Here is a 72,089-nt window from a genome sequence, read left to right as displayed (position 1 = left end):
AAACTGCATATGCACAGTACACTAAGCTGTGATTCATTTATACATGATTCCTTCTTAAAAATATCTATTTTCAAAAGTTACTGCAGCATTTAATCGATAGTAACACCAAACCATATTAACAATATTTCAACGAAGTCAAGTGAGTAGCTTGTCGCAGCTATCCCTCCAATCATTCTGATGTCTTCTCTCTTTGGGTAAGTACACTGTGACATTGTAAACACGTCTAAAACAATCTCAGATAACTTAAAACACACAGTTAGTCTACCAAGGTGCTCTTGGTACCAATAATGATGATACAGTTGTTCAGTGTCCAATACAATAATTGTGAGTATAACTAAACATATCACATATCCGCCCATTATCCTCACTGTTATTTTATGACTTTTAAACCCCTGTACTTTCCACACGTAAAAGATTAATGACAATGTAACAATCAAACCAAATAGGAAACGGACTGTCAACAGGCGTCCTAAATATAATTGTTCGATTTTTATTGGGTCTTCGTCGAGGTCTGGAGGCCACAAGAAACGAGTCAAAAGCCACAGAGTGATGTCTGTCTTTAGTGGCATTCTGGATTTCTATTTAAATGCAATTTTTAAATTCTAAATAATAGCTATCCCTTCTTAAGAGACACCAGATGAGTAGATGAAAAGAGTTCTGATAAATTCTGTTGTTTGAGTCAAACAAATTCTGGGATGTTACAACAGGAAATGAATAATTAAAAGTCTGTTTTCATTCGGAACGACACAAATTTCCGGTTTGTTGAGTCAAGTCAGTACAAGCATAGATAAGTTAGACTATATCTATGGTACAAGTATTAAAGGTATTTAAAAAAAACCGAATACATACATACTTTTGTATTGTATGTTTCTGATAAAAGCACATGACGGCACACCAATCATTGTAAAAGAAATTAAATACAATACATGCAAACATTAAGCACACATAAATGAGGGGAAGGACAGCATGGACAGGGGGCTCCCTTCTCCCACCCAGGAACGTAGCTAGAAAGAAATGATGTGGAAGCAACTACCGCCGAGCGGAGCGAGGCGAAAAAATTTTGGGACCCTATTATGCAGAATTTGTTTTTTTTTTCGGTTTTCGGTCATAGGACGGTTAAAAGAGGAGCTATATGTAAAACTATTAAAAAATCTTCTGAATATAGTAATACATGTACAACACATATTTGTGATACAGAATTTACTCAAAATTGTGACGTCCAAAATCTGCTCTTCGGGTCTGGGCAGAAACAAACTTCTCTATTACTTTGTCAACATTCACACTCAAATCCTGATGAATATGCAGTAATGCTATGTAACTTTCGTTGTTCATTGTTGATCGTACATTTGTTTTCAATTACGTATACGCAGTACCGTGACTGATAGATTTCAGGGCCATCATGGCATGGTAGCACTCGCGAGATGTTATAAACCAGCGTACGTGTTCGGCATCGAGCGACCTCCCAATTGAATTCGTCAAAATTACATGCTAGGTCAGTTTCGTATGTTTCAGACAATATTGAGATTTGTTCATTTGTGATATTTCCTACAACACGATGAAGCAGATACAGCACAAAGAAGCGATTTTCTGATAACTTGACGCGACTCCACTGTCCAGTTGCCTTATCAAATGGTATATGAACGCAAAAAATAATGAGACTTTCCAATACTGTTTTGACTTGGTTGCAGGGTGATTGTCTCCGGTAGTCTGTCAACCACATCGCCTCGGCATATTTTCAACGATATCGAAGGAATCTGATAATTAATGCCGATTGGTACATCTCATTCCAAACTGATGAACTGTACACTGTAAAATGTGCTCCAAAACTACATATCTTAAAGATATGTAGTTTTGGAGCACATTTAAATTCTTAGACTGAGTATTACAAATTCAAAAGTAAAAATCTTGTAAAAGATACAAGTAACCTTCCGATTTTGTCATAATCTCCAAAAAAAAAAAAAAATATTTTGAAACCAAATGTCGTTATTTAATGATATTTCATCAATTAAAAAAAGTGACAACATAGGTGTTTCCTTTAACATTCAATTTATAAATTTTTATTTTGCCATTTCTTTTTTTGAATGCCGAATCAATGTGAACGCAACTTCGGAGCTACGATCTTTTTCTGAATGAACAGCTTCATCAACACTTGTAACTAGGTTGTCAAACTAATATCCGGGATAGACGGAAAAGACACCAACAGTCTCCGATTCCGATTGACCAACTCATCCTTCTCTCTTCTGCTTTTTTTGTTTTTGTTTTTGTTTTGTGAAAACGACGTGGATGCACGTGCTGTCGTGCCTCCGGGTAGCTACGCCCCTGCCACCCCTCTTCTCCTTTCTCCTACCCCCGTTCTCCTTTCTCCCATTAGAATAAAACATCTCCTTTTGAGATAGTTTTTCTTGAAATATTAGATCATTTTTTAAAAGGAGAGATCAAACCTAAACCAGTCAGAAGAAAAATATTTCTATGGAAAAAAGCTGAAATACATAATATAAAGGAAGACCTACAAAACTTTATAACTACCTTCAAAAACATCAAAGATAGAAGCGTTGATTCTTTATGGCAGGCATTTAAAACAGCTGTACAAACCACCATAGAGAAAAGAGTACCAACAAAAATGACCCTTGGAAGAAACACTCATCCATGGATCAATACAACCATTAGACGCAAAATAAACCAAAAACAGAAAGCACACAAGAAGGCTAGAAAAACTAAAAAGAAAAGAGACAAAGATAGATATAAAAGACTACAACAAGAAGTTCAGTGGGAGGTCCGGCAAGCCAACAAGAAATATATGGAAGAGGTCAGTTCAGACTATAGAGATAATGCAAAGAAGTTCTGGTCTTATATCAAAAGCAAAGGTCAAGAATGGACAGGAGTGGCACCGTTAAAAAACAAAATGGGATTTCTTCAAAGTGACAAAAGAGCAAAGCTGACATTTTAAACGACCAATTCCAGTCAGTATTTACCAAAGAAAACCTAAATAACTTTCCAGATAAAGGAAAAAGTCCATACTACACCACGAAGGACATAAAAATTAGTACCAACGGAGTCCACAAATTGTTAAAAAACCTGAAACCGCATAAAGCTACTGGTCCCGATTCAATACCAGCCTTTATACTGAAAGCAGCAGCAGAACAACTTGCTCCGATACTCACAGACCTATACCAAACATCATTGAACACTGGTGAAGTCCCGCAAGATTGGAGAGATGCCAATGTAGTTCCACTTTTTAAAAAAAGACGAAAGGCACCTAGCATCTAACTACAGACCAGTATCTCTAACTTCTATCACGTGTAAGGTCTTAGAACATATTGTACATAGCAACATCATAGACCACTTTGACAAAAATAAAATACTAACTGATGCACAACACGGATTCCGCAAAAGACGATCATGCGAATCCCAACTAGTCGTAACCATCAACGACATTGCATCAAAATTAAAAAGCAGCGGCCAAGTAGACATCATCCTGCTAGACTTTGCAAAAGCATTTGACAAGGTACCACATCACCGCCTCCTACACAAGCTGGAATACTATGGCGTCAACCCTAAAACCAATAAATGGATTCGCTCCTTCCTAAATAACAGAAAGCAGAGCGTGATATTAGAGGGTGCTGTCTCCTCACAAGTACCAGTACTCTCTGGTGTACCCCAAGGCACAGTCCTTGGTCCATTACTGTTCCTGGCCTACATAAACGACATGCCAGAAACAGCATCTACATCAGAGACCAAATTGTTCGCGGATGACAGCCTACTCTTTCGTACCATCACCAACCAAGCTGACAGTGAACTACTTCAAAGGGACTTAACAACATTGGAAGACTGGGAAAACAAATGGCAGATGAGTTTTAATGCCAAAAATGCCAAAAAATGCCTTGTCATCAGAATATCCCCAAAAAAATAGACCAGTGATACAAACATCGTACCAGCTACACGGTCATACTCTAGACACAGAGGAAGCAAGTAAATATCTTGGAGTAACCATCAGTAACAACCTAACATGGGATAAACACATAGACAATACAGTAGGCAAAGGAAACAGAACGTTGGGATTTATACGTAGAAACCTCAAAGGCTGTACAAAACCTGTAAAGGCAGCTGCGTATGTATCCATGGTAAGACCTGCAGTGGAATACGCAAGCACAATATGGGACCCAATCGCCCAAAATAAAATCAAGGCAATTGAACAGGTCCAGAAAAGAGCTGCACGATTTGTGAATAACAACTACACAGACCGAACACCTGGCTGTGTCACAAATATGGTTAAAAATCTTAAATGGGAAAGTCTCGAAGAACGGAGGAAAACAAATAGATTATGCATGCTATTTAAGATCCAGCATGATCTTATAGATATAGACCGTCACCAATATTTGACACCGAATGATAACCGGACCAGAGGTAAAAACCGCTTCTTCCAAGAAAGAACAAGTTCAGACACTTACGGCCAATCTTTCTTCCCGAGGACAATCAGGGACTGGAACAACCTACCAACAACAGTTACAGCGACCAACACCGTTGAGGGATTCAGAGCTGCCCTGAAGGCATGCTCTGAAAGGAAGTAGGAAAACCCAGTTGTAAATAATTTTAACTGTATATTTTTGCGAACGTTTTAAATGTATTTGTAAATAGCCAAGAGAAAGCTTTCTGTGTTGCCCGACACTGCGTAAAGTTTTCGCGCGGAACCATGAACATTCAGTATTGAATCCGGTTCCTTACCTGGAAGAAGAAGAAGAAGAAGAAGAAGAAGAAGAGATATTTTATTTTTTCTCCTTTCTCCAACTTTTTCTCCTTTCTCCCAGCCTTCCTCTCCTTTCTCCTACCCCCTTTCTCCTTTCTCCCACACCCTTTCTCCTTTCTCCTACCCCCTTTATCCCTGTCTCCCTTACCCCTGTCCTCCCCCTCATAAATTAATGATCATCATAGCCGTTCAAGAGATAAGCAAAACAAATGATTCACTGGATGGACACCTCTGAGAAGCCCAATTTTATTTTAAATGCTATTTTTTTGGTTTATATGACTATAAGAAAATAATTGATGAAGACAAATTGTGTTGGTGCACTTCCTTTTTTCCTATTACATTTTGAAAATAATAATTTTTAATGATTTTCGAATTTTTCATTATTTGGGCGATGGTAAATAAATAGTCAGCTTCACAATTACTTTTTTCTTACTTTCAAATCTGAATAGATTTAACCAAAAAAAACACCTATAGGTTGGTGTTAACATTGAGAAGTTACAATTTTTCGAGGAAAATTTAAAACGGAAAGTCCCTAATCAAATAGCAAAATTAAAAGCAGAAACACACTAAACGCATGGACAACAACTGTCATATACCTGACTTGGCACAGACATTTTCTTTTGTAGAAAATGGGGGATTAGACCTTATAGCTAGCTAAACCTCTCACTTGTATGACAGTCATATAAAATTCCATAAATGATTGAAAAAATATATATCCAAGCTGAAGAATTTCATTTTTTTTAAAAATGAGATGTACAAGTTTTTGGTAAAATCAATTCTTTGTATACCACTCACCCATTTTCTTAAGCCTTTTGGAAGATGACATTGACCGAATTGGTTATAAAATGATTCCCAAAACATGTATCTCAGACTAAATGGAGGGCCGTTCGGATCAAAATGCAACTGAAACGTGTTGCAGTTTGTTCTCGTACCTTAGAGCAACGCGTTGAGCTGTACATATTAGCTTACACTAGAGCAACGCGTATTAAATAACGCGTTAAGGCATGCAGTTACTTTACGTTGCTATGAGTAACCCATTGCAACTATTGCACATTTGAAGTTGTAAAATCATAGTATAAACGATATATTTTTTATTTGCAATGCAATAGTCTGTTCAAATGTATGTTCTTATCAGTAAAATTTTCCCTTACTTCACAATTTGAAAAAGAGACAATTTCTCTGAATGATGTATTGCTTGAGTCAATTAAGTTTGTATTCAGTCCATATTAGTAACGAAAAGCTGTCATGAGTTCTTTCAATCAATGTTATCATTATATAGCAAGACATCGGATATATTGGCAATTTGCACTGCGGTAAGTTCTAGGATACAGTGTAGAACCTGATAATTTTATATTCTGTAAAAGGGTTGACACGTTCCATACAGGTCACATTTTATTTTAAGCACCAACGTGTTAACGTGGTAATCTTTACTATATTATAAGTTAACTAACTGTTACACGTTATCTTGCTATATGCGAATCAATTACAAAACCTCTAGGAAACGCAAACAAATTGCACCGCGTTTCTTCTTACGCGCTACAGATGTGTTGAAATAATGAATACATAAACAGTACACATTGGCTAGATGTATAGGATGAGGGTTGATATTTCACAAAACATGTTTAACCCCACCTAAATTTTTCATTTGTTACTTTTGTATATTTTTGAATTTTAGCTCATTTGTATGTTTTGGAGTTTATGCCTCGTTCACACGGACATTTAATTCGAATGCGAATCGAATTCGCTAATCGCGTTCACACACTCTTCTTTTTAATTCGAATTGATTCGAATTGGCTTATTCGAATTATCCAATTCGCATTATAAATACGCTTTTGCCAATGCGAATTAAATGTTAACGTCGTTTGGACAGTAAAGCGAATTTGACGCGCATTGTAATTCGAATTAGAACTGACGTTAGGACGTAAAACGTTTCGAATGAGAATTAAACTAATTCGAATTAGTTAATGCGAATCGAATTCAAATAACGTGTGAACTCAGCATTAGTATGACGTCAATTTTCCCTAAACTAGAACACATTTTTGTTAAGGGTCCAGCTCAAGCCTGTCTTCAGTTGCTAGATTTTCTCGCTGTGTTGAAGACCCATTTTTGGCCTTAGGCTGTTTCCTGCTCTTTGGTCGGTATGTTGTTTCTTTGACATTTTCGTCATTTCCATTCTCAATTTTACAGCCAAGTTCCTTCGGCGACGATGATTTCAATGTTCTTAGAGATGAAATGACCAATATACAAAGGGAAGTCTGGTGCATTTTTTTCTAAGGCGTCATCAACAAACTCAAGGTCAAAGGTTGTTGGTGCCAATTAATAATCCAATTTGATATTTCGTCGCGCTTATAATTTTATTTCATGACAAAGACGTCGATCTAAAAAAAAAGGCGAAAAAATAAAAACGTCGAGACAAGCAAGTCCACAACACAAAAACTCGAACAGAAAAGTAAAGACTGGACAAGTTGATTCCCGCACGAAAAATTCATTGTGATTGAGAAAGCTAGACTTTCTCTTTTCCTTTGCGTCCGTCCTGTAGCCAACTAATGTTTCGGTACTGGCATTGTGTCGTTTATAAATTTTAATTGTAAATTTTGCGTTTCATACAATTTTTTATTCAAAACACGTCTCAGGTAATGTCATTGTAAAATTGATTCTAATTTGCACAGCACCAAACAAATTTTTACTACTCAACTGATCAACGTCATAGTTCTCGTGGGGGAAATAAGGATTTATCATAGATTTGTTAAACATCAAATGAGCGCGGGACGGTTTTACTAATGCTGTATCAAAATCGTAGGTATGTTGTGCACACACTCCAAACTTTCGTCTACCAAACCACGTCATATTCATAATAGTCTCATAAGGTTTAAATAAAGAATAATCACGAAACCTCATCCATGGTTGATTGTCTGTGGTCGAAAAATTGGCTTTGAATGTGGCTTGATTGAGTTTGATTTCGTAAGACGAATCTGACATATACATGTATGCTTTAAAAGCATCAAGTCCATACATGATGTTAGATGAAATACTGTTTAATGACGAACTTTCGAACAATCTTTGTTTATAATTCAAAACAGATGTTTTGCTTTTAAAAGATGAGACGAATGGAATTTCAAACTTGAATTCTAAGAAGTCCGATCGGAGTGCAGAAGACACCGAAGGCCCGCAGTTATATTCTTTTCCTATTTCAAACAATACAGGGTGCTGATTCGGTGGAAATCCAGTTAGCGTTTTATTCATAAGCTTTACATCTGCCATATCTTCATGGGCTGAAAAAAAAAATCATAATTTAATATTAAATATAATTATTCAAGTTTAACACATGACATAGGTAAAATCTCTTTGTTAGTTTAAACATATTTATTTATAGTGGATTGGGAAACAAGTTTTGCAACTTATATTAATCCCTTTCCACTTTGTTCTTACTGTGCTATAATCTAGAAAATAAACAAGTTAACTAATGTGAATGCACACATTAGATATACTGCCCAGTTCAGTAAATTCTTCTAATAATGTAACAATTTTGGGAAGAAGCCTAAATATACAAAAAAGTTAATAATTTAAACTTACCGACCTTTTACTACATAAAGGCATATTTCCCCTGTCTTAACCTTACAAGAAGCTTTCCTATGAGCCGCGTAATGTCGTCCGCATATTTCCAAAACGTTCACGTAAATTGATGGCGTCTTGTGTTAAAACAGTTATTGGCCAATCAAATCGGTAGATATCATCAGAATTCCATTACAAGTCTAGTAATGGACTTCTGATATCATTTAATCTGCATGGTCGGGATCATCCCTTAAACCGAACTCCAACGTCGTTCGGGTTTATTAGGGTCACCCGAGCTGTGCAGATTAAATGATATATATATATACCGACTGGCTTGATATAAATTATACTTATAGGAGGAACATCGACTCCAAGGTACTCGGCTTTACCAATGTATTTCCTCGATGCGTATGTTCCCAAATGCCAAACCTAGCTGAATTAACAGGATAACATGTAAACAAAGGCCGTGATTGTTCCTAGTTAATGATAATTATCAAACATCTTGTTAGTCAAAAGCGACTATAGAATGGTACAGTGAAAACGCCATTTATTGATAGTTTGTTTCAGGTTCCTATCCAAATTTCCACCGAGTACAGATAGCTGGAAACATTTTATATGTAAAATTGTAAAAAATAAAAAAAATTAACAAAATTTTGCCAGTTATTTGTCAACATATACATACCATGCAGCATGTGAATTGCACTGCTTGTATCTACACCAAGTATTACCCACCATGCATGGTATGTTCCACGGATAAAAGATTCATGTTTAGCATCACTTTTACGTTTTAATTCATTACAACTACTAGTAATTATAAAATATATCGAAAGAAATATCAAAACTGCTGCGTATCTTTTCATTGTTTAAATAAAAATGACCATATCTCTTATCTCTTGTCAATTCAAATGGATAAGTAAGACATGGTAGTTCAAGTCACTGATAGATAATTTGTTATGTTTAACATCCAATGAGAATTAAGATTATCTATCTTAGTATGCCCTATACAATTCCCTATCTACATATAAAAAAGTGTCCCTCAAACGTTTTGTCAGTCTCACAATTTTAATTCAAATCCTTTCGAAAATAACATGTTCATCATTTCTTTTAATCTTTTTTAAACGATTCTTTTTAGCTAATTTTAACACTATTTAGTATGAATTGTGTATGAAAGGTTTCTTGAAATGACTCTGATTTTGTAGTAGCAGATTTTGTTGTAGTAGGTTTCTTGAAATGACTCTAATTTCGAGTTTTCAGCAGTTCGGTAGTCATAATTATAAATTTACTGTTTGCAAAAATATGAATTATTCGAAATACTAAGGATTTTTTTATCCCAGGCATAGAATACCTTAGCCGTATTTTGCACAACGTGTGGAATTTTAGGTCCTCGATGCTTTTCAACTTTATACTAATTTGGCTTTTTAACTATTTTGATCTAAGCGTCACTGATGAATTTAATGTAGACGAAACGCGCGTGTGGTGTAACAAATTATAAGCCTGGTATCTCTGATAACTATGTACATTACTGGGTCAATGCCACAGCTGGTGGACGTTTCGTCCCCGAGGGAATCACCAGTCCAGTAATCAGCACTTCTGTGTTAACATGAATATCAATTATATCGTCATTTTTGTAAATTTACTGTTTGCAAAAGTATAAGTTATTCGAAATACTAAGGATTTTCCTATCCCTGGCCTAGATTACCTAAGCCGTATTTGGAACAGCTTTTTTGAATTCTTGGTCCTCAATGCTCTTCAACTTATACTTATTTGGCTTTTTAAATATTTAATCTGAGCGTCACTGGTGAGTCTTATGTAGACGAAACGTGCGCCTGGCGTATCAAATTATAAGCCTGGTACCTTTGATCACTATTTACACCACTGGGTCGATGCCACAGCTCAGCCTGGTGGATGTTTCGTCCACGATGGCATCACCAGTCCAGTGGTCAGCACTTTGGTGTTGACATGAATATCAATTGTATTGTAATTTTTATAGGTTTACTGTTTGCTAAAGAATGAATTATTCTAAATACTAAGGATTTTCTTATCCCAGGCATTGATTACCATAGCCATATTTGTCAGAACTTTTTGGAACTCTGGGTCCTCAATGCTCTTATTAATAAATGTTTTACTTGTTTGGTTTTTAGACAATTTAATCTGAGCGTCACTGATGAGTCTTATGAAGACGAAACGCGCGTCTGACGTATCAAATTATAAGCCTGGTACCTTTGATAAATGTTAATACCACTGGGTCGATGCTGGTGGACGTTTCTTCCCGACGATATCACCAGCCCAGTAGTCAGCACTTGGGAGTTGACATTAATAACAATTATGTGGTCATTTTAATAAATTTACTGTTTGCAAAAGTATGAATTATTCGAAATACTAAGGAATTTCCTATCCCAGGCATATACAACCTTAGCCGTATTTAGCTTTACTTTTTGGAATTCAGGATTCTCAATGCTTTCCAACTTTATACTTATTTGGCTTTTAAACTTTTTCCGACGTAGTCGATATTAGTTTCAGTTTGTGCCCTTTGAACTTAAGGACGCTTAAGTATGGCAACAGAATACGCATGCTCGAAAATCCTTTCTGTGATTGGACAAAATGCTGTCATGGTGGGTGATTTGGTTGTGTTTGAAAAAAACGTCTCGTTTATTATACCGTGATGGAAAGCAAGTGAAAAACTATAAATATTTGAACTAGATCTTACAAAGATTTATATTTTTATTAAAATAATTGTTTCTCCAATAGCTCTTTGCATCCGTGACAGCTGTTTATTTTGAACAATTATATTTTTAATGTAAACTTTGTTGTACGAACGTACATGACTTTTAGAACGCACCTACGCATGGGAGATTTCCGCGGGGTTTTGGTGAATGTAAACAGAAAGATACGAGGACCGAGAATACTGAACACAAACAGAGAAAACGTTGTTTAAATGGTATCTTTGTGCTTCTGAAAGTTATCGAAATGATAGTTTTAAACATATACTCAAATTTGAATACGTCGGATATCTTTTTTAACTTTAAGATAGTTCTTGTTTGATATTATAAGCGTCACTGATTAATGTTTTGTAGACGAAACGCGCGTCTGGCGTATCAAATTATAAGCCTGGTACCTTTGATAACTATTTGTTACAATTGGATGAAAATCTTTGCCGCCAACAGATTGATTCTGATGGCAAACTCTTGTTTACATTTTGTTCTGAAAATCTTAGGCGAAATGTTTAAAACTTAAACAATTTCTTTGAAAAATCCTCTAAAAAAGAATTTCAGTTCATTGTAAGAGAATGTCAGAAAGGTCAGCTAAAAATTAGATAGAAAAATCTTAAAATTCTGCTTCTTATATGAATTTCTCTATTCTATTTTAACCGCACTTTGCAGAAATTGTGTATGAAAGTCTGCAGCAACTTGCCCTTATTTGGTAATGATTGGACGAAAAAAGGAGTACAGCAAGAAAGAGCCTTTTTAATTTGGATTTTCAAATATCTTTAATAAAACTTAATCGCGAAAAGTTTTGAAACTTTAGAGGATTTATTTTATTGTATCACCTTCCACAAAGATTCCCCATTTAGTGTACATGTATATGATTGGTCGTAAACATGATGGCATTGATTCCTTATAATTCACATTCAAACTTTATGGAAATTTTGGGTGTGTTATTCTTTTGATTTTGCCATTTGCTTAGGGACGTTCCGTTTGGAGTTTACCATGCACTGAGTTTGGTATTTTTGTTATTTTACCTTTTAAAGTTTATCATTTCTTTTTCTATGCAATAAATTTATGATTTTTACTCCTGGTACTTAGATAACTATTTACACTACTGGGTCGATGCCACTGCTGGTGTACGTTTCGTCCCCGAGGGTATCACCAGCTCATAGTCAACACTTCGGTGTTGACATGAATATCAATAATGTGGTCATTTTTATAATTTCCTGTTAACAAAACTTTGAATTTTTCGAAAAACTAAGGATTTTTTATCCCAGGCATAGATTACCTTAGCCGTGTTTGGCACAACTTTTTGGAATTTTGGATCCTAAATGCTCTTCAACTTTGTTTGGCTTTATAAATATTTTGATATGAGCGTCACTGATGAGTCGTATTTAGACGAAACACACGTCTGGCGTACTAAATTATAATCTTGGTACCTTTGATAACTATTTAACACTATTTTCGATGAATTTCTGTTTTAAATGATTAATTTTGTAAAGATCGGATAAAAATCACTACCACTAGCAACGATTGATTCTAATGTCTATTTGTTTTTATTATTTGCTCTGAAAATATAGACGAAATGTTTCCAAAACTCAAACAATTAATTTTTGAAAGATATTCAACTAACGACCTGCAATTCAGGTTGAACGACAAAAAATACGGAAGCATGTGTTGTTCACGATTGAACCATTATAAAAAAATCAGTGGAAATGGTGTCTCATATGGTTCTGATCATTTCCATTCTCAATTTTATAACGTGAATCATACTCTACTGCATTAGTATACGTTAATTTAAAAGAACACCATGCACTAGATCTACTTATATATAAAGTGCGAATCCAGTTATAGTTCATTTTCACTGTCATATGCGAGTTGTAATGGCTATTGTAGAATAAAGGATGATGGGTAAAACTGCGTTGACTGAAAAAAGAAAATAAATGAATTGAAAGTATTTTGAACACACTTTTGATAGAATATACCTTTTTAATGTAAAATAACAGGATTAAACTCCCAAAAAGTGTAATTAAAGCAGCAGAATCCATAATATTGAGAACTGAATGCGATTCGTTTTAACTTTAAATGCGATGAATTATCACTGTAAGTTCGAGCATTTGTGATGTGGAATTTTTGGAGGTGCGATGAGTTATCATTGTTATACAACATTAATAAAAATGCTAAAGGTACATATTTTTGCAAATATAACTTAACTGCTACTTTTGAATCTATTGCACACTCTGTTTGTGAACTATTCTTGATATGTATCTATTTGCGTATCAATTTTACACATTGATGGCTGTAGGCGCGATGAACACCCGCTCGCACCTCTTACCTATATCATAACTTTGTATCAACAGTGTTATATTATAATTATGCTATTTCATTAAAAATTTCGCTTCTACATTTTATTCATTATGTTTCAAGTTCCATAACTGTCAGTTCAACACCAGTTTCTCATTTACTCAGGCAAATTCGTTTCTTTCTAGATTTCTCTTTTGGCTGACAACATCTGATGCAATCTGCGCAAACAAGAAGAACCAATGGCAGTACTAGCAGTATTATTCCAACATAACCAAATGATGAAGCAGAATGTCTGTGGTCAGGTGCTGATGTTCTACGTCTTATTGCAGACGATGTATTCTTTTTGTCGACGGTCAAATTCGCTTTGATTTCAACCAGTTCATGTTTCTTCATTTCTTTCTTTTCTTCAAATGTGAGGTTTCTTTCGTTCAAGTGATCCCATTTGAAAACTTGAAAGCAGAAAAGCATAACATGATTATTGACGATGCATGTTATATTATTTTTTTTAAGAAGAACTGAATGTTTGCCAATGATAAAACTATCAATAGTAGAAGAAAGACCATTGATTTAAGCATCTGCATGTATATATATATAAATAAGAAATGACTGGGTTTGATAGCCAGTGAGACAACTATCCACAAAATTGAAAATAACGGGGGAATAAGGTCATATAGGTCAACATATGACCTTCTCTAATAATCCAAACTATATTGAAAGTTATAAAGGCCCAGTATGAACAAGTTTTTGAATGAAAAGTGAAAAATTTGCTTTGTTTGGTTTACGAAGAAGTCAATTCGCCTGATAATTGTCGGGTATCCTAAAACCTTTTTAAATAGGTAATGATCGGTGGATGCTTGACGTCCAGCAGAAATTATGACATTACTTTATCAATATCATATGCTCATGAATCCTACTGCTGGAGCCGGATTTTTCAACGTACCAGCTCTCAATGTAACAGTCTGCAGGGAGAAACTAAACCCTCCGCAAACACATTATTCTGACGTCAAGGCTACATAACTAATATTGTATGACTACAATTTCTGTTTTCTCATTTGCTAAAAGCATAGGAAATCTTCTTTGATAACACGTTCTATTCACGACACGAGGGCAGAAGTCACGAGAGGTAAATATAAGATTTGGAACACCGTCTGTGATATACCAAGGCAACATCAAAGACGAAGTGTTATGTTTTCAGTGTATTAGTCTTAAGTTAACTCTATTGAATATTCCAACTTATGATATTTTCAAAAGCATATGATATATTTTAAAGTATAAACATAGCGGGCAGCTTTTAAGGTGTAATCGATACCACCCTTGATTTCCCCCTATTAGTCTTTGTTAAATTTGCACTTTTCAAAAAAATGTGCAGAATTTATTTTTGTTTCACATAAAGAAATACTTGGCATGAGTAAAGTTTTATCCTGTCCAGTACTATAGAAAAAATACCACATAACATTTCATTGCATATAAATAAAGAACCGTCCTTGGAAGTTTACCAATCAAATATCTTTCATTATTTAACCTGTGTACACGATTTAGTAACCAAGTAACCTCCAGTTTACAAAATACAATATATTAGAAACCCCAAATAAAAAAATAATTGTGCTTTGACATACTCATATTTGACATATGTTTATGACACAGAAATATTTTACTGCATTAAAATGTAGGATTAATTACCTGCAACTGTCAAATTCAAGGGAATATCTTTTTTCGACCTATTTTTGTATACAACCGGATGTGACGTACCATGACTTGGTGTATTACACCTAAAAGTATCTTGATCAAATATTAGAAAATTGGAGAATGATAAAATATAATCAAACAATTGTTGACTTTTGATTTCAGCTGAAACAATGATGTATCAACTCCAGATATATGACATTCACTCTCAGCCGTTGGCCTCGGCGAATAACATATCTCTGGCGTTGATACATAGAGATTAATACATGGCCTTTTCCATATCAGCCTGGGTATCATCCGGGCTGATATGGGGGTCTCGGGATGATACCCAGGCTGATATGGCCAAGGCCGTGTATTAATCGCTTTATCATATACTTCCGACAATAGTTTTATGTAAGGCATATAAACAAATGCAATAACTAAAACAGTCAAAAACTTTATAAAGAAGTTAAATTATGAATGAAATATACTATAATTGTCCAACAACAGCAGCATCACTACCTCCTTATATATTTATTGTAACATTTCCTAAAGAGGCATTTTGAAACATTGAAAATTTGGAAGAGTTGTATGATCATTACTATTCCATGTTTGTTGTACTATAAAATGATTCATAATTGTCGATAGCAAGTCCACAAAAGTTCCCGTAAATTTTGACGTCGTCATAAAAAATATCTGACGTAATAATAGAAAAGTAAACAACCGATACCGGAAACACCGGAAGTAACTTGCACAAGAGGCACTATTATGGGTTTTGTGCACGAGATGCACCTGATATGGGTTATCAGCCCGGGTGGGAAATTATGGCTTGTGTACTTCCACTCATTACACATATGCAAAAGCTATCATATCAATGCTAAGTATATGATAAATCATTGTATCAACCTCATCAAAAGTCAATAATTGTATATTATTTCCCTGATATTGAAATATATAAACAGCACCTCAGCATGGAGTCTTTTTGAAGATATTCACGCAAGTCAAATATATTGATTAGGGGATTGCATTTATCCATTTGAATAATATTAATGGTAATAAAAACATTAAATTAATATTTTTTTAATCTTAAATGAGCAAATTATACGGCGTGATAACTTTTTTCTAACATTTGATAATTTTGAATACGTGTAAATTTTTTCATGTCGCCAAAAATGTGTTTATTATGTAATAAGAATTATTGATTTTATCTGTAAGAGTTACAGTAAATTCAGTGAAAATCAGACAAATGATCTGACAGAAGAAAACAAAAATCAAGCAGATTTTAAGGAATAAAAAAACATTTTTACAAAAGCACTGATATAATAACATTGCACAGAAGGCAGGCTATGCAAAATATTATTAAGAGTCTACACGATACCAAAATGTGGAAGCACGCATAGACCAAATGTATTTTAACATGCAATTCAATAGAATTGCCGCGTAAAGTTGTCATTTGTTATCTATTTTTTGGATATCATGCCTCAAAATGAGTGCGTATAACGTTTGCCATATCAAATGTTTTCATATATCTTTGTTGGCATTGCATCTTTCTAGTTACCTTTGAAACATCTAATTTGTGTACTTTTCTTTGAATACGATGTTTGATTCATTTTTTGTCATTCATGTTATAGTGTCTTCTACCTGGTAACTCTCTATTTTAGTTGGAATAATTCAAAAGCAATATTAAACTGAGACAAAATTATGTGTGTATTAGATACATTTTCATCATTGTTTTATTCCATATGAACGAGTTTTATCGATAGGTATTACTTTTTGAAATACCTTGACATTTAGTTGGATTACACATATTTTCTTCTATGGCTGTTTCGTTAGAATTTTTTTCAACTGGGTACTTTTATTTGAATTTGGGGTTCGATTCCCCCTTGTGTCAATGCTTTTAAAGTGTCCTTTTCCTGTTACATTTTTCATTTCGAACAAATCGACAACAATAAGTAAGTTGAAGGTTGGCATGTGTAAATATTTTTTCATCATTAAGTTGTATTCGATATGAATAAGTTTTCTCAATAGTTACTAGTATTAAATTTTTAAATACCTGGACATTGGCTTTGATCACAGACTGTTTCGTTTATGACTGTTTCATTCTTTTGAGCGCAAGATAAGAAACGATGTCTGGTCTGATGCTGAATTCCTTGTCCGCACGTCACTGAGCACCCTCCTAGATTAGCCCAATTATTCCATTGTCCTAAAAAAACTTTTAGAAGAAAGAAGAAAGTAAGCCATCATGTTCCACTTTGACCAAAACTAAGGTTAATAGCTATTATATATGTCATATATATGTCGATATCAAAAGTTACAATCATTGAATAAATGTGAAAGAGATTAACTTTAAGTGTAATTTCGTAAGCTCACTGCTGACGGACATACATGTTTTCGACACAGTTTATAATAGTTTCCAATTTGTTCTTTTTTGTCTCAATGATACTAAAAAATGGTCGGGGATGTATTTGCTGATCTGTTTTCTAATTGGACGAACATGTCATTGTCGATGTTATTTAAAACACACATTAATATTGTGACTTATAGTCTGTGATAAAGTCAACATCATAGTAATATTTTATAATATTCTCTTAAATTCGCTATGCGAATATTTAGTAATCAAAGCTATCAAAATATATGGCTAGTTATTCATTGAATAAATCGCTATCAAATTAATATTGTATGGCATATTCTGTGACTTAGTCGGTATCAAATTTTTATGGTAGTCAGATAATCTGTGATTCAGTCCATATTTTCCCGTCAAAACGGAGTCGAAGTTAAGTGTGTATTATATACGTTTTCATCATTATCTTATTCTATTTGACTGAGTTTTCTCGATAGTTATTACTTTTTGAAATACCTGGACATTGGGTTTGATTACACGGAAATTCTTCAATGGCTGTTTCATTTATTTCTATTTGAGCGAAAGACCATAAACGGTTTCTGGTCCGATACTGCGTACCTTCTCCGCACGTTACTGAACACCCTCCTAAAATAGCCCACTCACTCCATGGTTCTAAAAAATGTATAAAAAAATTATACAAGAAAGAAGAAAATAAGCCATCATGTTCTACCTTGACCAAAACTAATGTTGATAGCTATTATGTATTTCATATATCAGTGTGTATAAAATGTGAATCAAGTTAGTTCATTTTCACTGTAGTATGAGAGTATGTCTATTGTAGAATAAAGGATGATGGGAAAAACTGGGTTTGTTTACCTTTTGAAAATTCAAAAAACTCGATTGGAATGTATGTTTTAACACAATCTCATTAGAAAATAGACTTTTTTTTTAATGAAAAATAACAAGATTAAAGTCCAAAACAGTGTAGTTAAAGCAGCAGAAGCCATTATATTGTTTACTGAATGCGATTCATGTTAACTATAAATGCGATGTGTTAATGCAATCATTTCTGATATGAAATTGTTGAAGGTGCTATGAATTTTGATTCTTGTTTTATATGACACGCAACAACTGAAAATAGTCTAGAAATGACTTAAATGTTGATAATATTTAAAATTTGAAACACAGGCTAAGCTTACTTAGATATACACGGGTGTATCCAACGTATAGATTTTTGTTTGTGCAAGATGAAAACGTTTCCACTTATCAATCGTGAAATGAAGATCATTTTGTGAATGGTCTTTGTTATTTAAAATGAATCCATAAGAGCCTAATGCTTGTTGTTGTTTATTGGCTTGGTTGGCTTGTATGTTTTGTTTGTATAAATGTTTGCTCAATCTTATTTATAATGCTTAAGCAGACATTCATACAAACAAAGCAGGTAGGCCAACCACATCTTTAAATTACAAGCATAAGTGAAAAGCTCTAATGAAGTTTAATTTATTAGCATGCGATGTAGATTAAGACCGAAACCGAAAACTTTGCTTTTTCGGTGACGTGTATTGGCTTAACAGCCCAAGATATATGTATTCAGTTATGGCGTGTCATAAAAAATGATAAATGCTATCTTTGGATCTGGACACATTATTAGAGAAAATAGAATCGACTATATAAGCAATAAAAGTTATTTTTAATGTATTTCTTGGTATATTTCATCAGACTTTCACTCACGTAATATGCATATATAATCAATCCTTCTGACTTCATACATTTTGTTAGACAATCGGCTGAATAAGGACTTTATATATAATGAAAATTAATTAATTTCCTTTTGTGAAAATGCAACGTATGTGCATTAGAAATGAATAGTCCTACAGTGCGAATAAAAGTCTGGTATCATTATTTGACAGCATAGTGGATTCTGCTTCATAATTAACAAACTGAATTACAAAACCTGTTTTAAGTAATACAACATTATTAATTATGGTCAAGGGTACATTTCTCTGCAAATGAATCTTAACTGCTACTTTTAAATCTCTTGCACGAGAAATATTCTTCATACCTATCTATTTTTGTGTATCAATTTTGCACCTGAATGACTTTATGCGCGATGAAAAGCCGTCCGCATCTCAAAACTATATCATGAATTTATAAAAACAGTACACATAATATATCATGTCTTATTTTATTTAAAAACCATAAATTTGTCATGTGTTTATTTATCATTCTACATTGGAAATTTATCCCGGATACAGTAAAAATTACATTTCAGGATTCGCATATTAGATACATGGTTTATTCCTTGAATGCCAACGTCCTTTGATCTACCGCCAATTTACCTGTATAATTATGTTGGCATTGGAGGAATAGGTGTAAGTAAATATCACAACAAAAGTGCATGCTTTGCAAAACAATCGTACTAATCAAACAGGTAGGTAAATTACAGGTAGCTGTATCTAGTTCATGTTTGTCAAGATTTTATAAATTTAAAAGAAAATTGCTTCAAAAAAAGGGGGGGGTATAAAACAGCAAATATTGTGTCCGTTTTTGTCCCAACTGTTCAGGGTTGTATCTAGCCTGAACTCGGCAAAGCAATTTATTTTGCTGTTTCTGCTTGAACAAATATGAATAAAATGACACTTTGAAAAGTGTTGCATCACAAAGTCAACATGTGCATATTATCAGGAATTCCAAATTGGAAAAATTCTAAGATAGACTCTTTGGATCTTGAAATTTTCTCGTGTTAAATTACTGTTTTATTTAGTTGTTCAGAATTTGTTTTTTACTGTAAGTGATTCATTATAAATTCATAAGGTTTTTGTGATATTCGCAACTATTCGGAATTATCGTACCCTAATATATGGATTTTCTTAAAACATTGTAGAGTTGTGGATGATATTGTCATATTTTCATAAAGTTCAATCAATTGTTCAAAAGAAAATTCCTTTAGTTCATATCAACTGATAAGATATTTAAAAATATAAACATTTCCATTTCAAAAATATCTTTTTGCAAATAGAAATAATTTTAACTACAAAATCTACCAGTTTTCTATCAAGAAGTGATAAAATGTTGTAATTTTTGTCGAGCCTGCAACTTTTGTTGCAGAAAGCTTGACATAGGGATAGTGATCCGGCGGCGGCGGCGGCGGCGGTGTTAGCTCACTTCTTAAAAGCTTATATTTTAGAAGGTGGAAGACCTGGATGCTTCATACTTTGTATATAGATGCCTCATGTTACGAAGTTTCCGTCAGTCACATGTCCAATGTCCTTGACCTCATTTTCATGGTTCAGTGACCACTTAAAAAAAAGTTCAGATTTTTTGTAATGTTGAATTCTCTCTTATTATAAGTAATAGGATATCTATATTTGGTATGTGCGTACCTTGCAAGGTCTTCATGTCCGTCAGACAGTTTTCACTTGACCTCGACCTCATTTCATGGCTCAGTAAACAAGGTTAAGTTTTGGTGGTCAAGTCCATATCTCAGATACTATAAGCAATAGGGCTAGTATATTCGGTGTATGGAAGGACTGTAAGGTGTACATGTCCAACTGGCAGGTGTCATCTGACCTTGACCTCATTTTCATGGTTCAGTGGTTATAGTTAAGTTTTTGTGTTTTGGTCTGTTTTTCTCATACTTTATGCAATAGGTCTACTATATTTGTTGTATGGAATGATTGTAAGGTGAACATGTCTAGCGGACAGATGTCATCTGACCTTGACCTCATTTTCATGGTTCAGTGATCAAAGTTAAGTTTTTCAGTTTTGGTCTTTTTATCTGATACTATACTTAGTGTATGGAAATATTTTATGATTTATATATTAGTCGCGCAGGTTTTATTTGACCTTGACCTCATTTTCACGGTTCATTGCTCAGTGTTAAGTTTTTGTGTTTTGGTCTATTTTTCTTAAACTATAAGTATTAGGTCAACTATATTTGTTTTATGGAAGCATTGTTAGCTGTACATGTCAGCCTGGCATGGTTCATCTGACCTTGACCTCATTTTCATGGTTCATTGGTCTTTGTTTAGTTATCTTGGTTAATGTTACGTTTATGTGACAGTTGTAATAAAGCTTTATACTTAGGACTATCAACATAATATCAATGATTAGTAAAGAAGGCGAGACATTTCAGTGTGTGCACTCTTGTATCAAGTTAGCTAATTATCTATAGGTTGCATTTCTGTAAATATTGACAATGCATTTTCCCATAGGAACTCCCTTTACGGCTAAAACTGTACCACTTTTACTATGAAGATTTGAAAAAAATCATATCCTAGAATGGAAAGTTCATACCCAACCCTTAACAGTTAAATATTTATAAAAAAAACACATTTAAATAGTTCTAAAAACACCTTTTGTTATTACATAAACAACTATTGAAATACTTTTGTTGGCGTTCAAGGAATAGGTAACATATAAAATGTTGGCATTTGAAGAAGACACCTACATACACTGTATATGTCGATATTAAAAGTAACAATAATTTAAGGATTTAATGTCAAAGAGATGAACGTCATAATGCTGTAAAGTGTTATTTCTTAAGCTCAATGCTGACTGACATAAATGTTTTTGACACAGTTTACAAATCAACTCATCAAAGATACTAGGAATGAAATTTTGTATTTGCGTTAGACGAGCGTTTCGTCTACAAAATACTCATTAGTGACACTCAAATAAAAAAAAGTTATAAAGGAAAAATAAAGTGCGAAGCCGAATAGCATTGATGATGATGACAAAAAATTCCTAAAAGTTTTGCTAAATACAGCCAAGCCCTGAAGGCAATCCATTCCTGAGGCTGAAAAGCCTCAGTATTTAAAAAAATAAAAGTTCCGTTAATAGTTTCGTATAATATTAGTAACCTTAATGTCTCAGTGATACTAAAATATGGTAGCAGCGTGGATGTATTGGTAGCACGGTAGTTACTTGCATTCCAGAATTTATGTTTCTCTTATGTGAACCATACCTAAGTCAATGTATCTGAACAGTGTGATTGGACAAAAAGTACAGTATCAAATGAACGTACTTTTCCAAACTAAGTGATGAATCAGGTGTAGAAAAATATGAAATAGTTTTACATGAGGATGAAAATGATTTTTTGATTTAAAAAAAAATTGTATTCACTGCACGATAAAAGACATAAAAGCACTTGTGGCCTTTGCTTTTTAAAGATAGCAAAAGAAGTAAACAGTCATGATACATATTCAAATTTATTTCTGAACAGTAAAATAAAAGTACTTCAATTAACTGTGAATGTAGAATTTATGGCAGTGTTAGAAAGTGGTGAAAATTTCTTATCCCTTATGGACCAGGAAATACTACCCAGCCACCTATTCGCTAATCTGTTTTCTAATCGGACAAACATGTTATTGTCGATGTTAATTGAAACACAAATTAACACACGTTGTGTAATATGGTCTGTGATCTCAAGGAATTGTATATTTAAATATACAATTTCTTGGTGATATGGTATGTATAAAGTCGGCATCATATTAATAATTCATAATATAGTCTTTAATTAAGTAGCTATCAAGTTAAACTAATATGTTATCGAATATTCAGTGAATCGGTCGCTATCAAAATATATGGTTTGATATTCCTTGAATAAATCACTATCAAGTATTGAATAGCATCAGTCTATGGAAGAAGCGAATCGATAAAAAAAAACGTTTCTTACATGAAATAGCGATATTGTCTTATATCAACGAGTTGCATTGTGGGAAATTTCAGACGAATGTTAACATTTGTATGAAAAAAGGAAAATTTCGGTATAAAGAAATAATTATTCTTCTTAATACATGATGACATTTAACACGACAAACGTCTGCTGTATAATTTTATGAATTTTGCAATATAATATCAAGCAAGTTGTATTAATACGAGAAAATTCAATTGTTGATTAAATGAAAGATAAATGCACGATTTATCATTTTGAGATATTTTTCTAATATAACAGCGCTGTGATTTTAATATGAAACATTTATGAATGCAATATTTTTTCTAATGTAACTGTGATAGTTTTCTCATATAAAATAAATACGATAACACGTCACAATGTTTGTCACGAAAACCGCAAGCATAATTCACAAGCATAGTTCATGACCGGTTTATGTAATAGGCTAAATATACTAAAATTTCGCACCTGTAACAAAATTAACGCTTACATGACCTAATCATGTCGAAAATGTTGTTTAACAGCGTTAACAACCTGCTAAGTCCATTGTTTTCAATCATATGGTTATACCGATTTATTCTATTTGCAGTGACGATGCAATGGCGGAATTTAAATTTGGCTACTGTAAATAGTCTACCGACCTATTTGATTATATTATAGGTCACGCTGTTATAGCCTGTTAACATGGTTAATATTGAAATAGACAAACAAATATCATTTCTTAAAAGAAAAAAAAAACATTCCTACAAACAATCCATTCCAATATATATACGGTTCCCAATTACACCTGGTAATGAATATTCAAATGGAAAAATATATTCCAAACAAACAAAAAATGTAAATATATTCAGAATTTGAAGATACCATTAATCATCCAAATAAAAAACTTAAAACAAGTAATGAAAATCTAATTCAGCAGCCTCAGACTTTAAATCAAATAACTTCAGATACCACAATTGAAAAATGTTGTCAAACAGAAGATATATCTTTTATTAACATAGACGACACTATAGAGAAGGACAACAGTTTTTGTTGGACATCAACGATTTTCCCCGTTGGCAATTCGACATCTCTATGAATATAATAAGCTCGCCGCTTGGAAGCTTTTTAAATTGCGATGACTGTGAGGACATTAAGATGTATTGTTGCCACAAAGATTTGACTTTCGTTTTTGACTGGTAACCGATCGTATACGTACGCGGACATTATCGAGTGCAAAATAGCTTGCTGATCGCTTCATATAAATTAATTTCTTCAATGAATACCCATAAAAAATATTTTCAGTTTTAATCTAAAATTTTTTAGAACACAAGTTAATGATATGAAAACGTTTTGACGTTAGAAATATATATATAAGTAAAACAAATCATTGATATCTGTGCACACGTACAGAAAAAAATGTGTTTACGCACGTGGAGGAATATCTTTTTTTTGCGGGAAAGTATGAATGCCTACTAAAATTCAATCGATAAGAAAAATCGAATTATATTACAGAAGAGTGTCCACCATGCACTTCCACTGAACTATTATTAGAATAGTAGAATATAATGATATACAAATGGATGACAATTATATCTACATGTAACAGTTATATACAAAGATTAATATAAATTAATATAATTACAAACTAGAGTATACTTATTTGTATCACTACATCATAACAGTTATTACGATGAGGTTGAATTTCCTGTCATTTATTCATCATTCAAACACGATGCAATTTGCGAAACAATCAAGTAGTATGGTTTTTGAGGACTGAAAAACATAACCTAAAACACGGAGACTTGGCTCACACCGAACAACACGCTATATAAGGCCCAAAAAATTATTAGAGTTAAACTATTCAATCAGGAAAATCAATAGTCTAATCTGTATAAAAAACGAAAAAAAAAACGGTATTCAAAAGTACAGGCCAGATTTTGTCGAATCAAACTGAACGAGGAGAGTATGCTACATCTTTGGTAGAAGTAATTTTCATTGATTCAAAAAAAGGAAGTCTTCCATGCGTATGTAGGGAGAATATCTGATATGTATTGTTTCGATGCGTTCATACAGAAATTTAATAGATGTTACATATGTGAACAATATTTTGGATACTTGGCTATTCAATGACGATAATGTTTCTAAAACCCTGATTTGATTTTTTTTTGATTTTGCTTCCAAAACCAATTAAGAAATTGAAAAGCTGCTACCAAAAAAAATGAATTGAAGCAATGGCCTTAAAACTACATATTAGCATATAATACTACTTATTATGACGTAACAAAAATACTGCTATCATATTTTAAAAGTATCGCATTCATATTAGAATATATAGTATTTGTTTATTTATGTACATAAGAAAATCACAGGACTTCAAATTTAACACTTACATAAACTTTTACTTTTAACTAACTACTGAATGTATATTAAGACTGAATTTTTGTTTATATTTGAACAATATGTTTAAAATTCGTTTTATCTTAATTTTTCGTTGCCGAAAACAACTTTTTCCGCATGGAGTGTCTACATTTTTACAATTCATATTAGACAACATCGCTTTTTTATATAAAAAAAACTTTTTTCGATTCGCTTCTTCCTTAGACTGTGACTCAGTCGGTTTCAAATTAGCAATGTATATCATATTCTGTGACTTAGTCGGTATCAATTAAATATTGTATAGCATATTCTGTGACTTAGTCGGTATCAAATTATTGAGGTTGACAGATATTCCGTGATTCATTGGCTAACAGTTTCGTCCAAATTATTGTACACCACAAGTGTTATATATGCTTTCTCATTTACTTTAACTCTTAATGAATAATATTTACCTAGAAATGATGAATTGTCCAATTTACATCTTGTTGTCAATTTACAATCTTGTGAATCTTTTAAACAGACGGTTACTTCTGGATATGGGTAAACTTCAACCTCAGTTGTACAACAATGCCCAGACCTTGCAATACAACACGTTAGATCATTCCAGTTGTCTGTAACATTTCAAAAGAGAAAGTTGCTATTGCTAATAGTTATCAAAGGTACAAGGCTTATAATTTAATACGCCATACGCGCGTTTCGTCTACATAAGACTCATCAGTGACGCTCAGGTTAAAATAGTTAGAAGGCCAAAAAAGTATAAAACTGTAGAGCATTGAGGGCCCAAAACTTCAAAATTTGTGCAAATACGATAAAAATGACCAAAATATCGTCCTCCAACATATATTGGAAATAATGTTGTCAAGTCATGAAAAAAGTAGAATAACAAAAATACCAAACATCGAGGAAAATTCACAATCAAATGGCAAAATCAAAAGCTCAAATATATCAAACGAATGGAAAACAACTATCAAATTCCTGACTTGGTTCATGCATTTGAATTGTTTATGTAGAAAATGGTGGTTTTAACTTGGTTTTATAGATACTTAAAATTCTCACTTGTATGAAAGTCGCATAAACTCCGTTATATTGACAATATGTGAACTGAACAAACAGACATAATAGAGCTTTCTTACAATCTGACGAAAGGTACGTTCGCTTGAAGAATTTTACGCTTGTCTCGTTTTAAGGATCCTTTATTTTGACATATTTATCAAAGCGTCACGGAACTTCGATGGAGTTTCACGTTAATGTTTGCCTATTGATGACCCTTAAACTGCATGCAATTACCCGTTTAAACTTAAATTTTCGTTAGATATAGGAATTTCTGGGCATGTGAAGGGTAAAAATATAATACCAACAGGAGGAGTAAGATAACTCTATTAAAATTCCTAAAAATATATGCCCGTCGATGAAGAAATAAACCTAAATATAAAATATTGCGTTTACCTCCCTTCCCCACTCCCCACCCCCGAAAAACAATTATAACTTTGCATTATTTAATTTACAAAATACTAAGCCAAATACCTTGGCTTCCCCCGCATATAAAATACTAATAGATTTACTTCACATTACTTTTTTTCAAAACATCGCAGCATTGTTGTCTAAACACGCTTGACGATTTCATGATAGCATATACTCATTGTCAATGAAAAACAAAATCTTGTCGTTAAATTTAGAGTATCATACTTCAATAATTTCATTAAACTGTTAATTGTGAAACGCATGCTTGAAAAGTTCCCGGGAAAATGTTTGAAGTAATTACGTAATGGACGTATGTGTATTTGAAATTATTTTTCTTTATTTTCAAAAATTAAAGGAGCATTTTATTTGCGATATGCTATAATTTTCAAAGATACTTTTGATTATAAAAGGAATACTGTTTTACTCGATAAGACAAAGACTCTTATCGCCGTAACTTTACGTAACTTGCCGTAGCAAGAAAAGAGGAAGCATTCATTTGTCCAATAATTTTGGACTAGCGGATGTGCTCTTCTGTTAGAAATGTCTTTTACACAAAATATACATGCAGGGTTCTTTTCGACCATTTTGAGTTTTAGACATATTAATTGACTGCGAGGACAATCAGATATGTTCTAAGTGTCTCATTGTTGGAATGGGAGAGACAATGCATCTTTTTGAAAACTTGGCGAGGCTCAGATCAAAAATTAAAAGCCCTGTGCAAACAAAAGAGGTATATCGAATCTAGGAGTGAACGCCCCTAGAAAGAAAAAAAATCATTGGATTAGGGATAACTTTGCAAAAAGAATATCAAATTGTTTACGGTTATCTTAAAGCACGCTGCAAAATCGGTAGAAACTTCTAACTGCTTAAAATTACTGCTCTTTAACGATGCGTTTTTCGAGTTTCGTCCGTTCGAACAAAAATGAAGAGTATTGAAGACCCAAAATGTTGTGCCAAATAGTTAGATGTCAACATTTTGAACATTTCAATCCTGTCCGATTTTCTCTGTCTTTAGCAATATAAGGAATTACTTAATAATAAACAACACATTCAATTAAACCTCATGTTCTTTTTGTAGCCATGGCGGCCATGTTGGTTGGTAAGCTGGATCATCGGACATATTTTTAAAAATGATATCGGATATGCCATACGTCGTAACTACAATCCCCTTCCCTTTCATGAATGTGACCTACCGAATTAGACTATTTACCGGATTTGTAATCACATAAGCAACACGACGGGTGCCACATGTGGAGCAGGATCTGCTTACCCTTCCGGGGCACCTGAGATCACCCCTAGTTTTTGGTGGGGTTCGTGTTGTTTATTCTTTAGTTTTCTATGTTGTGTCATGTGTACTATTGTTTTTCTGTTTGTCTTTTTCATTTTTAGCCATGGCGTTGTCAGTTTGTTTAAGATTTATGAGTTTGACTGTCCCTTTGGTATCTTTTGTCCCTCTTTTTTTAACTTGGTACTCAAGTGATGATTGTGGACATGTTTGGTTTAATTTGGTAAGTAATTTCAAAGGAGAACATTTTTGTCGACGGAAAACGACGACGAAGACAGAATTAAAGATATCTGTAAAGGTCAATTGGCCATTTTGACTTGGTGAGCTTAAGCTGCCTAATTGGTGCTAACAGTTTACAATATTTATATAATTATATGAGCATTATTTTACAAAAAAAACTTCATATAATCGACTGGTAATTGAATTAAGAATCAGCCACATTTTTACATTTTTTTAAACTAAGAAATAGCATAGTTTGTATGTTGTTTAATGTCTAAATTAACAAAAATCTTTAAAAATAGGGTATATTTTTGTAAATACTTAAAACTGTCGATGATGCATTTTGCTGTAAAACATAAAAAAATAAGATAAAATAAAAATTGTTTCAATAAACGAAAGTGCAAACAAATGGAATGTTTGAAACTCAAATTTGCGCTTAATTAAAAAGAAGTATTTACCTGATATGTATTCGCATTCGTCTGATGACCCATGACTACTAGTGTCCAGTGCAAACCATATAATCAAACATAAAAGCACCGTGTTCGTTCTTATCTTCATTTCAAACTTGCCATTATATTTACACTACTCAAAGTACGATCCATATATGAATTAAAATGAAACATTTTTCTACAATTTTGTATCAATCATATCAGTCCAAAAGTTTAACAAACTCGCATTGACATTACTATTGTAAATTAAACAACAACAAAAAAATAAGATTTTCCTATAGTTACATAACTAATAAATCAATTTCTTATTTATTTATGCAATAGCACATCATTGCGTTTGGAAACGGAGTTCACACGTAGTCCTTTTCAGAAGGTTATTTTTAAACTTTGATTGGTGGAGCTAGGAAGAATATTAAATAACACAATCTTAGAAAAAGAATATTTTGAATTACTTCATTGAGCAAACGCGTAAAATATTTCTGTACTGGTGCAAAACACATGTTTTTTTCGTTGAGAATTTACAGGTAGTTATTGAAATTGAATGATGCAAAATGGCAATGACATCTGAAAAATATACAGTTAAGCGTTGTTTTTTGTGTATTTCCTTGTTATACTTCCTTATATTTTTGCTTGTTGCTATTAAGACTGTATTGATTAACATCAAACATCAGTGCTTATACTGAACACCAGTTCCGGCATACGGATAATATCATAGTAGCGAAACTGTCCAATCGGTGATAATTGAATCAGTCTATAGATGCTTGAAACTTTTATCAAAAGTTGGAAATTTTCTAAAAGATTTAACTAGTGAATATTCATGAAACATACAACTTAACACTGGACTCTTAAAAATATACCTATAATGTAAGGATAATCATGGGAATGCACTTTTAACATCAGCGAGTCAAAAAACAATACACTATCTAACAAATCAGTGGAAACTTTAATCAATTGAAAAGCACAAGCAAACATGCTGCGTGGAAATAACATCACTTCTATGACACTGATTGACGCAGGAATTCTTCAGGAGAACAAAAAAATAAAACAACATTTTACATGAACTAATCTTTTATTTTTTTTTTATATATAGAAATTTCGTTCGAGAAAGAAACATGAAACACTTGCCCACCTACACGACCAGATCGTCATGTCTCTATGTTATGTTTAATGAAAAGGTAAAATATACAAACACTTTGACATGCGTACGAGAAATATTTGTGTTCCGGGACACAGCTGTCTCGCTCCATATATGTAGAAGAACTTTAGACATCACTTAAAACCACCAAAAACCACAAAAATTGGAAATGTGCAGTATTAGTACGCGGCATTACTGATTTTTACTCGATCATTCTTAAGATAATTTATAAATACTCGACAGCAATCAGAACTATACTTAACTGCACTGATTTGTACTCGACTTTATTAATCTTGAATGTATGAAACTATGATTTATTAGTTATAACCCACCTGTCTTACATGATTTTTTTTTATCGGACACATCATGAACAAGTTTAAGCCAAGGGAAAAGATCTTGTAAAATGATAGATTCTATATACATAATATAAGTCATAATAGAGCTTTCTTACAGATTGACGAAAGGTACGTATGCTTGACGAATCATACGTAAGACTCGTTTTAGGGATCCTTTATTTTGACATATTGAAATAATAGTCGTGGAACTTCGGACAATTATCCTACATGCAACAACACTTATTAAGTTGGATTTTTCTTGAGATATATTAAGGACTTCAGGACGTACGATAGGTTAAAATATGATACCACCAGATCGGAGGAGATAACACTTCAAAATACCCTAAATATAGAGTAGTCAGAAGAAAATATTTCCCCTCATAGACTAAAGACCGGCCCCTCCCTTACTCTTCAATATTTCAATGTTGCACTGTTTAACCTAAAAAAAAATGTCAAAGTAAATACATTGTCTTCTTTCCTTACAGAAAAATAAGAAAAATCAAAACACAAATACTTCCTTGATTCAAAATTTACAACGCTCAAAATAATAAAATGAAAAAGAAGAAAAAAAGATGATCTTCATACTATGCCATATGCTGGTGCTCGTTTAATAACTTTTGATTCATTGCCTCTCCCCTGATAATATCCATTGCCCCCTCTTCCTTAATGTGTCGGAGCAATGGAAGGGTTGTTTTAGCGTATAATTACGTTTTGCCTATAGTCCTGAACATTCATGAAATATTAGACACTGGACGATAAGTGACAACTTCGCGTCTATCTTCCAAACATGTGTACTGTTTAATCGTCATTATAAAATGCACAATATATATGGTGCAAAATTGTAGATTTATTTTCTTGATATACAAAATCTGTTTTTCTAGATTTATTCAACATTACTTTTTAAAAACATTGTAGCATCATTTTTAGCAAATCTCGATATTCCACTTTGACAATTTGCTGAAAGTGAACTATAAAAAATAAAAATAAATGTGAATCTTGACGTTAAATTTAGACTAACGTACTTCAATAATGCCATTGAAATGTTAATCGTGAAACTCGTGCTTAAAAAAATCCCGCGGAAATGTGTGTACTCGTGGTTTACGTAAGTAACGTATCGGACGTAAGTGTATTTGACACTATTTTTCTCTGTTTGATTATATTAAAATCGTGTATTATTTACGATATTATAATTTTTGAAAAATAAACTTGATTTAGAAAAGAATGCTGTTTTACTGGATAAAACAAAGACTTTTTTAACTGTTATTGTGGAAATGAAATACGTGCTCCCTTTCTGTTCGTTCGTACCTTTCGTCAATTTGTAAGAAAGCTCTAATAAGAGATATATATTGATAATAGGTCGATGATTGTTTAGACCTGGTAGAGTATAGTTCAGACTTGGTCAATAACGGTTCAGACTTGGTGGAGTATGGTCCAGACTTGGTCATGTACGCTTCAGGCTCGGTTGATTTTGTAAGAGTATGTTTCAGACTTGAGTCTAGTTAGATTCTGATTTTTTTAAATGGTTAATAACTGGTTACAGATCGGGAACAAGTTCAGACTTTTCAGTATAGATAAGACTTAGTTGAGTAATATCAGGTCAAAGTTAAACCATTCAAAATGGTCCAGTAAAAATCAATACAATCGAGTACAAAACACTTTTTAACAGCCTCCGTATTATAGTTGATATTGTAACGAAAACCGGGCGGTCGGGCCTTATTGTGAAACTATTTTAAGTGTATCCCTCAGTGTGTTCCTATTTGTTTGTAAAAATGTATGAACATATATGAAGTAAAAGTTAGAACTGGTGACTCTTCTTTGTTGGCATGCGTGCTCTGGTTTCGTGGTACTCTGTGGTACTCTGGTATTTTGAATACACACTGGTAAGGTAGGTTCCTCTGGTAAGGTAATGAGTCGGATATAAAAGGGTAGACTGGAGTATAGGTTTTTGTATGGTAACTCTCGATGTTCGTAAGAATAACAGATTCGTTAAATAAAAATCAACTTGTATTAACTTTATGATACATTAAATATCAACAATACATACAAATATTATGGTTAATATTTAATCTTCTGCTCTGAAAAGATAAAACGAATTGTTTTAAGCCTCAAACAATTTACTTTTGAAAGTTTCTCTACTAAAGCCCTTTTCTTGATGGAAACACGTTGTTAACAGTAAACTGTAATACTTAGCACAATAATAGAAATAAATCCGATAACAGTGTACTAGAATTTATATGAAGCTATTAGTATTAATATATTAATTGTTTAAATGTCATGAGCATCAGTGGAACAAGAACTGCTTAGCAGTCGGGATAACCTGAATATAATGCTTCTCTTGATTTTCAGTTAGATCCCTGTAGTCAAATGTAAAGGCTATCTTAATACATGTTGATATGGAAAACACTAAACATTTGATTGTGTATTGAAATAACGCATTATTATTATATGCTTTCACTTCCACTCTACTGCCTGTTTAATCAACCTTTTATTCATTATATTTCAAGTTTTGCTTTTACTTGGACAAATTCTTTTCCTACTAGATTTCTCCTTTGATTGACAACATCTGGTGCAATCTGCACAAACAAGAAGAACCAATGGTAGTACTAGCAGTGATATTCCAAAATAACCCACTGAGGAAGCAGAAGGCCTGTGATCAGGTACTGATATTCTACGCCTCACTGCAGCCGATGTATTCTGTTTGTCGACGGTCAGGTTCGCTTTGATTTCAACCAGTTCGTTTTTCATCATTTTTTTCTTTTCTTCAAATGTGAGGTTTCTTGAGTTCAAGTGATCCCACTTGAAAACTTTAAATTCAGAAAAAAAACATAACATAAATATTAACGATACATATTGTTATATTGATGAAAAGTGATTTAGCTACAGAAAAATGGGAAGAAATGGAAACGATTACCAATTAGACAACTACCTACCAGAAAAGAAAGACCGTATCTTAATGTAAATAAGGGTTGTGGTTTGATTGCCTGTAAAACAATTATCCACAAGAATGCAAATAATGGAAGACAATGGTATATTTCATAATGATTACGATTTGAAGATATTTATGCGATTTAGATATTAATATAATGTTATCGCAGTCATCCACATATATATAATTTAACTTGCACTAAAAATCATAACGTTGTTATTTATGGCATTCTGATTGACACTTTTGAACTTAAACAGACAAAGTATACATAGGTTTTTTTACATTTGATATTTCTGTGTATAGGTTTATCATTTTTTGTTGGAGAAACTTGATTATTTTGTCATGAGGATTAATGATTTAACCTGTAAAAGAAGTTCACTAAATTCTTTGAAAATTAGAGGAACGATCGGACAGAAGACAAAAACCCAGATATAAAAAAAAAACACACGCACATTTTGTCAAAAGCACCAATAACGTTACAATGGACAGAAGACTGACTTGAAAGCACTACTGGACAAGTTACATTTAAAATTATAAAATTAGGAGAGAAAATATTTATAAACAACAAAATATCAACTATATTGAACAAAACATATGCAGAGGAATAGTTATTTAAGTAAAGACACAGTGATAGTATTATAAAGAAACTGTACAATTTATTCATGCAACGTCAAGTTATGTTATTGAGGTTTAATTCAAACATAAAAAAAGAATTTTTATGTTGACTGAAATTTCAGTGGTCGGTGGGTCTAAGTAGTAGAGCTACTGTATCACCAGCTTGTCAAAACTGAGTTAAAAAGTCCGATTCCTTCATTCTATGTGATAATCGATTTACACGGATATCTCCACAACAGATTAAGAGCTGTCGTCAGTAGATTGAATATGTTTTCCTTAGTTCCTAAATTCTGTTACTCATTTTTAACCTTATTAGATTCACTATTTAGCCGTTTATTTTGCCATTCATCTATATCTATCATTGCCTTTGGGACATCTCAACTGTGTATTTATATTGTTGAATTCGGGGTTTGATTTCCCCTTATGTCATTGCTGTTAAAGTGTTCTCTACCTGTTAGCTTTTTCATTCCGAACAAATCAACATTAATAAATAAGGTTGGCATGTTTAAATATGTTTTCATCATCAAGTTGTATTCGGTATGAATGAGTTTTCACGCTAATTATTAAATTTTTAAATACCTGGACAATTGGTATGATCACAGCTTTTTTCTCCTATGGCTGTTTCGTTAATTTGAGCGCAAGATAAGAAACGATATCTGGTCTGATGCTGAATTCCTTGTCCGCACGTCACTGAACACCTTCCTAAGTTAGCCCACTCACTCCATTGCTCTTAAAAGTAAAACAAAAAATATTAATAAGACAAAAGTAAACGGCAGACTGTTTTAAGAACGAAATTGTGTCTTTGATTATCAACCTGAGATTATTTATCGAAGCAGCCTAAAGACATATATTTGTTTATCAAACATTTTGCTATTTAAGATTTTTCATAGGAATAGTCCTTGGTTTTTGTCACCAATGTAGGTGTCTTAAGATGATCTTATATCAATGTATATTTTATAATACTTAATTAGTATCTCAAACACTCTTTGAGCACTATTGTTTGCAATATATTGAAAATTTTACTGAAAAGTACAGATTAATAGAATTGAGAATGAAAATGGGAATGTTTCAAAGAGACAACAACCTGACACTTTCCAACATTTCATTGAACCTTAGTGTCCTTTAGAGCTTAAATGTTAGAATTTCATAGTCTGCAGTAACTCTTAATACCACTTGCCCATAAATGAAATGAAAAAGTCAAGGACAATGAACCAAATTCTTGATTATTTCTAGTCAAAGATCATTTGAGCATTAAGTTCTTTACAATATTTTAAATTTGTATGAGAATGATGTCCCACTTTAGTATGATCGGTAAAATAAATTGCAAATCTTTCAAATCTGATTTTTTGAACGGAATACAAGTCGGATAGTTTATATTTTAAGCTTTGTCTTGTTGTATAACACACCTTTGCCAAGATTGCCTAACGACAGACCTTCAGTTATTGAACCAGTCACTAAACATATATGTTGTTTACAATAATACAACAGCATATTAACACCTTTTAAAGTTTTACTAAATCAATCATTTAATCAAGGAATTGCATTCTATTAAAGATTCAAAAATTCAAAGCGTAATCATTAAAAATTTTACATCATAAAATGATACACAAAATACTGTTGGCTACCAACTGTCATATTCCTGACTTGGTGCAGGCATTTTCTTATGTAGAAAATGGTGGATTAGACATGTTTTAAAGCCAGCAAAACCTCTCACTTATGACATTCACATCAATATTATATCGACATCGATGTGTAAACATAACAAACATTTATAATAGGTTAAAATGTCAAAAATAGGGGAACACCAGTCAACATTGTGTTATAATTTTAATCATTATAAAACAAACAAATATGAAACAAAGAAGCAAAAAATGGCATATAGACCAATAGTGGAAGATATTAGCAAGCAAAATCGAGGGAATTGTGCAAATGATGATACAAGCATGAAAATAACCACAAAGCATCATTATTATATACTTTGTAAGAAATAACTGCTGGCCATTAAAAAAAAAAAAAAATTCAAGATGGCCACGGTCATTTTCTAAAATGGCTGTTTTCTTTAGTTTGAAAATACTGATTTTTCTGGAAAACTTTGCTTTGAACTTCTTTTAGTAAAAACCAATTACCAGGTTTGGTGGCTACCTTCCTTACATCACATTTTTCGTCATGTTTGGTGGATTGCACATTGAAATGACTTGTTATAAAACTCTGGGTGATATATTGCGTGATAGGGGATAGACATGTTGTCTTGCTGAAGCAAATATTGCAACACCAAGAACGGCAGATTCTTTTTATGTATGTTCAAATGTACCTAGGACTAGACAGGCGCATCAGACAACTGCATGTATTTTGCTTAAAAATTGTTAATTTCAGATTATGAAAGCTAAACTCAGAATATATAATTATGTCATGACTCTGTGACGTTCAATGATTTAAAAGACTGGTGTAAGGAAATAGAGTCATCTCGACCACAGTTTAATTCCTGGTGTTCAATTATAAATTAAGAACTTCTTCTGATTTTGGTATTATGCTCATTTCATGAGTTAGACATTCCATATAAAGCATGATAGCGTATTGTTTTAGGTCTTGATCGTGTAAATTATGCTCGATCGTTACCGACTCATCTCCGAGATATGACTTTCCTTCCCGAACATCACCAACAGGTGGCAATGGAATTTGAAAATGATAATTTCACTGTACGTAAGACCAGTAAATTTCTTTGTTGTAACACAATTGATCAGGCACAAAAACAGAATAATGCAATTGTGAAGGGCGATATTAGTGCCATAGGATTAACCGAAGATCCCATTTAGACAAATGGATGGTAGCTGGACCAGGCGTCAGTATACTAGAAGAGTAATTTGAAAGATCTAGTGGTTTGGGTCATTCTAAAACAGACGAACGACATAATGAAGACTCTACGAAAACACAAGAAGATTTCTTTAAACAGCTTTGAAGGCTTTGCAAGTATGAACGAGTTTGGAAATTTATTTTCTAGAAGAGTCGTCAGATTTGTAAAAAAAATACTTTATTTAGGAAATTGTTGATTCGGAAACAGGTAAGATATGTAAATAAACTCCAAGATATTGGTCCAAACAATACGAAGATCTTTTGAAGCAAATGCAAAACGAACGAAAACCTGCTTTTTATAACCAAATAAAAAAGAACAACTTCCTATTTTGGCCGCAAAATGAAACTGGGAACGTCTTTGTCAAAAACAAAGCTAGAGAACCTTAAAAGTGATTGCGATATCTTTTCTAGACTTTTCATTTCTTGTCACAGTAGACAGTTTTACTTGGAATATTTCTTTATCCATAGAAACCAAACTGCTCCTCCGTCTTTATCCCAGGATGTCACTTGAAATAGTAGTATTAAATCGCTGCAAATGGGTTTACTTCAAACATTCTGCGATTTGCTGATCCGAATTCGGACGCATTTATCGTTGGTGGGGCAGCAATTGTTAATTCCAGGTCACAAAGTTGGGCAAAAATATTTGATGATTATACTAATGATGTCATACTGCCTTATGTAAAATCTTGCATCGATAAGTATTCAAAAGACATTGTATTTGATGTTTACTAAATGAATAATTTAAAGGCTGTGACAAGACAAAGACAAGGTTCTTGTGCCAGATGGAAAGGTGTTGGTTCTGGTAGAACACCAAGGGTATGGAGTAGTTTTCTCTGTGAAGATGAAAACAAAACGAAATTGTTCAAATTTCTTGCTGACAAAATTGCTTCTTAAGAGACTAATAGAAATGTGTATGTTACTCATGGTGAAAATATTCTTTGCAATTTCAATAAAGATACTTGCTATCTATCCCCTTGTAATCATGAAGAAGCAGATACACGAATGTTTGTCAATGTTCGGCATGATTATGAAAAGTGTTGTAAAATGTAATTTAAGGTAGTACTGACACAGATGTAATAGTATCAAGAATTGCAGCAATCGCAAAATTAGGTACAACAAATTGCGGATAGGTTATGGAAGTAATAACGACTTTTAATGGCTTCCTGCACGTGACATATCAAATGCGTTTGGTCCTTGTGTAGCTGCTTTTCCTTTCGTCCATGCTTTTAGTGGATATTGCACTTCGTCGAATTGTCATGAGAAAGGCAAAAGGTCAGCTTGGCTATCAATGGAAGGTTTTCTAGATGTAAAGGATGTTTTTTATGCTTAAGTATGGAGCGAGGCACGATGTGAATTGTTTGCCAGGAAGCAGCGGCATTATGATGCAATTCCGTCTACAAGAGGTTCTTTTCCAGAGCACATCAAAAGAGAAGTATATCAAGGAGGAGTTGCTTGGGCTCAGCCTGATTCATGTATTCGACAGGTACGTGTTCCAAGTCATGAACACTGTGGTTGGATGAAAGAAAGAATCAATGACAGTTGGAAACCAAAATGGACTTCTTTGACTGCCGTTGCATCCTCGTGTCAGAAAATTTTGAAATGCGGAGCCGAAAACCGAGCTGTGTTGGTAACTATAGATGCTACCGTTTTGGCCTTCCTTGTACGGGTTGTTGTATAGGCAACTATCAGATAATTATAAAATAAGCAACCTGTCTTTCTAACCAAACTAGGCATTTAAACTTAACAAAGAGTGTTAACACTTGTTAAGTTGATGGAAATTATAAAAAATATTTTCTACGTATTTGCCGTCATTTTGGAACCGGAAGTCACTATTTTTCTTCATTTATGTGTTGTGTCGTCGTACTTAGGAACTTTTTTTTAACGTTTTATCATAACTTACATTGGATTATACATCCCTTGTGAAGTTGCTTGAAAGTATAAAAATTGAAATTTTTGACTTTTTTGCCGGCATTTTGAAACCGGAAGTCACCTTTAGTTTCATTAATGTATTGTCTAGTCATAATTTAGGAACTGTCATTTACTTTTTATCAAATCTAACATTGGATTTTACATATAACACACCTTTTAAAGGATTACCGAATTACTGTCAATTTGTAATGACGCCATTTCCGAAATATGTAATGGCCATCTTGAAAAAATGATTTTCTTTTCTGGCCAGCAGCGGATTTTTTTTAGTATCATTTAGTCAACCTTTATACCAAATTCCATGCTTGTATCACGATTTGCACAATTATGTCCATAATATCTCCCACTACAATCATATTATCAAAAAATAAAGACAAGAATACACTAATTTACCATAATACAATATTACAATGACGGAATGTATAAGTACAGAGCCAATATTACGTATTATTATGGTAACGGTTATTGTATGTTTGTATTGTTTTTATTAAATGACATTATGACGAATCTTTAACTAGTTAAGTGATACACTGTGATCTATAACATTAAGAATGAATAGATACTATCAACATTAAGAATGAATAGATACTCTCAATAAACGTTATTTTCGAAGCGTATTTATGATATGAAGAGTAAACACATTTGTTTAAATGTTGCAATCGATATAACTATTATTTATTTTTTTACAAAATTTAGGATTTCGTTTAAACTTACAAAACATAATATTAAAGAAAATTTGAATTTTCATACTAATGTGATAAAATATACTCAACAACTATGTGTATTGTAATTTAAGAACATTCTGGGTCAAAAAATTTAAACCGTAACCGCAAAATGCAAATATGTTATCGGTTGCTTCATCTTATTGAAAACTGGCTTCGCAAATCTACATATGATTTAAGGGAGTTCGCTTCTCAGTTTCAAAGTAATTAACTTTTCAAAACACTAGTTTATATTGATAAGGGATTAATAAAGGAATCCAAAGAGCAAAATATATATATAGGTCACCGTGCTTGTTTTGTAGTTATTAGCCAATGAAATTTTGGCGGGAAAATATTCTCTCTTGACTTTTCATAGCTTTATCATTGAAAAGTTGAAGTTCTCAAAAAATGTTAAAAAGTAATTAAAATGTTATAAGACTTTTACAGATGGCTTATCATTATGCATGTAAAAGATTTACAAAAAGAAAAATGGGGGTCACCGGACAAATTTTTCAAGGCATTCAAATGGATAAAACCAGAGGATTCCGAAAATCTGACAAAAAATCCAAAACATGACAAGCCAGCTTCCTTAAATTTATTTTGAAACATAACCAGAACACAGATCGGTACAATCAATATGTCTCATTAAATATAGTGGTTTCGACCTAGTGCTATTTAATGAAATACTAGACAACAAATTTTGTGCGTACAAGGGCTTTTCTGTATTAACCCTCAATTGCTGAAACACAAATATTTGAAAGTCAGGGAGTTTATACACACACCGAAAAAGCTAAATAACAATCAAAAGTAAAGAGGAAAATAGAAATAAACAAGAAAGGAAAAGGACATGAAAGTTTTTATTTGAGGTATATAACGCATTGAAGATGGTTATTTCATACGGTTTTCGTTAATGTTTATTTGCTTTATCCAGACTCTCTGGCAAGGGATAATTTAAAGATTGGATAAATTACTACTAGGCAAGTTTTATTGTTGGAGACTTCATTGACCCTATATGTTTTTTAAATAGTTATGCCGTTCAATTGTCTTATTATTTTGTTATCTCATTGACACATGTACTGCATTGTCTTTTAGTCATATGTATATATGTCTACCTTCTTACATACCAATAGTACATGTATAATACTTACCTGGACATGTGCGGTTGTCAATGTTACAGCGTTCTGGTCTCTTGTAATACGTTCCGTTATCATATGCACATACGTAGACTGCTGTGGATGTACAGTTGCTATCATCAGACGTACAACAACCTGTGTCATCTTCCTTGCAACACTCAAGAGGCTCACATTTGTCTATCACGTTTAAAAATAATTTAAAAAATATATATATATGGTGTGAAGCAAATGTTGAACAGACAATATTGTTATTCTAAACTATTTCCCAAAATTGATCGCCCTGAAGATAATAAAAACATTTTATTTAAATCAAGTATGTCAATAAAGGTTTTGATTTTTAAAATATTACCGGTATGTTTAAGGATCATTCTGTTAAGAACAAATTCCTGGATAATTTGATAATACTGAATTCCCTCTTATTTGTTATGTTTATCAAAAATCCACTCAGCAATATGTTTTTAAATATAGCCAAGTGGCGTAAAGATATAAATATCAGTGTAAATTCATCTATGTCATGTAATTGCAGTCATTTCGAATAAAATTATGGCCCCAGTTCCCATGTTATAACAGGAGACCTTAACATCGTTCATGACCGAGAGTTGAAATCCTTCCTCAGTAATAGACCTAATATTGTCCCCGTCAATTATTATTTGGAATGAGTGTCGAAATATCATCCACGACTCACTCCATACTTTCTGTTCGAAATGAATAAAACAAGAAAAAGCTGACAAGACATCTTCGGACTCTTTTTTTAATTCAGTTGATATACGTATACAATATTTTAAAGAACATTTTACTCTTAACAACAACCATATAAACCCTATTTTTTTGTATCAAACATAAACTAAAAGAACTCGCCAAGGAATTTGTTTTTGTCCCAGCTGATAAAGGTGTTAAGAATATCGTTAGTGTTTGACTCCTAATAATGACGACTTCAGTGTGCATACATAAGAAATTTATCCTGTTGAAATAAGTTAGATAAAGCTAATACTAATAATGAACACTGCCCTTTCCTCGATCTTGATATCAATAACAATAACGGGAAACTCAATACTAAAATGTATGTAAGAAGAGATGATTTTTCATTTCCTATCGTTTATTATCCATTGGTGACGTTCCCTTGTCATATCTTATTGTGTTTATATACACATGGAAAAAAGTATTGCAACACCAAATTGAAATTGAAATTAAAAAAACACTCTTTATTTTTTTGTGATATAATTTGGTAAAATAGAACTAGTTAAACATTATTTAAGTATCACACGAGTTTAATCAATAGATATCGACTCGATAAGTTTTTATCTGCACATGCAGCTACTGTACCCGTAAACAGCAAAACAGATGTTTTCATCCTCATTGTTTTCAACACTTTAAATAACTAAATTTTTTAAGTTATGTGATTGACACCTTGTAATGGGTCCTTGACAACTCTTAACTGCAGCAAAGATGGCAGATTATCAGCATAAGAGAAGCAGGACTGTCGCTGTAACAACTGCACGTATTGTTGGTCATCACCATTCCACTATAAGTCGTTTTGGGAATAAAAATCAGGCAATAAATGCTGTTAAAGACCTTCCAAGATAATGAAGATCCCCTATACCATTTGCTAGGGAAAATCAAGCATAATGAAGGTTGGTCAGAAGGAAACCCATTGCATACAAGACAATCCTAAAAAGATTGTGGTGGCCATACAGGAGCCTTTTAACAAGAACTGTTCGAGATCACTCATCGCTACTGGTTATCGTGCGACAAGACCATTTCGGAGACCTTTGCTAACGAACAGACACAGTTTTCCGTATCACACGTAGTACAGAGCTCGCCAAAGTTGGAAATTAGCATCGTGGAGGAAGATCCAATGTTCAAATGGAATTCGGTTCATCTTCCTTGGCCCGATCGTAGCCCGGATTTGAACCATATAAAGCATATTTGAGACACTATTTGGCGGAAAAGGCGCGAAAGGACACCCAGTTGAAACACATCATGAAATAAACAATGCCCTTCATCAGAAATGGTTGCTGCTACCTTAGCAACAAATGAGTCGATTTATGGCAGGAATCAGAAGACGTTAAGATGCGGTTATCTGTTTGAATGGAGGCTCGCACAAAGTACTAATTCTTTGGCGTATAACGAACAACCATGATGTGAACAGTCTTCTAAACATTAATTTTGAAATGTCTGACATTGTAAAGTTCGACTACAGTAAAAGTTGTAAAATGCATTTTTTTGTACAAAAAACACTTCATTTTGTTATTAAAATTGCGGTTATTTAAATCATTTTTTTTCAAACATTTTTTGTTCGTTTTAATGCCAATGTTATCATAAACTATGTTTCAATAATATTATACATATATTTTGTCATATTTCATCCAACAAAAAAAAAAGAGGCTGATTTTTCAAGTTTTAGAAAAACCAAGGTGTTTCAATACTTTTTTCCATGTGTATATATCTACACTTGTAAGATTCGCTCGCGTATGTAACAACGTATCAGATTTAGCGAGAGAAATTTGTATATTACTGAAAAATTATTACACTAGGGTTTTCGGTATTACAAACTAGACAAAACATTTTATCATCGGTACAAGGGCATCATTCGTAAATTCAATTCAACATGCAGACATCTTATACGTTCAGGAGATTTCAGATCCATTTTTTTCTGGTAATATTCTTTACAATGCACAAAAATTTCGGAATTCACCTCAAAAGCTTACAAAACCTTTAAACAGACTTATTTAAAAGGGATATAGTTACGATACTGTTGTCAGGTCATTAAAGATTGCATATTTTGGCTTTAATATCGATTCACTTAAAGGGTCTTTGCATCGGAAATAAACACATTTATTCTAAAATAAGTTGTTGGCATGATATGGGTTATGTTCTTCTCATATATTTTTATGATGGTATAATACTTAACCCCTAACGAAAGGGATTGTACTTGATATTCATATGATGAAGTCATAATCTTTCAATAAGTTTATTTGAGGTCTGGAGCTGGAGTGTCAGTAACTGCCAGTTAATTAATGTATCATTGTCATTGTAATAAGTTTCTTATATTACCTTTTTAGACATCGGACTCGGACTTTTTTAAAATGAGTTTTGCTGTGCGTATTGTTGTGCGTTTGTTTTTTCTAAATTGGCAGAGGTATAGGGGGAGGATTGAGACCTCAAGTTTCTAGTTGTATTTAAGACCCATTAGTGGCCCTCTGCTGTTGTTTGCTCTGTGGTCGGGTTGTTGTCTCTTTGACATATTCCCCATTTCCATTCTCAATTTTACATCAAATATTAGAGAAAAACAACGAAACAACAGAAACACTGAAGTGCAACAAAAAAACCAAAACGACAATGCCACCCACACAGAAACGAACTATAAGATAACAACTGACATTTTCCTGACTTGGTACAGGAGTGGTGACTTACCACAAAATAAAAACGAACACGTGAAACAAAACAGGGGAAAGCACATAAAACAGCACAAAATAACCATGGATTATCATCGACTGGATAACGCTATAAAATGACGTCACATGTCAAAGTGACGGCACTGGTAAATTACTAAAAGTTTGATAGTTCAAAATCAGATTTGTAAATATGGAGTTTGATGTATAATGTATGATATAACAATTACAATTTAATTAATATAGAATTGTGTTATTAATTACATAATTAATTGTATTATCTAGCTATGTCGGTATTTCTTCTAAATCAAACTATAAAACAAATACATCGTATACGTTTAGTTGCCCCAAATTAACATCTTGTAAATGAACTGGGTGATTAATTATCTTTACTTTTACATACGAATAGAATATTAAAACATTAGAATTACCACTACAAACGACAACACATTTAACAATATCCAATCAGAATTACAAATTCAACATCATAACTAAATACATTAATTTTGAATTGCAAAGTACCCTGACACGTCATACAGCAATACGAAATCCCACTCAGCAAAGCAGTTAAATTCGGGAATAGGTCACGTTCGGTAGTTAAAAGACTAGACGACGTAAATGGCAAACAACAATATAAGATGTGGTAAAAGTGTCCTTAGTTAGTTTAGACAGAGAGGAATCGTATGGATCAACCAATTCGTGATGCCGTCCGTCAAATTTACGGAGTGTCATTTTTAATCGTTCCTCCTCATAACTTTGTTGGAGCATTTTCTGCGTGAGGAGCACATTCCTGTTTATGAAGTCCGTATAGTGTCAACTGTATATGTAAACACAATACGAAGAGGTGAGAGGTTTAGCAAGTCAAAACCAGGTTTAAACCCCGTTTTTCGACATAAGGAAATGCCTGTAGCAAGTCAGGTATATGACGGTTGTTTTTCATTCGTTTGATGTGTTTGAGCTTTTTACCATTCGATAAGGGACTTTCCATTTTGAATTTACCTGGGAGTTCAGTATTTTTGTGAGTTTTCTCTATACTAAGATAGGCCAAAAATCGAAATATAAGTGAAAAATATAAAATGAACCCTGCCCCCAAAAAATAATTGATATAAGCAAAATCCATCTAAAGTCAACATCCGAAGTACTGACTGCTGACCTGTTGATACCATCACGGGCTGAAACATGTTTAAATTCTTTTTTTTTTATTAACAAAAAACACAAACTAATGATAAACAAGAAACAAATACACAAAGCACACACAAATACTTACATACACACAATTGAAATACAACAGAAAAAGAAGTAACAACAAAACACAATAGAATCATCTAAACAAAACATAACATGTTAATTCTCATTTTATAATGACAAAAAAGACGTACCAATAATAATGTAGACAAACAAATAAAGAAAAAAAAAGAGAAAAACAGCACGAACATACACACATACATATGAGATAAGGACAGTGTGATTTTGATAATAGGAAAAAGAAAAATCGGTTTGATGTTCATTTAGACAGTTTTCTGGGATACTTGGAAATAACCACATAGGAAAGGAACAGTATTTAAATTGCTGTATTATGTCGTATTGATAAGTTGGTATATTGTTGTGCAACTACTGTATTGTAGTTAAATTTTTGGTGATATATGCATATTTCTGTACATATTTTGCACATTCTCTGTAACTATGAGTCTATAATAGTTTTGAAAATAAAATAAAGATATTAATATTGTTAATTTTGTTAATCCTCTTTTCTCAATGAGGTTGAATAAACATAAAAGCAGAAAAAAAGATAAATAAATGTTTATATCTCACTGAGGGTAAACATAAGTATATTGACATAAACTGTGAAAAATAAAATCACAAAAAACTGAACTCCGAGGAAAAAAATCCGTTATTAAAGGGCAAAATTAAACGCTAAAACACATCAAACGAATGTATAACAACTGTAATATTCCTGATTTGGTACAGGCATTTTCTTATGTATAAAATGGTCAAATAAACCTGGTTGTAAAGCTAGCTAAACCTCTTACTTGTATGACAGTTGCATCAAAATGCATTATATTGACAACAATGTGTGAACAAAACAAACAGACATAATAGGTATGAATGTCAAAAACAGGGGTAAAGCAGTCTACATTGTGTTAAAGTCTAAATCAGTATAAAGACAAACATATGTATAAACAAACATTAATCAAGGCACAATAACACAATGACGGGATTGTTATATGTAAAAAAAAAAAACACAAAAAGACATATAGACAAAGGATATCAGAAAAAATAAATTAATTTTGCAAGTGGTCAAAATTGCCGTTTGTAGAAAAATGCAGCCGAAAGAGTATGTGAATGGACGTATGAGTATATGTACTATGAATGTGTTGTAATGCCGAAAATATAGAATTTAAACAAAGACAAGTTATATATATAAACTCGGGAAAGTTCGGAAATACTTTAACAACAATGGTTACAGGTGAGTTATACAAGTAATGCAGATACTGTATTCTGACCATTCACAGATGATGATGAGTCAAATTTAATTTATGAGGAGACTTCATGAAAGCTAGATGGGTTGTTGTTTCTATTTTTTTATTTTTCTAAACCCTTAGTATTAAACAATCAACAGAGGCTATTTCAGCTACCTATATAAATACTTGAATATAATTGATATTTGCTATAACGAATACTTCAATACATACCAAACGGTAATCCTAGAGCTGCTGTGGTATGGGAGACAGAATCAGAATATGAGGTCATAAATCCGCCACAACCTCCCATGTGCATTTCAAAATCAAAAAAGAAATCCTCAGCCATGTATTTACTGTCGTTTAACTCAGACGAATGATCCATCCAACCCGTCATAAACCCGGTTGACCCACCTAACATCACTGGAGTGTTGTTATTTGGATTATAGTAGAAAGAAATGTAACTATTTGGATTGCCATCACAGTTTGTGAAGTTAAAAATCGTATCTGCAGCACGATATCCTTGAATACTTTTTTTTATTCCGGCCAAGCTTATAGGTAAAAATCCGAGAAAAAGATATGGTGACATGGTTTCGACATAACTAAGATTCGATCCTAGGTATGAAGTGTGGTTGTTCTGTACGAAATTCAAAACCGGTATGGTACCATCATTAATATCTAGTTCGATCAAATTTTGGTTGCTTTGTCCGAAGTACAGATCCGATTTATTTATATTTCCAACTGTAACTTCTCTCTGCGTACCATTACTCATGGTACGAATTTTTGCAAGGTCTTTTCTCGTGTATAACTCTGATAAATTTAATGATGTTATGTTCGAAAGTTTGGATATATACGTATACCCCACATTACCTTCGAATGAACAATACACTTCAATAGGATTCTCATCATGATAAAGCGTATAATGTCCACTTTGGGGTCTCTCTACTAAGTATAAGTCAGCGCAGGAATCTGAAAAGAAATAAGTAAATTTTCCAGCATGTTATCCAAATATTAAACGAACTTTACTTATTCCAGGGGTTGACACCAATAAAAGGTTTTTAAAACTTGTTTAAAGCAATCATTGAACTATTATAAAATGAATTTAACATTTGAGCTGCGTCGGATAAAAATCGACCTTATGCAAGTGCACAGTCTTCGATTTGGAACAATAAAAAAAGGTATAAATGATACATTTTGGTCTGTTTTGAACGGTTCTTATATACCTCAATTTCGAAACAGTTATAAACTTTCCATACAAAATTTGTTCCACCCTGAATAAGTTAACATATGCATTGTTAATGGCAGATATGTATTTGCATATGGTCCGAAGCAGCTCATTTTATGTGCTGCCTTATGTCAAAAAGGTACCAAATAATTTCCCTTTAACTATTATTCAAGTAGACAGTGCAATATTTTATTAACTATACCTTTAGAATCATTAAGGTACATGTAGGACAAAAGTCACTTGAATGATACCAGATTTAGTACTCAATGCTAGCATTCCATCATAAAGACCCATTAACGACACTCGTTTTAAAAAGCAAGATTAACGCGTATTAACCTTTATACATGATGTGTATGATACTTTAAACATTATAAAAAACACAAGAAACTACAACATGTCTTTAGTGGACATCATACCAGTTCCAAAAATAAATAGAATTAAAAACCAATTGTTCAGAGAACCATTGATGGTCTTTCCACCAGTAATGATTTTTTTTATATAAAAATATTAAAATTTGGTTTTAAATGTCAATTTCAGCGTCAAATGACAACTTATTGTACGCTGATTCCAAAAATATAAGGTTTCTATACAATAAGATATAAATAAGGGAAATAATTTTTTACTTCCGGTTCAAAATATGTTACTTCCGGTATTGTCTTAGAGTTTATTTGACGCTGATTCCAAAAATATATGGTTTTACATACTTTAACAATAATTTATTACAAAAATTAGCTACTTCCGGTTTACAAAAGGTCACTTCCAGTTAGATTTTTCAACGTCATACTGCTTGCAACCTAATACAAAAAGTCTAATAGCTTTAACATGCATACATATGAGGTAAAAGCAAAGGTCAAAATCTAGAACGTTAAATTAACATATGACCTTGAGCTCAATTTCAAGGTCATGAACCAAGGACCTAAAATCAAAAGACTCTAGGTCTTTACTTTAAATTGTTAATGAGTTATATTACCTACAACTGATATTAGATATCAGTGGCGTAGCTAGGTCATTTTTACGTGTACGCCCGAACCTTGGCAAGGGATCCGAGGACCCCCAACAGGTCCATGTCAAACAATTGCTGGTAGTGGGTTAGAGGTAGGGAGCTAAATCGCCGGAATCCAACGAGTCATCGAGAATGGATACCATTCATTTTATTAAAAACTCATCAGTAGCAACATACTTAGATTCTAAATGGTTTATTAGTTATGTTAAATTATTCATTTTGTTAATTCGAAATATAACGGTTCAATATCTATAGTTATTGGATTTAAATAGAATGTCAAAACCTGTAACTTTAAAATATGTTTAAAAAGAACCGTGGGGGTAAAGCACATGACAAAAAAAAATGTGTCCAAATTTTGTAAATGAACATGTAAAAATAAATCTTCAGATATGTTCATGTTATCTTGTGTACTTGTAAGTAATGTCATGAAAGCTCTTTATAGGGCCCTTTAATTGGAAATAAAATATTCTTATTCTTATTCTGTTCAGGTGCAATACTAAATATCGTAAATGGTTCTGTGGAACCCTGCATGGTTCCCGTCTGGGATTTCCCCCGCAAAAAGTGAATCCATTTATCAGTCCATTACAGGATTTAAAAAAAAAATCGAACATTTTCTTTAGATAATTTTTCTTGATCTGGAATATTAGTTTCGGTCAAAGTTTCGTGACAAACTTTGAAGGGTTATGCATTTCTAATTTAAAAAAAAAAGTCATACAGTCTGTCAGTATCATACTAAAACATGAATGAAACAAATTCACTTTTAAAACTTTGCTTCAAACCAAAATATTAAAAAATGCTTGCATTCTGCTTTTTCATTTTATTCGATTTGACAAAGAATTCATTGTGTAAAAAATGTTAACCCCAGACTATAACTATTAGTACCTTTAATGTTGTCCGTAAGTTTTAAACACGGGAAAATTAACTGCATAAACAATATTATGCTCTCAGTCAATTAATCATTTGACCACAAACAGTTAATGTTCAACTTCCGTAAAATTTCGCAAAGGTTTGGCAAAGTTGATATTGAAAAAAAAAGTTTAACATACTGAACCAAAATATTGACACTTCCGAGGAAATTAAGGATTGCTATGTCTTGCTTTGGCATCATGAATATTTGACAGGCTCGACAAAACTGTAAACCACAAAACGAATCTCCGAAGATGATGAAGTGCTTTAAACAAAGGGGAAATGAGTATAAAACTCACAGTATAGATTCAGACTTGACAGAAAATAAACGAATATATAATATGATACCATTTGGCTGAAAAGTAAATTTGATTCGCAACTACAAGCCAATGAACAAAGAATTATAAAGCTGATGTGCTTCTAACAAGTTCTTTTTATTTTCTTTTGATTAAAATATTTTTTTTTATCAAAATTCAAGTGTACGCCCGGGCGTTTTGACGTAAACGTAGCTACGCGCATGGATATAAAAGGGGGAAAAACTCGCATCAAATGTTGACGTACCCTTTCGACTAAAATTTATGTGTAACTACATGTCGCGACTAACAATTATGTGAAAATATTTTGTCGATATCTTATAAGATTTCTGAAAATAAGAGATAACAAGCCAAAATCAAAAATTTAATCATGACCTTGACCTCATTTTCATTTTTTTGGACCAAGGACCTCAAATCAAAAGACCCTAGGCCTCTAACACTTATGGTTTTCCAGTTAAAAATGCATATCACTTATATCAAATATAAAAGAGGAAATAACTCTCATATATAGTCTACGGATAGCTTCGGTCAAAATAAATCAAATCATTCTGAGGATATAACGAGCAATTTGGTAAAATGAATTTGTTGGTTTCTTATACGGTTGCGAATATTAAGCGATCACAAAAAAAACAGTGTTCAGGGAGATAACTCTTACATTGAAAAGATTTTGGTTACGCGGTGTCAGTTACAAAAGCGTAATAACTGTTCGATATCATATACCATACTAGAACACACCCGTGATATCACGGGTACGTGACTGAATTATAGTATATAACCATGCGCAAGCCTTATTTTAGTATTAGTATTGTCATCTGATAAAGTCATGCCGATTATAAGATCCACAGTTTTTCTCTGCTTTCAAGTCTTTCTGTTTGAACCCGTCGAACTGAAACAATAATATTAATTATTTGGAAAACAAAAGGTCCTGGAATGGAGTATTTTTTAATCAACAGTATTGTCCTATATAAGTTATAAATACAGTTGAATTCTTTGCTTCGCTGTTTTACGTCATGCCCACTAACAAATTGAAAACTGTACCTATACGCCTTATTTTTAGTCCAGATTTTTAGCATTCGTATTGTTATCTTAGAAAGTCTTACTAATTAAAATACTACAATAGGTAACAATTTGACAATTTAGTAGTGTCAACCCTGTGGTTATGACCCGTGTATATAGCATATTAATCCTGAAAACAACGTTTGGTGGTGCGCCTGTCAGATGCGGAACGTACAGATAAGGTAATAGGTAACAGGTGAATATACTATTGGTATCGGTAGCGGACTCGACCCGGAACTTCTTAATTATTGGCAATATTAATTACATGGAAAACAAAAGGGCCTGGAGTGGTGTAATTTTTAATCTACACCTTTGTACTATATTAGTTATATATAAAGTTGAATTCTGTGATTCGTCGTTTTTACGTGATGACGGCTAACAAATTGGACCTCGTAATTTTAGTATTATAGATGTCTAAGCGACATCTTGCGAAACAAAAAAACTGCGAAGGAAAAAAAAGTTGGCGGAAGAAAAAAAAAAATAATAATAATCAGAAGAAATCCAATAGGTCTTTCCACGGAAAGGTGGAAAGACCTAATTATTTTTCACCATAGGAAAATGTTAATTGTAGTCAAATTGTTCCCATTAAAATCCAAATTGTTCCTTTTGACTTGATACATGTACATTTAAAAGTTGAGTTGTTTAAAAAACTTTTTTAAAAAATCGAGCCCTTTGTCTATATTCCATGTTCAAACCCTCAAAAGTTTTTTTATATATATCTTTACGTTTTTGTCGCTCGTAAAAATGTACATTGATAGCAGATAGTTAATTGTCCCTTTTAAGTTTATTTACATCTGTATTACACTGTCGTTAAGTAGTGCGTTATACATTGCAAGGGCGGCACCTCATCTGTCCTTGGAGAAATAAAAATATTGGAGACCATAAGCTGACTTCTAGATTTCTTTTATGTCATTTTGTCATTAAATTAGTTGTTGGTTATGTATTCTATTGACCTCTGATCCAAATTACATTTTAATGGTATGCATTTATTAAAGGGATTCACCAAAATATAATCGGCAAATACTCACTATATGTATCAATAAATCTGTAAAAACATGCCAGTACCATGATTATGAACAGGACATTATGTACGGCATCCATTTTGTCTTTGTCTTAGATTAACTAAAATAAAGAATAACAAACAAAAAATCTTAAGGAATAAACATTAAAACGTATAACTTTTTAATGATTCTTTCATATGTCTTGTCTTAAGCAAGACCCAAACATATTTTTACAGATTGCAGCATTATCCAGTTTGCAGCATGACAAACATGCTACTGAAAGACAGATACTAACTAAGAATCATCAGTGTGATAGACTACATGTTCTCTGACGCAGCTTCGTATCTATATTTTCAAATTGTTTGCGCCAGAATATTCATTTATTCCATATGAATCGATTAATTTGTGAAATATTGTGATTTGTGAAATTTATAAATATATTGTTTTGAAATCTTTGAAATATACTTGAAAATTCCCGCGATATTGCGGATCTGTGACTCAATTAAAGTAATTACGCTTTATTTTAAGCCTGTTTAAGGCTACTTATCCCTGACATTTTTATAAGAAATTATTAAGACACTTTGAGAAATGAATCCATTGTCATTAGATAATTAATGAAAAATGTTTTATTTATTTATTAATTATTTTCTTTGCAGTGACTTACACTGACTATAACGTGACTAGGGTTTATAGCAATGTCCTATTAAAATTTTAGTATATGTCACTTTTTCCAGTTATTTACCGCCGGCTTGAAAATTATAAGTTTTGACCAGGTTTTTTTAATAACCTTGCATATATATCTGATATACCACACGATTACAGTGACGCCAAATCAACGTGGCCCTCATTACCAAATGGTAAAGTCCAAGAGACCATACTGTTTTATATATAGGTCAATACTTATTATTATAGTCATATTTCATTCCTAATTAATTAATTCAGCCTGACACCAACAGCTTAAAATACCGTTTGTTAAAATTAAATTAGATGATCGATTTATTAAAAAGAATGTTTTAAATTATGATTAAATGAATAGATAGTTTTGATAACGTGTTATAGCAGTTGCATTGTACACTGTGAAATATAAAATAAAGTCATGGACCAGTTGAGCAAAGACTTCTATGGTTTAGAATATGTCATAAGAAGATTCATCAAACGTGTCGCAATCTAGGATTTTTTATATCATTTGTTTAATTTCATCAATTTAGTTTTTTTTATTGAGAGGGTTCTAACGTTGGAACATATTTTGATATACGCAATGTGTATCTCAAACCCCCATTTTTAACACTTTTGGTGCCATATTGGAAATTGAATAGTAAAGATTTCTGTTTTTAGGACAGCCGGTTGTCTGGCATCAGAATAGGTAGGAGTCCTCTAAAATAATTTTTGGACATGTTCTAATCCTAAGATGTCTTCGATCAACTGGCCCCCATATCTTTATTTTTATATTTCAATCAGGCGCGGATCCAGAGGGGGGGTTCCGGGGTTGGAACCCCCCTTTTTTTGGACCATCAATGCATTTGAATGGGGACATGTAATTGGACCCCCCCCCTTTGTCCTGGGTTAGGACCCCCCCTTTTTAAAATGGCTGGATCTGCCCCTGTCAATTGTAATAGATTTCAAAAACAAATCTTGTTTATAAAATTTCATTAAAATACAGAGTTATTAAATATTAATCATTCACTCGAATACTTTTGTGCAGTACTGAAAAAATTAAACCATTTTGAATTTTTTAATAATTTGACCTTCTGTACCATTCTGTTAATACTTAAAGCAGGTAAAAAAAAAGGAAAGATGACATATCAGCCTTTCCATAATCCGTTTAATTTTGAAAATATATATAACTTACCTTTGACAATAGTTATTTATCCATTTTTCCAAAACATATTAATTTTTTTTCAATGGACCGCCAATTTGTTTGGACTCTGATTTGTGAACCTAATATTTCTATAGTTTGTATACATAAAACTAAACAAACAAAATCGTTATGAGAAAATCCTACTTCCCGAATAGTGATTGTCAATAGATACAGAAAATCAGCTTGCTGATAAACTTACATGAAATTTCTTAAGCTGTACTCTATCGATCACGTGACAAAAACCGGATATGATGGTATTTGTTTTTTTAAATTGTCACAAAATTGGATCTATTAATAATAATTTCTATACCTACCTTTAAAGGTTCAGAAATTTACAATCGTTTGTTTGAATTCTGAAAGGTAAATATATCTCTTTTTTCAATGGAGAGTTGTATCATTGGCATTCGTTCCACATCTTCTTAAACATATGAAGTAGTACGGGATGCCGATGTAGACATAAAAGGCACCAGTTCAAGGAGAGTTAGATAGTAAATATTTTTTTTAAATGACCATAATTGGGCTTGATAAGGCTTGAGGGTGAGTCATTAAAAAAATCGCACCGGACACAGATTATCATATTATGGGAATACTTTTACTCCTCCCCTTTGGACAGCGGCGGTTGGAACATCATAATTAAGATAATCGTGGGACGGCCCAAGACTATCATAAATGGTGTCATAAGGACATCACGATAAACAAGACAATGGTAAACGTTTAAATTGAATTTATCCTATTTCTATGATCAGACTTTTAAGTTGTAAAATAGTAAAATTTGGATTCTTTTTTGTCATTAATGAGTCATTAACCTTTTAAAAATAAAATTGTGCAAAAATGACGCTGGCATGTCTGTTCATCTTAGATAAATACAGCGTATATTATTCAAATTACTTTTTCATGTTAGCAATGTTTTATTTATTTATATTTCCTTGTACATTTGTATGTGTCGTTTAGACTGTACTAATTAGCATACATCAGGAATTATACTGAATATCAGTTCCGGGATCAAGGGAGAGCAGTAGGTATGGCTGAATAAGTCAATAAGAATTAAAAACATGTCATATAATGATAATTATATTCCTTTGATGAAAAGGGCTTGTTAACCGATAATACGATTTTTAATTCAAATAGTTTACACTCGATCCCATTTAAGAATCTCCATTGTAAGATAATAGTCTATCCAAGATGGTCAGTCTTTTTAAAACTTCGGTATATGTTGAATGAAGTTACAAAGAAGACATTAAAAGATAAAAACAATAACTGTTCACACACAAAATGTGCTTTTCTTCAGTTGTTTCTCCTAATTATACAAGATTATATATTTTTTTTAATCTTAGTTCTATTTCAAATATTTAAAAGTAATTAAAAAAAAACATAAAGCAGCTTAAATTACAATTAACGTAAAAAGTTTAATCAAGTATTGAATGATTCCTTTTATAATTTTATTGGGAGTAAAAGCGTTGACTGGGCAAACTATATTCTGTACGGAGCGCTACTTGAAAGAATTTTTGTACACATTGTCAACTCGTTTAGATGCAAAGTCATTACTAATGTCTTAACGATTCCCATTGTTTCATGAAACCATAGCGGTGAAATTGTTCGTTCTGTTTCACATGAATCGGTTTTAATTGAACTTGGAAATCACAGTATTTCATTGCAATAATATAAAATATTTTAACAAAATTAAAAGAGTATTGAGCAAGTAGTTTACAGAAAGACAATTCAATTTGTTCTTACAAAAAATCTGCTCCGAACGTGATGAAAAGCGTAAAACTATTGTTGGTTTTTTTCTAACGCAAAATTAGGGTTATTATAATTATCTTCTTTTTTTTTGGAGAGTTTTCATTTTCTAAATTTTCACTTCTTTTCATGATCATGATGGTTAGTACCTTTTAAAGATTATCCCCTTCTTCTGGTGGTAGTGCCAGGAATGCAAACTATGCTCTATTATCGGGGTGTTGTCGCTTTGACACATTCCCCATTTCCTTTCTCAATTTTGTTATTGTTTCATAAATTGAAATGCAAAATACATGACATAAGAAGAAAAACACGATCAACCTGAAGTCGACCGTTTTCTTTAAAATTATAAGAATGTATTACATTTTTGCATTATACTTGTGATTTGAAGTCATGATGGTCGAAGAAATATTAAGAAAAACATATACATTAAGAAACATATAGATTCCTATGAACACTGCAACAAGTGTATTACGATATTTCTCCACTCGAGACAGTTAAATTTTATTATTTAAAGCGCGAGGCTTGCCGATCTCTTTAAATAACTAAAATTTAACTGTCGAGAGTGGAGAAATATCGTAATACACGAGTTATAGTGTCGGAATCTGTTTCTCTAATGATCTTTATCCTTCTTTTTCAAAGATTTTAAGAAACTTGTGTTCTTTATATGCGACGTCATCAGGCATGGTCGCCTTTTTTCATGACGTCACAATAGGAAAATTCAGAAGAAAACAAAACATTAAGACGTCATAATCAAAGTTCGACTAATCATTTGCAGAGAACAGATTTTTCACTAGTGAGGAGAAATATTTTTCTCACACCGGTCAGGAAATGTGAAAATAGCACAAAAATTAGAGAAAGTATATTTAGGGTGCTATAGCTGAAATAAACAATACAGTAGATGTAATGTCGCTGACGTTATGATCCTACAAATTACTCAGTTCACTCCATTGCTTTTCATCAATTTTATAAACTGTTCTTGATATAATTTTCAGTTCTTGGGATTTTTAAAAGGCCATAGTTTCTTTTAAAGGAGATAGCAGATCACAAAATCTGCGATCATCGCACCCCACCCCACTCTCAAAAAGTTATCAGGTATAATTGACAGATTTTACCTGATGCTGTAGTTGTATTCATTGTAACAGAAAATGTGTACTGGAATATGGGCCTTTTCCAATTATTGTAATTGTGTTTGCGCCAATAAAATATTCGTATTTGTATTTGTACAACATGCTGTGTTCTATAGATTAATTGAACAAGTGAAAAACAACTACCATATTCTTGACATTCATGTAATTATAGTATGTCAGGAACCTCTTAATACGGATGTACAAAAGTTAAATCTTTAACATTTCCATTCATGAAATAAAATCTTTTGCATCGACGTTTATAGCAATTTGTTTAAAATATGAATTATATAACAACAAACAACATATCACCAAGTATTCATAAAAATGCTATATTTTTTCTTTCCCTTGAAAGTGAGTTCAAGGATTAGTTTGAAAATACGATCAAGATATATTCGTACGACTTGAACATAAGAGTAACCTACGATCAGTCTTCTTTGAAGACTCCAATGACCAGAGTTTTTTTTATTATTTAAATGTCATGCTAATAAAAATTTCACACATTGAAAAATCATCCAAGAAGGATATTAATCCGGTCGTTTACGTGTAAAAATTTGACAAATTTTATGAAAAATTTGTGTGTAATATCACGATCATTTGGAACAAAAAATATGACGAAACTGACATTATCAAGATTTCTTGATTCACAATATATATGTTACGCTTGGAAGACGTGATTTTCAAAAAACAATCGGCATATCGATCGAAACCAACTGAACTCCTCTTCTTGCTAACAAGTTCCTTTATTCATATAAGGATGATTTTACACAGTACTCAGTGGCGTAGCCAGGGTAGAAACGATGTGGATGCGAATTTTTGGGACTTTTTAATGCAAAAAATTAAATTTTTCCTGTATGCATGTCAGTGTATTCCCCTAGAATCCGACACTGGTTAGATTTTCGTTTAGTTTCAAAATACCCACCAGTATACATTATATTTCCAACAGAATTTATGAACTTGTCTACCTTCATAAAATTCAGAAATATTTAATGTAAAAGTTTCACACCAAATCTTATATTTGACATCTCAAAAACAAACCCATTACAGCGGCACTTCTGTATATGGAACTTCGGAATATAGGAACCGAAGTGACCCCCCCCCCCCCCATCCTTTCCTGGAATTTGAGCCTCCCAATGGGGTTTTTGATAACTTGTCTTAACTCATTGCTGCGAGAGGATATGGAAATACCTGGCGTCCGTCCGTCCAGTCTTGTTAGCGCTGTCATTTGTACAATTCTTGCCAGATTTTTGTGAAACTTATATCATCATGCAGCAATGTCTTTCACACATGCGAATATAAATCCTGATCAAATATTTTTAACCAATATATGCCCCTTGGAAATATAAATTATAAATGCAAATCTCATTGTATTTGTTTGGAAGCTTTTTCTCTCGAGATATAAATTAAAAAAAAAGAAAAAGTGCTTGGTTTAGTTTTTGCCCTCTTGTACATAAAATGTATCTTGGATGCGGGGGACATTTGATCTCTGATCTTTTATTGAAAACAACATTAATATTTGTACCTAGATGGAAAAGGGTATTCGTGAGTCCTGGAATAAAAACACTTCATTACAAATAGAGTCGTCGTCTTTCGTGCCACAGAAAACGATATCAGGATATGATTTTTCAGATTTTTTTATCCATCTTGTTCACATGAAGGAAAAACCACGCATACGGCATCGGAAATGATTGGAAGCTATTCTCATATTCTCATATACATTCGGATACCATAATGTGTATATGCTGACAACTCTTGCATTATATAATTATTAAAAAAAAAATTTTTTTTGTCAAAATGATGTGGATGCTTGAGCATCTGAGCATACATGCAAGCTACGCCACTGGTACTTTATAAAGAATGAATAGTAGTTACCAGTATCCACCAACTTCACTCTCCATTACATAGTTGATGTTCTCAGACTAAACAATTCAAAATTTGGTGACTATTTCAAATTCATCTATGCAATCGAACGTGAGATAAGGGAAACAACAGATACAGTGAAGTCTGCCTCATGTCTTGACCAACATCTCGAAATTGACAGTGAAGTTCAGTTGAAATCAAAACTTTATACGACAAAAGATATGAATTCAGCTTCCTAACTGTGAGCTCTTCATTTGTATATAGTAATATTCTTGCAGCACTTGCATGCAGAATACATATGACTCAGTTGAAACGATATTACAAGGATTGGATAACCTGACGATGCACACGAAATCGCTCCCGTTTTTCAGAGGGTTGAGTTGAGTCGGTCTGTAGTTTTTATGTTATTTTTTGCGTTTTGTATACTGTTGTTTGTCTCTTTATCTTTTTCTTTTTAAGGCAAGTCACTGTGTTGTTCGTTTATTTTCGACTTTGAGTGTGAATGTTCCTTTTTTTCTGTCACCTCTGATTTGATTACAATAGGTTAGAAATCATTGCCACCAAAACTGATTTTTATGGCCATTTATTAATAAACTCTTTGTCCTAAAAATCTCAGGAGAAATGTTTCGAAAGAATCTATTTGAAATATTCTTTGCAAATGGCATTCAATTCATTGTCACCAAGAAACTGTCAGGAAGGTTTTCACAAATATATGAAAGAAAATTCATTAATTTCATTTTCTGTATCAAATTTCTAATTCTATTCAAACCAAAGTTTGAAGGAATTTTGTATAGAAGCTGCGCCACAAATTTTCATCACTTGAGTTTGATTGAATGAAACAAAAGGACAGCAAGACTGTGTAGTTTTAAAATATTTTCAATTGAACTTTAAGATTAAAATGTTAGAAGTGTCGAGGATTGGTGATTAGAAGACCTTCCACAAATGATTCCATCAAATGTCGGTATGATATTTTACATGGTGGCACGTGTGCCTCATACCTTCTTTTGAAACTCTTCGGAAAATTACATGTTCGTCTTTTCTTATAATCTGCAAATTCGTGGCAATTTTAACAAATTTGGATCTTAATATTTATTGTCATATAAACTTTTAACACTAGTTACGAATAAATTGTGTATAGAAGGTGTAATGATATGTTCATCATTCAAAATGGGTGGAATAGGATCTGTTGACCCGTCCAGTAAACAAGAGATTACCCCCATGTTTTGTTGCCAAGTCTTTAATTCTCTATGTTGTGATTACCATACTGTTGTTTACCTTTATTTACATGACGAGGTCAGTTTAATTTCAACTCATGATATTGGACGTCCATTAGGCATCTTTCGTCTCTATTTTATTATGGAAAACTATCAAAATAATAATAAGAACATTATATAGAGCTTTATAAGTATTTATATATTATCTAATGATCTTAGATTTACAATTATTCTACAAAAAACCCTTGTATTGTTGACATTCATCTGAATTAGTGAAACTAGAAATTCTTATCCTTCCGGAGCACCTGAGATCACCCCCAGTTTCTTTTTTTTTGGGGGGGGGGGTCGTGTTGCGTAGTCTTTTTATGTTGTATCATGTGCACGATTAATTGTCTGTTTGTCTTTTTCTATTTTATCCACGGTGTTGTCAGTTTATGTTCGATCTATGAATTCGAATGTCTATCTGGTATCTTAGATCCGTGAAGATAACCTGAAATTAATTCCTTTCCCGATTTTAAGTCAGATTCATGTGGTTGAATATATATATATTTATGCCGCACCTACGATAGTAGAGGGGCGTTATGTTTTCTGGTCTGTACGTCCGTTCTTCCGTCCGTCTGTCCGTCGTACCGTCTGTTCGTCCGTTCGTCAAACGACAACCACTGAATTACAGGCTCTTGACTTGGGACAGGCACATACATAAATAATGTGGTGGGGGTACACATGCTCGCGGGATCCCAACCCTCCCCTAACCTGGGACAGTTGTATAACAGTACAACATAAGAACGAACTATAAAAATCAGTTGAAAAAGGCTTAACTCATCAGATGGACAAAAATACAAGTGGACGTGGCCGGGTACTTATACATCCCGACACAAAAAGACACAATAAACAGATCTGAGAGTACTCGCAGTTATCTTACAGCTAGTTCAAAGCCACTAACAACTAACAAAAAACTCATGCATCTAAGACTAAACAATCAATCCGTACACATCCAATATCCAATGGATTTAGTGTTAAGACGTCATAAACAGCCAGAGAAAAACATGACCTTGTGCAATGCTAAGTTACAGGTATCGACAGATTGTAGATCAATGAATATGTATATGTATATAACATACTAGTAATATTTAGTTAGCTTTTAATTTACTGATAACAAAATCAAATATTTATACCAATAAAAATAATATTCAATGATCTTATTACAGTGTTGATAAACAACATCTGATAAACAAATTTAATAATACTTTTAGATATTTGGATGATATTTTGGCTCTCAATAATGACGACTTCAGTATGTATATTAATGAAATTTATCCTGTTGAACTTACTTTAAATAAAGCTAATACTAACAATGACCACTGCCCTTTTCTCGATCTTGATATCTATATCACTAATGGAAAGCTGAATACTAAAATTTATGATAAAAGGGATGATTTTTCATTTCCTATCGTTAATTATCCGTTTTTAGATGGTGACGTTCCCTTGTCACCATCTTACGGTGTTTATATATCTCAACTTGTACGATTCGCTCGTGTATGTAACAATGTTTTAGATTTTAACGAGAGAAATTTATGTATTACTGAAAAATTATTACACCAGGGTTTTCGATATCACAAACTAGTCAAAACATTTACTAAATTTTATCATCGGTATAAAGACATCATTCGTAAATATAGCTCAACATGCAGACTTCTAATACGTTCAGGTATTTCACATCCAATTTTTATGGTAATATTCTTTATAAAGCACAAAGGTGTCAGTATTCACCTCAGAAACTTACAAAACCTTTGAATAGACTTATTAAGAAGGGATATAATTACGATACTGTTGTCAAGTCATTAAAGATTGCATATTTTGGCGTTAATATTGAGTCACTGATAAGGTCTTTGCATCGGAACTAAACACATTTATTCTAAAAACAGTTGTTGGCATGACACGGGTTATGTTCTTCTCATATATGTTATGATGGTATGATACTAAACCCCTAACGGTAAGGATTGTGCCTGATGTTCATATGATGAAATCATAATCTTTCAGTCAGTTTAGTTGAAGTCTGGAGCTGGCATGTCAGTTAACTGCTAGTAGTCTGTTGTTATTTATGTATTATTGTCATTTTGTTTATTTTCTTTGGTTACATCTTCTGACATCAGACTCGGATTTCTCTTGAACTGAATTTTAATGTGCGTATTGTTATGCGTTTACTTTACTACATTGGTTAGAGGTATAGGGGGAGGGTTGAGATCTCACAAACATGTTTAACCCCGCCGCATTTTTGCGCCTGTCCCAAGTCAGGAGCCTCTGGCCTTTGTTAGTCTTGTATTATTTTAATTTTAGTTTCTTGTGTACAATTTGGAAATTAGTATGGCGTTCATTATCACTGGACTAGTATAAATTTGTTTAGGGGCCAGCTGAAGGACGCCTCCGGGTGCGGGAATTTCTCGCTACATTGAAGACCTGTTGGTGACCCTCTGCTGTTGTTTTTTATTTGGGCGGGTTGTTGTCTCTTTGACACATTCCCCATTTCCATTCTCAATTTTATTGAATAAGTAGACTTTTAGAATAAGTGTATTTAAAGGAGCGACAAGTTTACATGGATCATTTCTAAATTTCCTGGCACGGTTAACAACATTTCCGTAAAAATGAGGATGTGCTATCCCGTTTGAAATAAGTTTTCTACAGGTACAACCAAACTTCAAAACCAAATCTTTATATCTATGGAAAAATTTAGTAAAGGTTTTAAGTGATTTATGGTAACGATATCCCTGGTTTAATAATTTACCAGTAATACATAGATTGCGTTCGTTAAAATCAAAAACGTCACAACAGACACGGGCATATCGAACGAGCTGTGAAATATAAACACCGTAAGATGGTGCCAAAGGAACATCACCATCTAACTAAAGGCTCTAAAGAGCCTGTGTCGCTCACCTTGGTCTATGTGAATATTAAACAAAGGAAACAGATGGATTCATGACAAACTTGTGTTTTGGTGATGGTGATGTGTTTGTACATCTTACTTAACTAAACATTCTTGCTGCTTACAATTATCTCTATCTATAATGAATTTGGCCCAGTAGTTTCAGTGGAACATGTAAGTAAAAATTTACAAATTTTATGTTTATTCATGAAATGCACATTTATACCCCTGAGGGTTGAAGGCATATACAAACAATACAATACAATATACACAATGGAAAAATGAACATATTAAACATCATATATAAAGTGGTAAAACAGTAATATTTATGCACGCGTTGTGTCCACTCCCCTCAGTGCAAATGACTTTTAATGAACGGAACAGTAAGCTGCATAATATCAAATGAAGATAGAATTAATTGTAATCTATCTGTTTCAGACAATTTAAAGTATTCTGGACATATATTATTTATATCTTTTTCAAGCTGATTTATGAAAATTGTTAAAAATTGACAATAAAGGACAATAATTCCTTTGGGGGTCAATTGACCATTTTGATCATATTTACTTATTTGTAAATCTTACTTTGCTGAACATTATTGCTGTTTACAGTTTATCTCTTTCTATAATAATATTCAAGATGATAACCAAAAACAGCAAAATTTCCTTAAAATTACCAATTCAGAGGCAGCAACCCAACAACAGGTTGTCGATTCATCTGAAAAGTTTAGGGCAGATAAATCTTGACCTGATGAACAATTTTACCTCATGTCAGATTTGCTCTAAATGCTTTGGTTTTTGAGTTATAAGCCAAAAACTGCATTTTACCCCTATGTTCTATTTTTAGACGTGGCACGGCCATCTTGCTTTGATGACCGGGTCACCGGACACATTTTTAAACTAGATAACCCAAAGATGATTGTGGCCAAGTTTGGATTAATTTGGCCCAGTAGATTCAGAAAAAAAGATTTTTGTAAAAGATTACTAAGATTTACGAAAAATGGTTAAAAATTGACTATAAAGGGCAATAACTCCTAAAGGGGTCAACTGACCATTTCGGTCATGTTGACTTATTTGTAAATCTTTGCTGAACATAAATGCTGTTTACAGTTTATCTCTATCTATAATAATGTTCAAGATAATAACCAAAAACAGCAAAATTTCCTTAACATTACCAATTCAGGGGCAGCAACCCAACAACAGGTTGTCGATTCATCTGAAAATTTTAGGGCAGATAAATCTTAACCTGATGAACAAATTTACCCATGTCAGATTTGCTCTAAATGCTTTGGTTTTTGAGTTATAAGCCAAAAACTGCATTTTACCCCTATGTTCTATTTTAGCCGTGGCGGCCATTTTGGTTGGATGGCCGGGTCACCGGACACATTTTTTTAAATAGATACCCCAAAGATGATTATGGCCTAGTTTGGAATAATTTGGCCCAGTAGTTTCAGAGGAGAAGATTTTTGTAAAAGATTTCTAAGATTTACGAAAAATGGTTAAAAATTTACTATAAAGGGCAATAACTCCTAAAGGGGTCAACTGACCATTTCGGTAATGTTGACTTATTTGTAAATCTTACTTTGCTGAACATTATTGCTGTTTACAGTTTATCTCTATCTATAATAATATTCAAGATAATAACCAAAAACAGTAAATTTTTCTTAAAATTACCAATTTAGGGGCAGCAACCCAACAACGGGTTGTCTGATTCATCTGAAAATTTCTTGACCTGATAAACAATTTTACATGGTAAGATTTGCTCTAAATGCTTTGATTTTTGAGTTTTAAGCCAAAAACTGCATTTTACCCCTATGTTCTATTTTTAGCCATGGCAGTCATCTTGGTTGGTTGGCCGGGTCACGCCACACATTTTTAAACAAGATACCCAAATGATGATTGTGGCCAAGTTTAGTTTAATTTGGCCTAGTAGTTTCAGAGGAGAAGATTTTTGTAAAAGTTAACGACGACGGACGACGACGACGACGACAACGACAACGGACGACGGACGACGGACGAAGGACACCAAGTGATGAGAAAAGCTCACTTGGCCCTTTGGGCCAGGTGAGCTAAAAATGGAAAATTAACAATGGGGAACGAAAAATCGTCTTTTTTGTCGTAAATTTTAGTTTGGAGTTTCCCGTTTAAAACCGAAATATCTAAATCCAGGAAAGGACAGTTATTACCGAATAAATTTGATTTATTTTAAGTAAGTTCCTTGGGGTAAATTTCAGCAGTATATTGAGAAAATTCTTGATTCTTTAACGAAAAATGTCATCAACCTAACGGTAAGTGTTATCAATTAAATGCAATTTCGACTGGTCTTTACTGAGTTTAGTCATAAACTGTGATTCGTAACAGTACAAAAACAAGTCTGCTATTAAAGGGGCACAATAAGTGCCCATGGGGATACCTACAACCTGTCGATAAACTTTGTTGCCAAAACGTACGTAAATATTATCAAGGAGAAAATTAACAGCTTCAATCATCTCAGCACACCTCCAGTAAGTATATCTAGCATATTTACCTTTCTCATTAGAGAAGAAGGCTTTAAATGAGTTGCAACAAATATATTTGCATTCGCTTTACCAAACGACCATTTAATTAAATAGGAAAACTTTTGTTTGATAAGATAGTGTGGAAGTGTAGTGTAAAGAGTAGAAAAATCAAAACTGTCAACAGAATCAAAAGGACCATCAAAAGCACGTAATTTATCTAAAACATCCAAGGAATATTTTACACTCCAAAAATGGTTTATACCACTATGTTCATATATTTTATTACATTAGTTTATTAAAAGCTCTATAATAGTAGTTAATGAACTAGTTAAGAGCACCGAAAGATTAGGTGTAGAACACTTACTAGAGGCCGAGATGAAACGATATTTAAATGTTTTTTTTGTGTAGTTTAGGTAACCAATACATAGTAGGAACCTTCAAATGTTCAGAAGAAGCCTTCAGCTTTAATGTGGTTGTGATATGTTTGTTAACTATATGACTGTCTGTGGAGCGGATGGACTTGAATGTAGATGAATTTAAAATTTCATTCTTAAAAACAAGGTAGTTTATGATGAAGTTGAAGTCCAATCAACTTGAAACTTATAACACATGTTCCCTATGATATGATCTTTCTAATTTCAATGCCAAATTAAAGTATTGACCCCAATTTCACGGTCCACTGAACATAGAAAACAATAGTGCGAGTGGGGCATCCGTGTACTATGGACACATCCTTGTTATTTAATGGTTTTCGAATGTAAACGTTGTGAAAAAAAGTTATAACATAGATCAAACTCTACTGCTTTAGTAGAAGATTATCTAGCACTCTATTAGCGTGTAGTTGATAGAGTTTGTTAGTCTTGTTTCGATAATATAGATGGTGTAGACCAGGCAGCATCTACTAATGGAATTGAATGCAAAAAAAAAAAATATTGAATCATTAATAATATAAAAATAAAAGAACTTTCACACATTGATACATAAAAGTATGTTTGTATGTGTCTTTTCAGTCTTCCACACTTAGTTAGTCCTACTGCGTGTTCGGTCAATTTTTATTTCATTCTGTTTTAAGTTCCGTAACTGTCTGTTCTTCACCTCTTTGACTTGGGCAAATTCGTTTCTTCCTATATTTCTTTTTTGACTGAAAGAATCTGATGGAATCCACACAAACTATGAGAACCAACGGTATTACTAGAAGTAATATTGCGAAATAACCAACTGAAGAAGCAGACGGCCTGTCGTCAGGTGCTGATGTTCTACGTCTTATTGCAGATGATGTATTCTTTTTGTCGACGGTCAGGTTAGCCTTGAGTTCAACCAGTTCATCTTTCATCATTTCTTTCTTTTCCTCTATTGTGAGGCTCATCGAGTTAAGGTAATCCCATTTGTAAACTTTATGAGCAGAGAAATATAAAATTATAATTGATGATACATGTTATACTAATGCTAAGAGATTTAATAATATAGAAATGAGAAGTGAAATGATCACCAGAGAATAATCACCCAAACTACATGCATATAAGGATCTGTAATATGATAACCAGTGTAAACAATTATCCAAATAAGTTTAAATAAAAGGGACATACGACATATCATTCAATCATGATCATAACCTAAACCGTATAATAAGTTTTAAAAGACCCAGCATGACAAGATGTGAAAAAAAATATTGGAATATTGCATTGTCAAATATTTACAAACGGTTGCAAAGGGTTATTTGGAAACTTAACATCCAATAGACAAAAATGCATATTTGTCATATGATCCTGAATCCGACTTTGTATCAATAAGATGCATTTAGCTGGATTTTGAACGTTATTGCCCTCAAGGTAACAGTAGCGTGGGAAATGCGGCCTTATTTCACTTTTGGTTTCAATAGGAACCCGTATTACGTATGACTGAAATTTAGTTTCGAATGTTTCCATGCGTTTCTTACTGTCTTTTCCGCCGCGCTGCCGGCAATATATCTTATTTGCATAGTTTTCTTTGAATGCAGGCTTAATATATCCTTCCGTGGCATATCTGTTACAGTGTCTTTATCCAGTTACCGAATTTTAGTTGCTATCCAATTATATTTTGTGGAGTAGCTTATTGCGTATCTGATTTGTTGTGATCAAAAAATTGTGCTTTATATGCAAGAGTTTTCTCGATACTTATTATAAATTTTAAAATACCTGGACATTTGGTTTTATAACAAACATTGTTTTGGATGACGGTTTCATCTATTTTAGCGCAAGGTAAGAAACGCTTTCTGGTCTGCGACTTCTTTCCTTCTCCACAAGTAACTGAACATTCTCCAAAATCTTCCCAAGTACTCCATTGATCTTGAATGTAAAGCAGTAATACATACACAGCAAAGACCATATTTTGTAATAAGCATGAAAGATTGTCTTTGGTTGAGCATCTGTCAATCCGCAGTTGGGTGGTGCCTTATCATCGGTTATTGGTTGAGCATCTGTCAATCCGCAGTTGGGTGGTGCCTTATCATCGGTTATTGGTTGAGCATCTGTCAATCCGCAGTTGGGTGGTTCCTTATCATCGGTTATTATTCAGTAATGTTGCCAGTTCCTCTTTTACTTATCATTTTTTTGAAAATGAATAATCACCCGTTTGTTTGCTTCTCTTCTGTGATGGTATTAGAAATAGCATTGCGTCAAACACAATAAATTTAGTGAGATGCTTTAACAACTTGAATGGAAATTTTTATTTGATATTCTTTTTCATTCAATGAATATTTGATATTTGCATTCTACAAAAGAAAATCCGTAAAAATATTTTGATAGTATTCCTTTCTTGACCATATGTCGATCTAAAAATCACAATTAGTGATAATACAAAAATATCGAAGAATTTCACCCCATAAGATGTCAATAGCATAAGTTCAAACGCTCACTGATGAAGACCTTCCACTGACTTTGAAGTCCTTTTGTTCAAAACATAACTTATAACATATTGAAATAGAAGATACAGGAAATCTTCATCCATAAATGAAAGAATTAAAATGATATATAGGAGGTAGATAGACATTTGGTAGGGGAGTCAACTTTTACAATGGTATTGGATTTCACTTGTGCGTTTAACCTTGCAGTTATTTAACCAGTGATTAATAATCTATGTTGTTTACATCGATAACACATTATGTAAGAACATAAGCTTAACCAAGCATTAAACGTAGGTACTGCCATTTTTTTTAAAATCAGAGATGGTTGGAGAAAATTCAATTGAAAAAAAATGGATTGAATATTTTTTTGTAAACTAAGCTGTAGGTTGCACTTATCTGTATAGTTTTGGTTTGAAATACAAATGACGATATTCTAGATAGTATGATCTGAAAAACCGTCTTGGCCCAAGTTGGTGGTAAGAGATAACCTACACTACCACAGAAATAGTACTTAGATAACGAAATGTTAAATCATTGAAATTAGTGTGCGTTGACTTATTGATAGGGGGATTTTGTTGAACAGTTTAATGCTTCTGCAACATCTCCCGAATCAAACGCTGATTTTTATCAGCTATAAATAGACGAAGGTATACGGCGTATGCGAATTGTTAGGCGATGTTGCCGTAGATGTAAGATGTAGAAAGCATAGCTGTGTTCGGGCCCCGGTTTAGGAGGAAGTAAAGAAACAGATATACCGAAAAAACCAGATCTACTGTACTATTGTTTGATTTTCTATAAATACAAATGTCAAGAACTCAATAATAGCCATTAATATGAATATGACATGTGTGAATAAGGAAAGAAATTAAAACCTTTGTGTAGGTATATAGGGCATTGATGTTGGTAATATAATATGGTTTGTAAATATTTTTTTGTTTGATTTATTCAGGCTTTCATACTTGGGACTGAAAAAAAGATTGAATAAATGTATAGGCAACCGTCCATCGTTTGAGACTATGTTTACCATATGTGTCTCCAAATTATTTATGCGATTGGATTGTTATCTCATTTACGTATATAATACCCCATTCTTCTTTAATTCTTCATTAAATACTACATAATAAATAATACTAACCTGGACATGAGCGATTGTCAATGTTACATGGTTTCGACATCTTTTCATAATTTCCGTTAATATTTTTGCAAATGTATACTGATTCGGATGTACAGTTGCTATCATCAGACGTACAACAACCTGTGTCATCTTCATGACAACACTCAAGACGCTCACATACTATGTCTGCAATATTATTAACAATAATAAAAATGTGTTAAGTCTTATAATATCAAGTCATTCACATGTTTCAATTAAGATAATACATGAAAATAAACGTTTTCGTCATCCTCTATACTTGCAAAGCTTACACCGTAAAACACATCAAAGACTAGGCTTTTACTTTGATACGCCACATGCCTGCTTCTTCAACATACAATCCTCAGGGACGCTGGCGTTAAAGCACTTAAATGGTTAAATATCAGAAATTTTATGGAACATTGTACAGCTATTGGTTGAGTTAAAGAATTTATAAATAAATGTTTACGTCCTCACTCATGGAATAGGATATATACAGTAAAAGCGTGTCATTCATCCGTCTGTAATCTCAATGACATATATACATTTACTTTAGAGTTGTACCGTGTAAAATATCTTTAGTCTACCTCTGAATAAAGATATGTGTTCGATATTTTGTTCTTGCTGCTAAGTTATTGTTTTCTGTTTCTTTTTTGTGTTCGTTTGACTTTAATTTGTTTGTCCTTTATTTGTTTTTCGTTTCTTACTACGGTGTTATCAGTTTGGATTCGACTAAAGGGTTCAGTATCCCTTTGTTGTCTCCCACATCCATTTGTCGAACACTGTTCCTTTCAGGTTCTTATGTCATACAAGTAATATTATATTTTAATGCACTTGTTTTAAAAAATATTAATGAAGATAATATATGTCTATTGTTTTCATAAAATTGAGAATGGAAATGGGGAATGTGCCAAAGAGACAACAACCCGACCATAGAAAAAAACAACAGCAGAAGGTCACCAACAGGTCTTCAATGTAGCGAGAAATTCCCGCACCCGGAGGCGTCCTTTAGCTGGCCCCTAAACAAATATATACTAGTTCAGTGATAATGAACGCCATACTAATTTCCAAATTGTACACAAGAAACTAGAATTAAAATAAAACAAGACTTACAAAGGCCATAGGCTCCTGACTTGGGACAAGCGCAAAAATGCGGCGGGTTGAACATGTTTGTGAGATCTCAACCCTCCCTCTATACCTCTAGCCTATGTAGAAAAGTAAACGCATAACAATACGCACATTAAAATTCAGTTCAAGAGAAGTCCGAGTCTGATGTCAGAAGATGTAACCAAAGAAAATAAACAAAATGACAATAATACATAAATAACAACAGACTACTAGCAGTTAACTGACATGCCAGCTCCAGACTTCAACTAAACTGACTGAAAGATTATGATTTCATCATATGAACATCAGGCACAATCCTTCCCGTTAGGGGTTTAGTATCATACCATCATAGCATATATGAGAAGAACATAACCCGTGTCATGCCATTATTCATCACATATACAGCAAAAATACACTTAGCAGCATATATTTAAGGAAGAAAATACGTTAAAGGTATAATCTAAGATCAAACTAAAGTTTAGTTTGCTGTATATTGTAGGTTTACATATGGTAAAAAATCAAGGTATTATCTAGAAAATTTAGATTAGTTCGCTTGTCTTGTTTTGATATTTTTGTCGGATTTTCGAAATCCTCTGGTTTTATCCATTTGAATGCCTTAAAACATTGCCCATTAACCCCCATTTTTCTTTTTATAAATATTTTACATGTTTAATTACAAGCAATCTGTAAAAGTCTTATAAAATCTTTGTTATTTTTTGATAGTTTTTAAGGACTTAAACTTGTCAATGATAAAGCTATGAAAAATCGAGACAGAACATTTTCCAGCCAAAATTTCAATGGCTTATATCTCGAAAACAAGTACATTGACCTATATTTCATTTTTGTTGTTTTTGGTTCCCTTATTAGTCCTCTATCAATATATACTAGTGTTATGAAAAGCTTGTTATTTTGAAACTGAGTAGCGAACTTATATATACAAAAGAACTAAAGTTATGGAAACACAAGGGAATCAGCTCAAATAATTAAGACATCAATTAAAAGAAAGGACCGGAATATTCAATAAAAATGATAGACTAATGATACTTAATTCAAACACATATATATATGTTACTGGCATTTTCTAAATATAGGCATTTTGTAAAATGGCTGAATTTTCAGGCAGTTAACAAAATGCATTAACTTGACAGGCATTATACAAAATGACTAATAATACATAGTCATTCTCTTAAATGACTGAAATTTTAAAACAAAATTCAACAAATTGCCTGTGCAGTTTCAGACAATTTGTAGAAAAAGGATATCATTGAGATGCAACACAAAAATGACAAAAACACAACATCTTGGAAATAAAATAACCATGATAACTAATGATTCGAGAATTAATTTATTCTGCAATAACCAGATGGGAAAGTTTATATCTCATATGATATGACCCTTTAGTGAAACTAAGTTAAATATGTACTTGCTCTGTATTAAGTTACCAGTAGTAAAAATATTATTATGCTGTCAAAACGACATAAGGACAAATTGTTATTTCAATAGAATAAAATTTACGATGGAATTTTAGAAAATCTAGATTTAAAACAGTGAAGTTAAACATATGAAGCATAGAAAAGTTTGTTTTCATTCGACTGATTGTTGTTTGTTTGCTTTCAGTGGCAAATATTTCATACATTTTTAAGACGAAAATAATTTGGTTATATTCATCTTGGTTATTTCTGCAGGGGATTGGCCCGGGTAAAGCACATGAAATCCAACAGCCGCCTTCATTTGAAATGAAGGCATTTTGGATAGAGACAAAAAGAACAGTCATAGGATTCTCTATGTTCAGAGCGTGTTTCAGTTTCTTACATGTGGCAATATAATCAATTTCCACATTCAGAAAGAATGAGAATTTATACATCCACATCCAAACATATTCCCCCTCTATAGCATGGGTTTCGCCATTGTTTTGATGCAAATATAAGTAACGTACTGAAAATATACTCAAAATAGGTACCAGGATTAAAATTTGTATTTACGCCAGACGGGCGTTTCGTCTACAAAAGACTCATCAGTGACGCTCGA

The 72,089-nt window shown here is 32.9% G+C and overlaps 1 protein-coding gene and 1 long non-coding RNA gene across 2 annotated transcripts in view; both read right to left on the bottom strand.

The window, feature by feature from the left end:
- Positions 1-32,337: 32,337 nt before the first annotated feature.
- LOC143062238 (uncharacterized) lies at positions 32,338-51,844 on the bottom strand. Its single transcript, XR_012974626.1, has 5 exons — positions 51,759-51,844; positions 46,461-47,195; positions 40,391-40,552; positions 34,345-34,494; positions 32,338-33,028 (listed from the first exon to the last, which is right to left on the bottom strand). It is a non-coding gene; the product is annotated as an uncharacterized LOC143062238 (long non-coding RNA).
- A 13,498-nt stretch (positions 51,845-65,342) lies between these two features.
- The window catches only part of LOC143062237 (uncharacterized), a 15,446-nt gene continuing 8,699 nt past the window's right edge, over positions 65,343-72,089 (bottom strand). The window contains exons 3-5 of the mRNA XM_076234002.1: positions 68,958-69,122; positions 67,116-67,265; positions 65,343-66,333 (exon numbers count right to left, since the gene is read on the bottom strand). Coding sequence (XP_076090117.1) covers positions 65,999-66,333; positions 67,116-67,265; positions 68,958-69,122 — 650 coding nt within the window. The 3' untranslated portion in view covers positions 65,343-65,998. The remainder of the gene's footprint in view (positions 66,334-67,115; positions 67,266-68,957; positions 69,123-72,089) is intronic.

Source organism: Mytilus galloprovincialis, chromosome 2 (genome assembly GCF_965363235.1).
Source record: "Mytilus galloprovincialis chromosome 2, xbMytGall1.hap1.1, whole genome shotgun sequence".
NCBI classification, from domain to species: Eukaryota; Metazoa; Mollusca; class Bivalvia; order Mytilida; family Mytilidae; genus Mytilus; species Mytilus galloprovincialis.
Note: the sequence above shows the minus strand (reverse complement) of the source record. Positions and strands in the feature narration are given on the sequence as shown.